Source organism: Argiope bruennichi, chromosome X1 (assembly GCF_947563725.1).
Source record: "Argiope bruennichi chromosome X1, qqArgBrue1.1, whole genome shotgun sequence".
Taxonomy (NCBI): Eukaryota; Metazoa; Arthropoda; class Arachnida; order Araneae; family Araneidae; genus Argiope; species Argiope bruennichi.
Window position 1 is genome coordinate 118,473,768 of NC_079162.1, and position 62,996 is coordinate 118,536,763.

Consider the following 62,996-nt stretch of genomic DNA (forward strand, 5'->3'; position numbering starts at 1 on the left):
AAAGATATATAAAAAATGAAAATCCGGGAATTTACACTTTTAATTTTGATGATGAACCATGACATTTTTTGCAGAGCCAAAGAAGGGAAGGTTTCTAAATAACGTTATTAATCATGATACCCCGGTCTTTAAAAAGGATTAAACCCCAGGTATGTAAAATAAATCGCATGACTAATATGGCAAAAGAGATTTTAAGAATTACTGAGAAAAATTCTATATGGAGAAATTAAATCTCCTAGAAATATAGAATTAGAAAATAATTTATATAAAAAATATACATAAAAAAAGATATATAAAAAGAATAAAAAAAGTTATATAAAAAGCAAAAATCTGGGGTTTAAGCATTGACTTTTGACTATGAACTTTAATATCCCTACAAAATTGGCTAGGCTGCTGCTTCAACTCACACTACAACTTTCCATCCACTTATCTGCATTTTTGTAGAGCCAAAGAAAAGAAGGCTTGGAAATAACGTCCATAATCGTGATCCTCGGGTCTTTAAAAGGGATCAGCGGGCTTCATCTCCTGAAACCCAGTCGGTTCCTCCCACGAATCAACGTCCTCAATTATTAACGAAGACAGGGGATTGTTACGCTCTCGGATTAGATTCCCCCCACACCCTCAATGAATGGAAGGCGAGTCATTTTTGTGAAGAGATAAAAGCAATAACACGGAGACTATAGAGTCCTCTTGCATGATGGCAAGAGGATCGATCCCATCGATCCGATCCCGACATGGAAGTCACGCGTAGCTGGTTAGTCGTCTTCTCGCAACTAGATGACAAGAAAGCACGCCCTATTTGCGACTTTTTTCCTCCCTTCTCCCTGGGGGGCTGGTTGAAGGGGTTGCTCTTCTGAAGAGATGACTGCGAAGTATGACTTTAAAAACAGTAGCGTATCGAATTCTATACCGCGAAGGATTTTGTTGGTTTCATTTTTCAGCTATATAAGCTCTGACAAAAGTTATTTGCGAGTACTCATTTGTTTGCCCGATTCAGAACATTTGTCTTAAAGGTTCTGCGTTTTATGTTTAACCATCATGAGGCATGAATAGTAGAATGTTCATTTGCTCTTCAAAAGTTTTGATATTCTAGAAATTCGATATACGAGATGATTAAAAATGAGTATCCCAACTTTGGTATTCATTCGTATTTCTAGAGGGACTAACATTGAGCACTTGTAACTGTGTTAAATTTAAATTTTCAACTGTTAGTTTTGATTTCGATTGCCATTTGTAATTGCAAAGACATTGGTGACAATTAGAAGCGAAAAGAATCATTATATGCACAGGATACTACTTTAGCATCGCATTGCCATGAGGCCTATTATTCCAGCTTGTTTTCAATTAGAAATATTATTATTTGAATTCATATGTAAAGGTTTATATGAAAAGAAATTGTTTCTATATATATATATATATATATATATATATATATATATATATATATATATATATATATATATATATATATATATATATATATATATATATATATATATAAATATATAGGCTCTTAAAATTCTTTTTTAATAAATTTTGATTTTATTTTGAGATAGCCGTGAAAATCTTCAGACCAATCTTTGATTCGAGTTTACGAGTAGGGGAGATCGGGGCTAGTTGTAATAATATTTTGGAAAAATGCTATAGTCCTAAATATATTAGAAATTTCCTAACTACCTTTTATACCTTAATTATTTATTCATAATATGCATCAAAGTAATATTCTTTTTTTTAATTTTAACGCCAGAAAAAAAAATTTCAAACTTGTCGGTGGTTACAACTTGCCTGAACATGAGACAAATAAAAACAAATAAAATAATCAAAATTATTTTTCGTTTATCATTTTTTTATTAATTGAAACGCATAAGGCATTATGTAATTACTATTGTGCATAGTTGATAATAAATGATATTAAGTGATTTATTGTAAAATGATGATAAAATTCTTTAACCAATCAACGTAAAAGTGAAGTTTCATCAGAATTGCAATCAAGTTGCATCCGAATCAGAACGCAAACAAGTGATAAATTGCTTCGTATCACACATTGCAAATATTTGGTTCCTATACTTTGCAAATGTGTACATATTGACCTCATCCACTTTTGACTTCATAAGAATAACGGACCACGATAATCTAAGCTGGTCTGGTTTACGTTAAATTTGTCGAGGTGAAACATATTCCCCCTGGTGTGACGAGAAAGCTTAAAAACGTGATACCAGCTCAGGCGTTATCCTCGTCAACTAAACGCTGTTCAAAATTACATGCTCTGTTCCCCAAATAGTTTTAACGTTGCTTCGAATTGGGATGTTTTTGTAATATATTGAATTATAATATATCATCAGAGTTGCTACATGCGTCTCCGCAAGCTAGGGCAATACCCTTTTTCTTTTTCAGAATCTATATTTTGATTCAAAATCCTCTTCTTCGTGCTTGAAAATTCTTCCTTTGTTTTCTCTTTTTTTTTTCCCTCAAATTTTTAATTTTCCGTTATCCTTTTTTCTTTTTTTCATTTCTTATTAATTATGTTGCCATTTTTTCCCCCATTGCTTCTTCTTCTGGTGGATCAATTAAGAAGTAATTACACACACACACACACACACGCACACGTATATATATATATATACAACAACGATAATAAATAAATATATATAAGAATATATATAATACGAAATATATATTTATATGTATAAATATACAACAACGAAATACAAACATAAATCCTATATAATTCTTTTAATATGTTACAAATGGCTTCATCGCATGGTTTGGAAGATTTTGGTTGATTAATAATATATATATTCAAGAAAATTAAATAATTAAAAAAATAATTAATTAATTTTGCGGTAATATAGTTATCGAAAAAAATTAAAGAAAATTCTTTAAAACTCAGTAAATAAGTAAAATTAATAAATAAAAATATTTTTTAAAAAAATCTCCTTCCTGACTTATCTAAAATCAAATTTGATGAAATATTTTCCCCCATTAAATAGCTAAAACGGTAGTGGACTAACTATGTTAATGTAATAGGGCCTATAATACAAATCATATTTAGCAAAAATTCCGATTTAATATTTTAAACCCCCCTCCCCGTGTAATGTGTGTGTTGCAATTACCCCCAGGCTCCTCTAATATTAAAAATTGTTGCGACCTATTCGAATTAAACTGTCCCAATCTTTATTTTTGTTTGTTTGTTTCATTTATTTCTACATTTTTTTAAAGAAATACTACAAGGATTTGTCATTTTATGATCTGTTTTTCCTCACCTCTATAGTATTCTTAAGCTGGGATACTTTAATTCTGATCTCCATGCATAGCAAAGAGTATACGATTCTTTTTGAATTTACCACTCACCTTAATATGCCATTTTCTGTAGGCATATCAGAAACGATTTTATAAGTGAGGCTTATAAGTCCATTTGATTTAAATGGACATTGTATCATACGTAATATTTCGAGATGATCACTTCTGTTTGAGATAAAAGGGATTAAAAAACAAGACATAAAAATTTATTAAAAGAATCTTCCAGAGCATTTATATCTTTATGCGCAATCAGCAAAATTTTGACCCTGTTCTACATTTCTTAAAGAAAGACGCTTAAGAATTAAGGGTTTACACTTTAACGGATAAAACCGATTGCGCATCAGAAGTATCTTTCTGTGTAATGAGATAGAGGAAAGCTGTCCATCAACGTGTTAATGCAATACATGTAAACATTCTGCTCAAACATCGGGCGTTAGCTGATAAATATCGCCTCACACGTGAAGTCTGCATCCCAACAGACTTGCCTTTCAGCGTTTGTAGCCACTTATCAGATGAATACTTTCCCAAAGTTTGATTAGAGTAAACAAACTAATAACTTCAATGAGACATTCAGTTGATACAAGATAAAACATTGTACAGTTTCGTTTCTATTTGGGGAAATATTTAAAGTAAAAATATTAATAGATTGTTAAATTTATTTAAGGAGTTAGCATGATAATTAAACCGAGAAAATGAAATTCACACAGTTAGATAAGTACAAACCGAAGTTCAGACGGTACATTTAGCCTGCAATAGCATTATTTATAAATAAATATAAATGGTTTTTTGAGTGTTATTAATTGATATACTGCCAAATCAATATTCAAAAACTTTTTTCGCTGATAATCTCTTACAAAAAGGTTCAGTGTCTCTATTTATGTTACAAATGTTTTTGACTTCAAGTTTACCTTTCCCTTGTGGATAAATAGTACATATTTTGTACAAGTAAAATTCTTATCTTTATCTACGGAATGGTACACACTGCTGTCCAAGCAAATGATTCATTGTCCATTTCCCAAGACCCCGTTAGGCCAATATATCTCTGCTGTAATCATTTAGCTAGTCGATTTACTCCATTTTCCTATTCAGTCACCCCAAGTGTGTTAACATGGGAGATCAAGAATATTAATTCCACAGATGTGTCTAAATTGTTATACTTTGACTGATCTATTAGTCATATTTAATAAATTTTTCTTGACACATTAGCATTTTAAATTAAAAAAAAAACTCTATTCCTCTGCATTCAAAATTGAGCGAGTTATGAAGCCTTTAATTTCAATATTTTAAACCAATTAATTGATTTCTCAAGAAAATAGAATCCTCTAATGAGATTAGATATTGAAATGATCTAAATACTTCTAAAATGATGATGTTCAAAACGTCATAACTCGATCAGTGTTTTTTGCAGAAGAATACACTTTTTTTTTATTTAAAATGTAACCGAGACGAGAATATTAGAGCCGGGCAGAGGGTTGTATAAAATCTTGGGTTCCATAATTTTTTGGAAGTAGATTTATTGACTGAAATAACATAAAATATAATTATGTGCGTTATTTGGGGATTTTTCCAATTAGAAGTATATGCCTGCCTCTTGGAGATTAGACATTGAATATGCCTGGAAATTAGACATTAGACAAAGATTAGAATGGACAGATACCCCAATATAATCCCTAAATAATGTCATCATTTTTATCGAAACTTTCATATGCATAAGACAAAATATAAAGTTTTCTGAATAAAACATTTTGGAAATCTGCTTTTTTAGCTTATTAACACAGTTGAAAGATAATTGTGAAAAATGCTGAAATTAAGAGCAAAAATCACCAATATCTTATCTTAATCTCTCCAAATTAAAATTTATAGATTCTGTTCGATTTCTTAAATGTCTAATGTTAACAACACGGGAAAATATCTTAACACCATCATAAAAAATCTAATATTTTTCCTAGTGAATTCTAGCAATTTTATCTTGTTTCTTATTAAAATTGAGAGAAAAGAAGATAAATACATTTTTACACCCCAAGTTGTTTAATTATTTTATTTATATACATATATATAATACGATAATTAGAAATAAATATGGCACACATCTAAATGTTCAAAAAAATTTCTGATTTTCAGAGTATACACTTAATTGAATCATTCGAGAAAGCATTATTTGATTGCCGAAATTGAGAAATTACACAATGCAATCTCTAATTTCTCTAGCAATCCCTGATTGCTAATTATTGTTTACACAGAAATATCAATCTTCATGAATATCAAAATTTTGCTAGAATTGAATCTGCACGGATTCATCTATTTTTCTGTTTCTTTTTCCCTTTCACGAATACGAATCGTGCAAAGGGAAACTATTGTAATCATCAAAATATTCGACAGTATTATTTTGATAATTCTCCGCGTTTTAGACTTGCCTGTGTACGAGGAAAGGATTTTTAAATTATATATCTCATTCTTTCTCTAGTAATCTGATATCTAAAAAAAATGAAGTGATCAAGTTAAATATTTCTTTGAGTTGCCAATTTGAATTAAAGGAAACAAAAATAATGAAAAAGAGTTCAGATTATATTTATATTTAGTATTTATGATTGATTTTTACTTTACCGTTCGGCCTTTAGATTTTGATGAATCGCCATATTTTAAATGTCTTTGAGTAAAAAAAAACATTTTTTGAATTATATCTGCTTGTGAACTCGATAAGGTAAAAACACTATAAGCTGAACAGTTGGAATACGGCATTTGCAAGAAAAATTTGTAGATTTCTATTTAATTTAGGTTGAAATCTGCCTAATGGAACGGTTTTTTCCCATATGTCTCTATATGAACACAATAACTAAAAAAGCAATAGTAAAAACAATTGTTGGGCAAAATTTAACAAATGGTTTCATCACCATACTGGAAGTTCTCGTCAAGTTTTAGATAAAATGTAAAATTTTGATTAGGATTGACTGTCTATAGGTTTGAAATATGAGTAGATATGAGCGCTATGACTCAAAAAAGCAAAGAAGTACTTGACTTGAATTCGGTGCGTAGCCATGACATCAAAATTGCGGATATGAATCTCACTGTGTACGCAATCGATCAAGGAAAAGAGATACAACATTCATATTCAATTTTCCTCACTGATTATGAAATGTAACATTAAAATCTTTATATTGTTATGTATACGAAAAATTGTAGGAGAGGACATTCCTGTTAACGAACATTTCTCTGCGAATAATCTAATCAACGTATTCTAGAAACTAATCTTAGCAAATAAACTCGTGTCTTAGCAACTGGAAATCAGCTTAATACATGACTGCTCAAATTTTATCAGCAAAATGAGAGAATTATTTTGGAATAAGTTTCATTCTATTGCTAACCAGAACAATAGCAGGTCAAGCGTGACGAGCAAAAATGAAGATTAGCTTCATTTCCTGCATATAAATATTCCGAAGAAAAAAAAAAGCAACACTGTGAGAAGATTCTTTAAATGAGATTGAGTTTAACTAGTTAAAAATCGCGCAACGAAGTCTTTTAAACCGCGGTTGTATCTGTTTAGTATTTTGAAAAACAAAAAGTGGTTAGCAAGAAATGTGATTGACTAAAAAGTGCAGCATATATTTCTTAGTTAAGTTAATTTTGGTAATTGAAAGAAATTGATTTTCTGAAAGATTCTTTTGATATTTATTATCATACCGACTTTGAGACAAAACTCGCTCGATTCCAACGATTTTTCTTCGAAACTATTTTTTTAAAAGCGCATCTTTTTTATAAAATATTAATTATTTAGTTGTCCTGCACTTGCTTCAAATTATCGTTTATTTTTAATTTAAAGCTTAAATTAAGATAATCTGAAATAAAATGTATGCCATTTATGTGAAATTCGTACGCGTCTCAAATGTTCCATGGACTTTCAGTAGGATCAATAAGAAAATACCTTACCAACTGAGCAGACGTCATCTTACTTTATACAAGAGAAAACAAAAGAGTAAAAAGGTTACAAACGATAAATATTTTTTAGAGGATCTCTGCTCCTTGAAAGTGAGGTCAAACATACCGTGAAAATTAGAAATCAAAACATTAACCGCAATGATTATTCGAAATACTAGCATTATTTCAGGCGATACCGGTGTGACAATACTTAATATGTTTTCAAGACCAAAGAATTCAAATATTAGGGAGAAATTTTCTGCTATGTCCATCTCCAAATTCGAAACTTAGATTAATATATTTTTTCTTCTTAAAAAATGAACGTAATTAAATTTCTTTCCACTCATTTCTAATAAAAGCTAGGTTTCTATTCATGGAATCCAACTTCATGACAAACACGTATCCGTTCTTTCAGAACTTCTGTAGCGCGTCGCCTGTAGATGCACCTTGCTGTCACTGTGCATCAGTGCGTCCAACGGCGCATCCTGCGAAAATATTCTTCCACCGGCGAACTAAATAGAAAGAAGAATTGTGCTGTAATCTCCTCCACCCTTTCCGTCATGCGTGACTGGTCGGCATCCAAGTGAAGCAACTGAAGAACAATTCCCATGGAACTGTGAATCTTTTATGCCATCCAGAGTGCATCAAACTCGGTATGAACTCTCCGCTCAATGCAAATGGACACAGCGGAAACCCGTCCCGAACTGCAGGAAAAGCTAGAATTACAAACGATTCGGTGGAAGCACTTGGCGCCGCATTCATTGCAAATGAGAGATACACGAGATAAAGTAAATCGTATACATCTTAAATTGCCAAGTTGCAGGTTTAATATTTTGTTAGGTATCTTCAAATTTAGCAGAATTTGTACCTGAGTCTTCGAGCATTTAAAATATGAACGCATCATCAAAACAAGCGCGAAGTTATGGATCTCGGAATTTCAACTAAGTTTCAACCAAAGTGTTATGGAACTTGGTAAATTTTAAGCTGACAGAATCGATGAAAATTCGTTTTATTTAATAATTTGAATTAATAAATATTAGGTTTAAAAATGAGAACATCAAATGGAATAGTAGTTCTTAAGAGAAAAAGGGCAGTATGGATTTACTTTTAATGTTTAACAGTTGTAACAAATATCTCGTAATAAGCAAACAAAAAATAACTAACATAAACAAATGATGATAGTAACAATTAAAAAATTAATAATTTTCAAATAAATAATATACAGCACTTTGAATATAATAGTTGTATTTTAAAATTTCTAAATATGCGATACAATATTTATCAATCGTGTTCAATGATTTTTTTTAAAAACTAAGAAACTTTTCAATATTTTTTAATTGAATATGTTCCTACGTAGAATAAAATAGACATGGGACAGGATTTAACAATATGTGAATGTAACTAAAAGAAGTGAAAACAGTTGTTAGTTTTGACTACGGATTAACCAATATTAATTCGAATTCTAACTATATTTTAATATTATGTTAACAGCGGGAAAAAGTTCGGAGAAAAACAATATTCGAATTACCAACGAATTCGAATTAAAAACATTCAGATTAGTCAAGCTTCACTATACTTCTACTGAAATTGAATTTTAACGAAGTATGTTACGCTTGTAAGTTATCATCTTAATTTCAGTAGTTTTTCTCTGCGAGAAATTTTAGGCCAAACGGAAGGCACTTAAACAAAATGTGCACATTTAAATATAGTTTTGTCCTATGTTTTCAACTTTCCAAACTTGCGTGTTGGAGCTTTCCATTCATTAACCTGTATACAGCACACTGAGCATCATATCACCGGTATGCAGGGAATACATCAAAAATAAAGTACATCTCTTCCCATCAGTGCTTCATCATTTTGGAAAAAGCGCAGTAAAATTGTCACAAGGAATATAGTTGTTCCTTTCTCGCGGCGCTTCATTCATATTAGACAAACTGAAACAAGTGGATGAATGCTTAATGTATATACAGGATGATCGGTAAAAATCCTTGTGGGCCCTTTAAATTAAAAATTCTAGTCTCTCGTATAACCTAGGGCGTACGTGTACCTGTATTAAAGTGACGATGTTGAATTTATTGATACAGGTTACAGAGCATTTAGTACCCTTAGCCTAGCGTACATTCTTCTAATTGGTCAAAAAGGACAATTTGAAGAATGTACGCTGTATCTAGGGATTGCAATACCGGTATACCGGGATACCGAATACCGGTATTTTGAGCCATTTGTACAATTTTGTAATACCGGTATTCACAAGTTTAAATACCGGTTTTTCGGTATTTACTAGAATTTTTTAAAATTGTCTCCGCTATATGTTCAGGGATCGCCAACATGACAAAATAGCATACGTTTTTGTTTTTATGTCTCCCTAACGGGCGAAATTAATTAGCTAATGAATGGCTTAATTAATTGCTTAAATCTAAATTAGCGAAACATGGATTATCCCTGAAAGAAAATATTGTATCCATAACGACTGATGGAGCAACAATTACGAAAAAAGTTGGAAAGTTGATTGGTGCAAATCAGCAGTTGTGCTATGCACATGGAATTCAATTAGGAGTAATAGATGTATTATACCATAAAAATAAAGAACAGAAAAATTCAAATACTGTGGATATAGAAACTTCGGATTCAGACTTTGAAGAGAGTGCTAGTGATATTGACAATGAAGATAATGACAATGTAATTGTTGAAGAAGATATTGTTAATGAGGATGAAATATTAACCTATCGAAAATTGCTTCCTATAATTTATAAAGTTTGAAAAATTGTTAAGATATTTAAACGTTCCCCTATAAAAAAGGATATATCACTAAAATATATACTAACTGAAAATAAAACAGAATATATGTTAATATTAGATTCTAAAACACGTTGGAACAGTTTACTCCTAATGATGGAACGATTTTTGAAACTGAGAAATCCAATCCAAAAAGCAATAATCGACTTAAACCTGTAAATTAATTTTTCAGATAGTGAATTCGACTTAACATTTTGAACTATATCAGCTCTACTTCCAATAAAACTGACTATTGAGGCATTATGTCGGAGAGATTCTAATTTATTAACAGCTAATGCAACAATAAATTTCATGTTGCAGTCACTGAAAAAACAGCACGCATCACTATCTAAAGAATTATATATTACATTGAAAAATCGCACAGAAGAAAGGCATACCGAAATAGAAAATGTCTTTTGGTATTTAAATAATTATAATGATTTTAAAAATGAAAATGAAAAAGAAGAAAAGAAAATAACCAATTCAAATCTGATTAAGTTTAGAGTAAATTTTCTTAAAACATTTTACCCACAAACCTATCCACATTCAGAATTCGGTTCAATTATCGAAGATTATGATGTCACTACTGTCGATAGTGAAAAGGAATTGTGTTTTGAACAAAAATTAGAATTAACGATAAATAAAAAAAATTCCAACGAACCAAAATACAATACAGAAATCAGCTATATCCGAAACCATCCGACGAGAAATCGATTTATTTGAAGAAGAGGGATTTAGAGGTAAATACTTGAAAAAATATATCGCGCATTGCTAACAGTACCACCAGCTAGCGTAGATGTCGAAAGAGTGTTTTCGACAGCTGGTAATTTTTACACAAAATTACTTTTCAGACTTAATGACAATACAATTGATGCATTATGTTTTTTAAGATCACATTTCAAAAATTTGTAATAGTACCACAGACTGAATAGTGATATTTACACTTTTTTTGTGATTTAAATAAATAAGATGTTCCTTTACTTTTTTGTGATTATATACTGTTATAATTTATAAGTTACAAATTATTTTTTGTGATATTTACACTCTCTAACAAAACTTGCAAATAAAACAAAGAAACATCTGTGTTTTCTTTCTTTTTCTAAAATTTCTAATACCGGTATTAAAACCGGTATCCCGGTATTAAGATTTAAAAAATACCGAATACCGGTATTGAAATTTTGGTCCGGTATTGCAATCCCTAGCTGTATCATAATAAAAACACGCTAAAAATTTCATGAAACTATCTCTAGAAATAGTGTAGATATTTATGATTAAAATTATTAAATCTCCGCGCCTTGAAAGGGGGTTCGCCCTAAAACTGAAAAATTGTATTCTCCGGTTCATTATTTTAATTCCAAATATCTCCTCCAATTTTACATGTAATTCCATGAAATTTTTTTGCATGCTTTTATTATGGTACAGCGTAACTTCTTCTAATTCGGTTGGTCTCCTGATCACCTTTATTTATTTATTTATTTTTGTAATTTCCTTATTTAAGTGCGATGGGCGCCTTAACCTGTCTTAATTGATTCAACGTAATCACTTTACTATAGGCATACATTACTTTACTGCTAGTTGCCAGAATTTTGAATTTAAAGGACTTAACCGATTACCATATATAATAAAATAGATGTAATTGTTCTGTGCCACAATAGCTATTACTGCATAGTTCTTGCTTTTGTCAACACAAATGCCAGCGCCCTTTGCGGGTATTTACAGTTTTTGACCAGAATAAAATGTTTGTTTTAAAATTATAAAATGATTTATTTACATTGCAACTTTGTAGATCTATAATATCCTTCCAAATGCTGATTCTTATCACTAACTCATACTGGCTAATAGTTGTCCCAAGTAATTGAAGCAGCAGCTTAATTTTTCTCGCGGTAAAAAAAAATTAACAAAAGACGACAAATAAAATATATTCATCATTGGTAACTATTGAACTTAATTTTAAGCCTCTTATATCTTTTTTCATCAAACAAATATTGCAGTATATTAGAACTTCAGATAGTAAATAAATCCCTTTATCTGTTCATCATGATTTGATAAGTAAAAGAGCTTCCGGCTTTATTCATAAGCTAAATCAGATAAATTAAATGAGCTTGTCTTGTATCAAAGGGCATCCAGTGCAGAAATTATTGAATTTCTAAGCCGATATCAATTACAAATAGCCCTGCGAATTCGTCTAATTCTAATAATCTAAAGAAGAACATGCGTTAAAAAACCCCTGATCAAGTATACAGATTTTTTAAATATTGTTTTTACATTTAATTTAATAAAGACATTTTTTAAAAACATACCTTTATTATTATATAAAAAAGTAATTTTTTAAATTTAATTACTTTCTACTTTTTAAGTTTTAATTTGTATTCATTAGAATCTTGAAATAATTTTTCTCGAATTTCCAGCAAGTGGCCCCACAGATATCGTACAAAAATTTAATTTAATTAATTAATTGGCTGACAATTAAGTTCTGAAAATATTACAAAAGTAATTTGCCATCAAGAACACATAAATGTGCAAAATTTCAAAACTCTGGTGCATTAGAAAGTAAGAGTAAATGTGGGAACAAAATTTCATCTTTACAAACTTGAAACAAGGCAAGTTAAATAAAAGTGTATAAAAATAGATTTGGAGATTCTTGCTATTGCAGAATTTTTTAATGTATTCAGAGTGGATGCATGTTAATAAGCAGTGCAAGATATATATAGACTGAAATTCGTTGTACTCTCTTTTTAGGTTGATTTCGTGATTTAAAAAAAGAGTAAAATTAACCCTACAGAATTTTAAGGAATAGGTACTTTATTTTGTTACAGCTTTCAATTTGTTTCTTATCTTGTCAAGGATCCATTTTTTTCAATTATAAGTAATGAAGAACATCTTTCAAGTGACATAAGAAACGTAACTACATCTGTCGTCTAACACTTATTTATTATTTCACGGAGAAATGTTTACAATTGATTGTAAACAGTTCTCCGTGAAATAATAAACATGAAAAATACATATAATTCTTCAATATCTCAATACTTTAAAGACCATAAAACTTTTCAACGATTTGAACGTCTAATATTTAATTCAAAATTACGGAACAGCTGATTTCTAGAGCATGACAAAAGCCAGCGAAAATATACGAGTAACTCATATATATATAAAAAAAGTCATATGTTAAACTTTACACATGTTCTAAAAAATTATTTCTTGAATTAATGATTCTCACTCAATAGAAATGGGCTTATATAAGATGAATAATTCGCATAAAGACAAAAGAAAAAACTCAAATAAATTACTGAATCCAAAATAAGCACAAAAAAAGTGTTAAAAAATCGGTGTCTGATGATTAAATTAATGACAATAGCTCAAAACATTCAAATATTTATTTTTTAAAACACTAAAAATCCTCTGGGTATCAAAATTAAAGACCATACCGTAAAATGGCCTAGACTGAACAAGACTGAAAAAAAGATTGCTCAAGCGTCTGTCTGAAATATATGTAAATTTCAAACAATTTATGAGGTTTTTAAGCCAGCGATGAATCAACTTAAATGGGGAAATTATGATCTGTTGAGTTGGCTACGTGATCATCAATTGTTTTATTTTCTAGATTAAAACTTTTAATTTTGTTCTGGTTTTTGTTTGGTTCAAACTTTGTTTGTAAGGTATATGTAGCATTTTTATGAAACTGCGTATAAAGTAGATCCATAATGCAGCTTTATTGAATCACAATGTAGCTTTTAAATTTATTTTTCATCTAATTTTGTTTATTAGAAATGGAAATTGTTTCGCTGTGTTTTGGTAATTTTTTCGGTTTATAAAAATAGATATATTTATTTATATAGGTTTTTAGATTTTATAGATTTATTTATAAAAATAGATATAGATAGTATTTCCATTCATAAAAAGATCTAGATGTCGAGGGTCAAGCATTTTCCAACTAGTGTACCTCAATGTTCGAAAAGGGGGGGATATCGGCTTATGTGTCATCCTCTTTATATGATTATAATTCAAAAACGATATTAATATAGCTAAACTGATGAATTTAGTTTTAACGAACTATTCATTTTTAATTTATAGTATCGCAATATATTAATGTTAATAAGCAGTACAAGATATGTATAGACTGAAATTCGTTGTACTCTCTTTTCAGGTTGATTTCGTGATTTAAAAAAAGAATAAAATTAACCATACAGAATTTTAAGGAATAGGTACTTCATTTTGTTACAGCTTTCAATTTGTTTCTTATCTTGTCAAGGATCCATTTTTTTCAATCATAAGTAATGAAGAACATCTTTCAAGTGACATAAGAAACGTAACTACATCTGTCGTCTAACACTTATTTATTATTTCACGGAGAAATGTTTACAATTAAATGTAAACATTTCTCCGTGAAATAATAAACATGAAAAATACATATAATTCTTCAATATCTCAATACTTTAAAGACCATAAAACTTTTCAACGATTTGAACGTCTAATATTTAATTCAAAATTACGGAACAGCTGATTTCTAGAGCATGACAAAAGCCAGCGAAAATATACGAGTAACTCATATATATAAAAAAAAGTCATATGTTAAACTTTACACATGTTCTAAAAAATTATTTCTTGAATTAATGATTCTCACTCAATAGAAATGGGCTTATATAAGATGAATAATTCGCATAAAGACAAAAGAAAAACTCAAATAAATTACTGAATCCAAAATAAGCACAAAAAAAGTGTTAAAAAATCGGTGTCTGATGATTAAATTAATGACAATAGCTCAAAACATTCAAATATTTATTTTTTAAAACACTAAAATTCCTCTGGGTATCAAAATTAATGACCTTACCGTAAAATGGCCTAGACTGAACAAGACTGAAAAAAAGATTGCTCAAGCGTCTGTCTGAAATATATGTAAATTTCAAACAATTTATGAGGTTTTTAAGCCAGCGGTGAATCAACTTAAATGGGGAAATTATGATCTGTTGAGTTGGCTACGTGATCATCAATTGTTTTATTTTCTAGATTAAAACTTTTAATTTTGTTCTGGTTTTTGTTTGGTTCAAACTTTGTTTGTAAGGTATATGTAGCATTTTTATGAAACTGCGTATAAAGTAGATCCATAATGCAGCTTTATTGAATCACAATGTAGCTTTTAAATTTATTTTTCATCTAATTTTGTTTATTAGAAATGGAAATTGTTTCGCTGTGTTTTGGTAATTTTTTCGGTTTATAAAAATAGATATATTTATTTATATAGATTTTTAGATTTTATAGATTTATTTATAAAAATAGATATAGATAGTATTTCCATTCATAAAATGATCTAGATGTCGAGGGTCGAGCATTTTCCAACTAGTGTACCCCAATGTTCGAAAAGGGGGGGATATCGGCTTATGTGTGATCCTCTTTATATGATTATAATTCAAAAACGATATTAATATAGCTAAACTGATGAATTTAGTTTTAACGAACTATTCATTTTTAATTTATAGTATCGCAATATATTAATTTCTTTCTGTGTCTGTTAAGTGTTAAATACAATGCATGTGATATTACTTGCGTTCTTTTTAATTAATAAATTTCTTTTCAAGAAAAATTATATGCTTTTTATATTTCTTTAAATCTAATAGTGAGTTTCACAAATTTCTATGGAACCTATTGAGCAAGAACTAATAATAGGAATCATGCCTCATACCAAGGCTGTCGAATTCGCAGCATAGCACACATAATAGTATGCAATAAAAATTTCGAATCTTAATTTTAAAATTTTTTATAATTATAAATAACAAAAGGTCACATTCGCGAATGGCCGCTGAATAGTCGTGTGGCAATGCAATTTGCCAGTGAAGTTTAAAAATGTTCGAAAATTGGCATGCGAAATTATTCCGTGCTTGTAGGAATTTATCGGTGCTTGCAAATATTGTCACTGATAAAAGGAAATGAGTCTCCTATCAGAGGCAAGATAACTAACATTCACATTTGGTCACATTTTGGATGCAATTTGTGGAAAAAAGATATCCCTAAGATGTAGGAAAGATGGATGCCAAATGTCATGATGAACTGTACCGTTGTTCTTGTTATTTTTTATATTGTACTTTGGAAATAACTGTACCGTTGTTCTTATTATTTTTTATATTGTATTTTGGAAATAAATTGCCTTTCTATAAAAATTAAAATTTTAGAGAAATCACTATTTTAGACGATTTTAAAAGCTACTACTGGCAAAATTTCCAATAAACGGACTCCATTTCCTGAAGGTAACCAGTAATTGGTCTAAAAAATGAAATTTAAAGCCTCATAACTCGATCAGCTTTGATCGAAAAAGATAGGAATTTTTTTATTTAAAATGTGAGTCTGCCAAAATTTTTTTTACTAAATATGAATAATAGGGCCGGGAGACGGTATAAAAACTTTGATTTTGCAACTTTTTTAGCAGCAGAGTCATTGGTTGAAACCATATAAAATAACTTTCCCTGTTTAGAAGCATATGCAGATAAAATTAAAGAACAGAAAGAAATATAATTTCATATCCAGTGGAAAACACGGGAAAATGAATTCTGCAAAAAAAATAATAAAAGAAATCGACAGATCGAGATTTTGGTGCTATCAGAATGGAAATTATTCGTATTACAATGAATGCACTTAAAATTTCTTATGCAAAATTTCATTAATGTTCGAATGATAAAAAAATGTACATAGAAAAATGAATAGCATGTAGTATGAAATTTGCAAGAAACAATTTTTTATCAAACAACATTAGAACCCACTGACCAAAGTGCAATATTTCCAAAGTTCAGACCTTTCATTTGTAAAAGTTATTGTATCGGCGACTTTTTGGTACACTTTTTTTTCCGAAATTCATCTTACCATGCCTTTATAGTTTGCATATAAAAAAAAGGTTAATGCAAAATTTCCTTAATGTTCGAAATATAAAAAAAAATGTAAAACAAAAATGAATGGCATGTAATTTGTAACTTACAGAAAACTATCTTTTTTCAAGCAATGTTATATTCTTCTTACTGAAGTAAAACATTTCAAAAGTGGTGACCTTCTCTTTGAAAACATATTGCATCGGCTACGTTTTGGTAGACATTTTTTTTTTCGGAATTCATCTTCCCATGCCTTCCACAGTTAACACATGAAATTTGGGTTTTTTTCTGTACATTAATCATAGTGGCAGATATTTCTAAATATAGATAATCATTTTATGGTAACCCTGTATAATTCTTTACTTCATTTAAAACATTTTACTATTCATTTAAAACTCTATACTTATTTTTAATGGTTTCAAAATTAGCTGTTGGACCACAATTAGAGTGAACAACTTGTATGGGGCTTTTTCATTCATTACAATGAAAAAAATAGGCTGGCTTTAATTTTCTTCTATTCATTTATTGCAGCAATAAAAAAATTTTGGTGAAGCTTGTGCTTAGATATATAACACTTCTCAAGACAAACAATAATAAAAATTTTATAAACTTGCTGGAAAAGGAGAAAATGCGATGGAAATTTTTAAAATACAAAATTTTCATGATCTACAAAAAAAAAAAAAAAAAGTATTGAACGCAATTTTAGGATTTTCTTTCAGATATTCATTGCAATGGGGAAAAAAATCAACTAATGATTTACGAAAAAATGTCGACGTTTACAACAAGGAAATAAATGATATCCTTTTTTCGTATGTAATATTTTCAAGTGGGTACAACTAACATTTTTTCGTTCCTTCGAAGACGCGGAATCCAGGACAATTAAATAAAGGTCCTTACATCAGCAGAAAGTGATTAATACTCGATTTAGAAGAGGAATATACAAAAATATCGCAAGGTAACTATTCGCTATCAAAATGACACTTTCATCATAAACTTGAAGATAAATTTGTGCCAAAAACGGTACAGCTGCTGACAGTTTTTAAATGCACTTTTATTTTTGCTACTTATAAGTTTAAAAAAAAACTGTACTTAAATATAAATAATTTTTTCCTAATATTATAGTCATTAATTTTCTATGCAGAGTGAAGGACTGCAGTAAATTAAGGATAGATTCTCAACTCTATGATCGAGGATCGAGAATTCGAAACTCCTTTTTCAAAAATTCGCTACGTAAATATATCAGTTGCCTGTTCAACTATTTTTAAATTTTTTTTGGAATTAGTTTAATTTATTTATATTAATGTGTCATTTTAAAGCAACACTAGGGCTGTTTTGGACAGGACCTCGTAATTTTGAACCACTTTCAGATGATGACACCTGAACTGACACCCACCTCTCCACACTTCCGAACCACACTAGCTGGTTTTTTGTGATAAGAGTTTGGAAACTTTGATGTCATTTTCATCATATGATGAATTACAAATATGAAATCCAATCCACGTAGAGTGTGCAGTGTTGAAATGCGATGTTGATTTAAAAACAAAAAAAAACAAAAAAAACTCGAAATTATAAGATTTTTAACTGTTTAAGAAAATTAAATTACTGATTCCGTTTCAATGCATCTTAATAAGAATATAACATATTATTGAAATAGATGGCTATTGTGATTCATTTTTATGAACCATTATCCCACGACCAGTGCACTATGTCTGAAAATTAAAATCTCAGATAAATTCATTTCTTAATGAGGGAAATTAATTTTTGTTGTTGTTGCGAATTTAAATTCAGTAAAGAATTTATGATTGGATTAGCGTATACAATCAATGTTCTGCCTCTTGTTCCTTTTTTTTTTTTTTTTTTTTTTTTTTTGCTACATTACCAAGATCCAATCTTTTTCGACTTTTTAATAAATTTTCTCCGGAAAGTTAAAGGTAGCTTACGATACAATAAGAAATGAAATAAAATAATCTTTAAAACGCGTACAGACAAATGCGCATTCCAAGAACCGAACAGTTCAGCAAACAATAGATTGCGTGACTACATATCACATTATCTCCAACACAATAACAATACGTGACGAGACAGTTCAGCGTCTCATGAAGGAGAAAGGGAAAAAAAATATTTTATTCAGTGTCAAGTTAGAAGATTAAAACAATTCAAGATTAAAAAAAAAATCAAGCTAATTAAAAATAAAACTGTCCTTTAAAAATTAAAAAGAAAAAAATGCTACTTCTTACACATTTGCTTTGTTAACCTCGTCACTGATTGCTTTTAATTTAGCAAGCTGTCTAGCTTATTTCAGCCTTGTATTGAGCAAGGTATTCTAGAAGTTCCTTTATTAAGAAAATAAACTATCGATACAATTTATTTAAAAAAAATAAATGATTGCACAAATCTGTGGAAAATTTCATAAAATGAATAGATTTTGAAGGGTTTTTTATTTTCTTTAATACGGTTCTGTATGGTCACCATTAGGTTAAAAAAAACATAAAGACAGTGTATAACCTGTAATAAACATAAAGACCTGTATAACATAGTGTCATTTCAGTTAGCAATAGTATCAGTGATCTTTTGCTTTAGGTAGTTAACACTCTATTCTTTGTTGAATATGCTATAGCTTTAAAACAATTTTACAGAAAGAATCGAAGAGTGATATCTGGTGAAGATGTTACAATTTATAGCTGTACATTCGTAAGATATAATAGAAGGTGCCAGATATAATAGTAATTTTGATAGTATGGCCTTACAAAATATGGATTTTATAGTAAAAATATCAACATTTTACACAATTTTTAGTTTTTATATTATAGCTTTATCATAACGCTACAGATAAATCTACAACTACATTTTGTAGGCATTTTTAATAGTTGTCATTTTTAGAAGGTTATTGGTGAATCTTTTTCTTTCATCACTCACAGAGAACCTGGAATTCACAAATCCACATGATCATAAACTTTGATGACGATTGAATACATGAGACAATTATAATAAACGTATCACATCAATTGCTAATTTTAGCAATTTTTTGAAATTGTAAAGAAACTTGGAAAATGCTCTTTACAGTTACTGAAAAATAATATTTTCGCCGAGATGTAATATAATTTTTAAATATAAAAATTCTTGATATGATGTTGCATGTAATATAAAATTTCTCCTGAAATTTCAAGAGCGAATTTGAAATTAAGAATTCTTATGTTACATTTTATAACTTTAAGTTGGCAATTTATTCCAAACTTTGAATTAAAAAACACGTCTGTCTTTTATCCAAACAGACTTCTATTAAGAAATTGGTCTTTTTTCTCAAAGAAACTTTCGAATAATTGAAGGGAAAATAGATTTCGAAAAAAAAAAATATTCTAAATAGTTTTCCTGTTTATAAAAATGAACTTTAAGATCCAAAAACATAATAATCGGAAAATCAATCTAAATCAAATATTTTAAGCATTAAATGCAAACAATAAAAATAAATATTAGATCGAGTAATAATAATAGTGTCTCCTCAAATCTCATTTTACTTGAAACTGAAAATTATTTCACTGAAAAGGTCCCAAATTAAGTTTTGTTTGTTTTGTTTCGAATGAATTAATTCGAGGAAAAAAGGAAAAAAAAAAAAAAAAAAAAGAGAAAGAGTGAGAGAGAAATGAGAAGGGAAGTTAATTGCAAAGACATTACGAGATCAATGATTTCAGCCGCCAATTATAATTTTTTGGCGAGTAAAAGCAGGTGTCTTTATTGCTTCCTTACAAAAATTCTTATCAGCAAACTATTTTCTCATTGAAATATTGAATAAATATCAGCTTGGGAATCATCAGTTTGAACCGTAACTCTTCTTAAAAATACATTTTTTTATGAAATGAAACAAACCAGGCCGTAGTGAATTTAAGTCAAAGTTTCAGATTTATAATTGGTGGATCACGTGATGTGAGATTTGATTTATCGCAAATCCATCATGCATACTGTCTTGTGTCCTTGAAATATGTAATAGGTCAAACCATCTTCCATTGGCGAGGAAATTTGGCAACTGGTCACCTTTCACATCCCTTTATTTTACAATCACGGTTCAAAATTATGAATTATTAGATTTCTTGCAGTTTCAGAATCAGTCTTAATTTAATTGATCAACCACAGAAAATCTTTAAAAAATACAAGGACTGTTCTCTTCTCGACTTTCTCGTGTACAAATACAATATGGTGCGTTGTGTGTTAAGCTTCGTAGAATGGAGATAAGACTCCAATATGCATGTTATATTCTTTTTTATTGGATCGATTGCACAGAAAATTCAGTACAATTTTGGCTCACAGACCGCAGTACAATTCAGTACAATTTTGGCTCAAACCCAATTTCATTTGAGTTATCACATTCGTATATATATCAAACAGACAGATAGACAATCATCCCTTTGATGGGTGTGATTCAAAATTGGACAGAGATGAAAAAGGGAAAAATCAAACCATATACCAAATTCCATCCATCAAGCTTATTTTATTTTTACATTATTGAACTCTCACACTCAGTAGGCAAATAGATTCCCATTATTTTGCCGCCTAATCTGCAATTTTAATTTAAAGCCACATATCAAATTTTACCTTTCTAGCTAATTGCATTTGTTCAGTATTCGTGTTCATAGAAAGATATGATGCCAAAAATGCTTGACCTTTGACTTAACATAATTTGAAACACGGAGAGACCTCCAATTCTAGATGGCAAACGATTTGGCGCTTAAAATATGTTCTTTGTTTTCTTCGTACGTGAGAAAATAAGAATAAATCATAAATTCTACATCCCAGACGTAATCAAAACTTTTTTTCTTGCCTTTTGTTTCCTCGTATTTTAAGCAACGAATGAAAGAGATATTTATCGAGGTTTTATCTTGGTAATTTGATCGTCGTAGTATTCGGAGTAACAAAAATTACCCATTAAACTCCCGTTACCCTGAATGTTACAATGTCAAACAGTAAGTGATTCCCCAACGAGCGCAGTGCAACAGGAAATTACGCGTTAAACATTTGCAGGTGATGTTGGAATCCAACCGTAACATTAATTGCTACAACTGCTAAAAAGTTAAACAATTAAAATTTCTTGTACCGAATCGGACAGATTAACTCGCTTAATAGGTCCAATGACGACAGAAAGCGGAAGCACTGCAGCTTGCGTATGTCAATTATTAAATCAAAAAGCGTCTTCAGAGTTAGTATTCAAAACTTGTCCACCACTCCACATCTGTTCCTTCCGAGAAAGTGAAACAAACCTGAACGATAGACAGAACGTGATTCGTAAGTTCCGTTGATATTCATCCCCCCCCTTGCTTGATTCCCTCCCACGTCTATATGCGATATTTTCATTGAGAAATCTTTTAGGGGTTCATCAAGCCTGTAAGGTCTGCTGGTAGTAAACACAGCCGATTTCAATGAAAAAATACAAGCGTATCCATATAATACAGTAGAAAACAATAAAAAAAACTACTTCCGCTTCTTGGCCAGTCTTGCACGAACGCAAGCCGTTGCTCAAGAATGGAAAAAGCAAAGCTATTTTTTTCTTTTTTTTTTTTTTTCCCCCTCATTGCAAATCTGCACCTGTGAGAATCACTCAGGCTTCAAATCTTGGCCGATTGCGTAGTGGGCTGATGTGTGTAATAAGCCAAGTCTGGTAGTTCTCGTCGAAGTACAGATGCTTGATATAAGCCGACATGCGTATTCACTTCGACATTGACTCATGCGATAAGTACACAATGAGCTCAACCTCCAACTCCTCGGTCTACAGTGATTAGCTATAATGGGCAGTGCCTACCTGAGGAGAATGAAATAACGAATTTCATTCATAAAGGCTTGCTTCATTAAAAAGAAGTGAGGAAAGATTTCATTCATAACAAGGACAGGATAACAGGGTTTCGGTTACGAAATACAAAGGAAAGTTTGAACAAAATTGTAAAGAAATGAGTGAACGTTTGTATCCTTTGTTATAAAGATGCAATCTATTTTTGCGAGTATCTGTCTTTAAACTTCGCAAATTCACCTTCGCTAATTAGTGCCTGAGTATTAATAGTACGTTGCACTATAGCCACATCACAAAAATTGGGTTTATGCTTTTCCTTTTAAATTGATTCTTTTTTCATTACTTGAATTTAAAACATTAGACATTCGTTTTTTTAATCTCTTCAGATAAATAGTAAAATCTCGTTAATGCATTGTTCAATGGACCGCTTCAAAACGATGTAACGTCGGATCTGGGTCAAAAATGCAAGAACTTGTTTATTTTATTGGCAGATATTACTGGCTTAGGGTTCTTTTTAATTATTTATTATTTTAGTATATTATTATGCCTAAAATTCCAGGCATTGTCAATAAATTTAAAGACATTTTAGCATTTAAAAAATTTTAATTTTTAAATTGTTGAACAAGGTTTAATTATTACTGTAATATTTTTATTGAATAACTCTAAATCTTTATTTATTTCTTCCTTTTGAATTTTTATCGCAGAATAAATAAAAATGAAATGTAATTCTTTTTAATGGTTGCGCTGCAAAACGTTAGATAATTTTTTTCTTATTTGATAACAAATCGAATAAGTACCTTTATTCCTTCTTGGTTTTTGAGCATGAAAATGTTCAGAATTTTATATTGTTACGAAGTAATTCTTTTAATTTTGATCATCGTGACGTGTAATTTATAAATCTAATTAAGTCACTGTAATGAGTTTGTACTTTTGATTTTCTTTTCTTTTTCTATGGTTTTAGAGAAGCCCTATGCTCCCAGGCACCTGCTACATTATTATGATTTTCTAAAACTAAACAATGAGATTAAAACTGAAGAATAAAAATGAAGAATAGAATGCGACCAATATGCTAACGAGAATTATGCACTAAACGGATATCACTATATATGTGCATGCTTATTTCATTTCTGTTCTTTTTACTTAAAATAATTTTAAGTGAAAAAGTAATAAATCTGAACTCCTTAAATGTATCCAGAATTTTTAATATAGAAGCAAAAAATTTCACATCACGTTAATTATTCTGAATATATTGGGTGTTCAATCTATTCGTAGTTCGTTGGGTAATTTTTAAACCGTTAAAGACAGGCATATATTTCCTAGTGGAAAAATGCTTTAAATGACGTAAAAAATTATATATTTTGAGTAAATAAATGTAATCCCGAAAAAATTACAAGTTAAATTTTACGAAAGCTAATTTTTTATACAATTAATTACCGATCAGTCAGTTATCTATTAATCAAACTTAATAAAATATTCTTGGTATACGAACATTTTGCTTAAAAAATGCTCCACTATTTTGCAGCCAAAATTGCCCAAGTAGGAATCTTCAAATATCAGCTGAATTCCGTAATCTCAAGAACGTTCTTCAGTTGTTAATGTAAATTGAAATTATAAATTAACTTGTCATTAAGTTTAAATTTCTTTCAATTACATGGCACGAGGGAGTATTATTACTGCTTCGAAGATAATTTTAATATTATTTAATATTTTTTAGTCATTTTGTTTAATTTTTTTCGAAGTATAACTCCGGGACATCTCCTCCCAAAAAATGTTTCGATTTTTTTAACGATAAACTGATTTTGCGAAATAGGAAATATCGAAGTTTGCAAATTAGCTAGTTAATTTGTTAAATTTAAGGTAATGATTTTACTAAATAGTGATCATTCAGGCCAAATTACTTATCACAAAGCTTTAAGAATTAAATCAACTTAGAATATTTACTGGGAAGCATACTTAGCATTTAATTTTATCCAAATTAAAACAGTTTGATGGGATTTTTTAGCGCAAAATGATGAAAAAATAGAAAAATAAAACTAAGCTTTTAATTAAATGTTACATTACAAAAAATTACATAATTATTAACAGTATCCATTACATTATTACAATTCGAATGAAAGCCTTTGTTGAATTTAGATAAATTATATTACATTCAAAATACTAAAAATTAAATGTAAAACTATATAAGAAAGGAAATAAAATTAACAAAATTAATTAATATTGTTAATTAATTTGGCTTTCAAAATCGCCAAATTTAAGTACCTTAGATTACTTCCTTTGGGAGTGACATAAAAAATGAAATTTACGAATAGAGCAAATTTGATAAACATAATATTATGTTGCATAATTCATTAGAGTGAACCAATAGCTTTCTGTAGAATTCATTAGAAATAGGCTATAAATAGACTTAGAATAAATCAGTTTCTGTCAAGTCATGCTTTTAGAATTAATATCTCTGATATGAAAGTGAAGAGCTGACAAATTGCTGACAAAATGTCTTTTAATCTTTTTATGTGACAACAATATTTTCAACATCTGCGCCTATTTAAATTCCTTCGTTTTCAATGATGAGTCAGACATTCAATAATTTTCGATGCTGAAAGATGTTAGGTTAATTTTAGCAATCATTTGGAAAGACAGTAATCCTGATGATAAAGCGTAAACACCTTACCTTTAATATTTTTTTATAAATTGTAATAAAAATAAATTCCCAAAGTAGAAACTATTAGATAATTAGAAGGTAAATATCTACTAAGGGATTAAAGCTTCTGATTTACATGGATACAGGGCGTCAGCTGATCTAGAATAATAATAGAAAAAAGCTGCATTGGTTTTCAAATTTGATGTGGTTAGGATTGTATTAAATATTGTTCTTCTTCTTCTTCTGTATTAATGAAGGCAGCATACGGTAACGGCAACGTCAACGTCGTGATGTTTCGGAGTTCCGCGTTGTAACAAAGTAGTTACGAGTACCTCCACATCATAATTTGGAATAGTTATTATAATTTGAAAGTTTAGGGAAATATTAAAATTAATTGAAACTAATTTAGACGAGCGCATAAAGCTCTAACACTATGAAATTTGGTAGAATTGTTATATTAATATTTTTATGATATAATTATTAATATAAAATAATATTTTGATTATTTATGAGGAAAGTGAATTTTAGTGGAATTACATTGCACGTGCCTTTTACTATGCAGATTGATTTAACTATTTTAATTAGTTAATTTTGAAAAAATCCAAAACTTTCAAGCGTGTAGCTAGCTCATCGTAGCTATCTAAGGCCAAAACAGGAATAATTCTGAGAGATTTTAATTCACCAGATAGATATCAGAGTTAGTAAATTCTCAGTCTTTTTACAGACAGAAAATTAATGTAAGAGTTGTCGTTTGCAGCTGTATATCTTTTTCTAGAGCTGGGTACAGATGTATCATATTCTGGCATTGGAAGTAACTCGTTACGAATCTGGGATAATTTTCTAAGAACTTAATTGATGTTCTTTCAATAAATTCCGAAACAGGTTCAAATTGGAGGTCATCATGAAATATATTCTTTCTGACTTACCAGGGCGCATTAACAATCTTCATCAGATGTTTATTTTGGAAAACTTGCAACTTCTTAATATTTTGGGAGGAAGTGGCCCCTCAAATTTGGGAGCCATGCATCAACACTGGTTTTAAAATAGCTTTGTAGAGCAGAAGCTTGAGCCTAATCGAGGGCTTACTCCATGGAGCAATTAAGCTGTTGAGTATAACTCTCATAATCGTAGTGAAAGCAGCTGTGCGATAAATATACGGGAAAAAGATGGAAATGGGGCTCCAGGAGGAATTTTTTCTTCGCCTTTTTCGTTCACTTCCATAATATGGAGTATTTGGCATTTAACTTCATCAGAGAGTGAAGAGAATCGAGTACACATTTCGGACCTCTTACAGAGTGGTTTGATTTGATCGGAAATATCTTGATTTTGATATCAAGATTAACATTTATCAAACTCTTTGCATTAAAAGTTTTTAAGCTCAGACTATGCGGATAGACATGTAGACAGCTTATCCTTTAAAGGATTTCGACCAAAATTTTACTCAAATGTGCAGTTCTGAAGAAAACATAGGTTACTGATATTCATCTATCTAGTTTCTTGCGTTTACGAAGTATTGCTTTTTCATGTACTCGAATAGACGGTCAACTTCAGGACGAATTTCGTACAAAATTTGGCACAAGTTTACGATTCTAGTGCTAAAACAGGATATTAAAATTTTCATCCATCATCTATCTCATTTGATTTTTGATGTCCCAAACAGACATAATACTAAGAATTTTTTTTTTGGACTGTGGCAGATCTAAAACTTGTAGATCTATCAAAATCTCGAAGTCTATGAAGTTGCATAATTTTTCAACAAAGGTCATATTCCAAATTAAATTTATCTATCTCGTTGTCTTTTCGAGTAGTTCACATACAAAGAGAAGTGGCTGGTAGACATAATTCCAGTCATTTTGAATCAAGTTTTATCACAGAGGAAAAATGATGTTTTTTGGAACAGTTCTTAAACCTGCTGACAGATTTGATCTACAATCTAATACAAATCTTAGTTTAAAACTCCTAAGTTAAAATGCATTGACCTAGTTATTAATATTGTTCAGTTATCACTTTCATTTGCACATCTTTTGACGTACCGACAGACAGACAAACTTGTCAGCGGGTTTGAAAAAGATTTCAAGCAGATTTATAATTCCACTTAAAAACCATGCGCTTAATTTCCCTTGGATATATAGTTTGTTGGATAGTTTGTTTAAATAGTCGTGTTAACAGATACACGATCATGCGAGCAGACAGATTTCCCTCGGAGGAGTTTCGTCCAAATGTTGTAGCAGGCCTTTGGGTCTGCTTCAACCTGACCATGTATCAACTTATAAAAGACCATGTATCAAATTTAATCCTCTAGCTTGTAGTGTTCTCAGAAAAACTGACATAATTCCAAAAATTGTATTTTTGAAATGAAGTGCATTCGTCAAATTCTCGAGGACATATTATTAGACGGCTGCAATAGTTTTTGTATAATTCGAATAAGAAAAAGTCTTTAAAAAATTTTCTCGTTTCGAAATATATATTGTTGCAAACTTTTATATTTTCACTTCGGTTGGGACTTTAATTGGGGAAGAACAGCATGGCTGTTGATTACATGTTGGCATGGTTAAACTTACATATTAAATTCGCACTTATCTATTAGACAATAACATTTGAAACAAAACGTTGGATTCCTTCATAAAATTTCACTTACATATTTGCTGGCTTATTAATTCTGCTCCTAAGTTTTGCTTTTATTTGAAGTTTAGCTGAACTTGAGAAGCTCAAATGGTTTTCATTTGAATTATTTTGTCTGATTCCTTGAACTTTCTAGTAACATTACGTTGAAGTATCCTCTAAAATTCGAATTTATTTTTGTTAATTGGAATTCAAAGCTAGAAAATTTAAGTAATTGTTTTTATTTCTAAGCTGTTTTCATAAGCTAAATATTACCGTATCTTATAGTTAAAGTGTTTTTTTTTTATTTTAAGTGACAATGTATTTAATAAAAAGGCAATAAAAACTTTCTTAATTTTAAAAGAAATCTTTGAATAAGTTAGATGTTAAAAGAACTTATTTTGATGTTTTATTGTACAGCTTTTGGATTCAAAATGTTGTATAGTGTTTATTAAAATTATTAATTTAAAAAATAATATCTATTAAAATTAATTACTGTTTATTTATTTATAACGCAATATTTATCAGAACTGTTAAATATTAAAAATAAATCTTTATTACAACTTTTAATTTTAAAAATTGTCATTTTCTCTTACCGTATTCAATTTTAGATACGGTAAGAGAAAATTATTTGGATTTATTTAAACATTCAAATATCCTTAATTTGAATGTTTAGATAAATTGAATTCTCAATCAGCTTTGAATTGATCGTATTCTATTTTACTACAGAAAAAACACTAAAACTTTCACTCTGCTGATTATTTACAATCTGTAATCCTCTCTCCTTTTCCGTTATCGCTCCATTTCTATGGCTTGCCCATACAGCAAATTTTATGGACAAGCCATATTTAATTCAAGCTACATCTATCTTGAACTAAATCTTTTGATCTCCTTTTAACTTTTATTCTTTGTCTGTGAAATATTGAACTTCCATCCAGACATGTCTGCTTGAAAATTATTTCTTTGTCATTGTTGCTCGAATGCAGTTTTAATTCCAGCTTTGCTGAAGCAATTTTAAAGCAGCTGACGATTCACTTGCTAAAAATAAAATATGCTTTAAATGTAAAATTCAAGATTTATTGACTTCAATTTTATTGTTGCAGTAAATTAATATTCAGAATCAAAAGTTTTGATTTTGAATTCAAATGCATAGTTTGTGTATATTTATAGGTGATTTTTTTTTTTTTTTTTTTTTTGCATCCGGCAGTTTTTTTGCATTTTTTTCTTACAGTCTAAACATATGAAACTTACTTGCATGTTTTTTAAATCCTATTTCTGTCTTAAAATAAATATCTTTGATCTTTACAAATTTAAAACTTCTTTCCCTCTATATTTTAACTGATCTTTTTTTTTTTTTTTTTTTTTTTTTCCTTCTTCTTTTGTTCTCTTGTTTCATCCTCATATTCCTTTATACTTTCCACTATTTGAAAAATCTGTGCTACATAATAAAATTAATTTTTCATGAAAAACCAAAAGATCGATTCTTCCGATCTTTCAAACATCCATCTATAAAATTTTCCTAGTACCTTCTGTTTAGAAACATATTCCGATGACTCACATTTTTATAATAATTCCTTGATTTAATGAATTTTACGCTACTTTCTATAATATTGTCTCATTATTTTTTATTCTTCTAATTTTTATTTATTTTACTCTTCTAATATGCAACTTTTATTATTTTTCTTTTCACCAGCACTGTGGGATGGCAATTAAGTATTTTACAACAGCATTTTACTGCACAATTTTGCTTTTCTTTGCGCTTTAATTGATATTATATTATAAGTAGTGTTCATAAAACAAAGCTTAATTAAACGGATTTTCGATTCTACAATAGTTACACGGTTACTGTATTATTTGAAGATCCTGCATCAATATCTTAAATTCTTATACAGATTCATTGAAGTGCATTCTTTAAATAGTTTATAATCAGTTTTAAATTACTAAATTTTATATAAAGATAGAATTTTATGTAATAAAAAAATAGGAGTTTCCTATTTAAATAAAGCCTATACGTATTTTTCACTTTTAAAAAATCCTTGTTATTTTTTATTTCGGTATATAATTTGAGCTACCACTCAAATGCCCTTTTCTTTTTTCCTTTTTAAACAGAGTGCGAATTGTATTATTTATTTGATAGAGAGAAAAACACTGTACTTTTAAACGCTTCTTTTTTCTGTTTTACTCTACATTGAATACGCAATTTTCTCCCATACTAAGTTGAGTCAGTATTCATATAATTAAGACAAGAATTTCCACAACTGTGCCACTTAAAAATTACTATAATATGATTCATTTCCATGCTTAGACAAATGAAAAAATGGATTTCATAGTGAAAAATTAAAATAATGGTAAATGTGTGTATATATATATATTGAAGATTTGCATAAATTTGAAATGCAACAAAGTCCTTAGCGTTTACATGCTTAAAAACGTAACTTAATATGGATTAAAAGAATTTTAGATGGGTGACTTTTTGTTTTTAGAAATTACCTAATGATATCAATTTCCTATGGAAATATACTTAGAGATTTTCCTTTCCAAGTAAAAAAAAAGGAGGAAATTGTTCGATAAATTGCAAAGAAATTACCTGTTTATTACACAAGGTGTTTTCTTTTATCATCAACGAGGAAATGTGAAAATATAAACGTCTTCACTATATTGAGTTTTAATATGGTGATATAATTATCATTTTCATCAGCTTTTGTTGTTGCTTTATCCAGTTCAAAATTCTTACTTGTAAGAAGATATTCCTACTGATGGATGATTTTTTAATCTAATAAAGCTGTCCAAATTTAAGTCATTTTAACACTTTCAAATACAGTACATTTAATTTTAAAAAAAGAGCTGAGGATACACTATTGAAAGTGTTATTAATATATCTAAGCTTTACAACTAATTAATTTTTCTGTGAAAAGGAAACTTCGAAAGATCTTACGCTAATTTTATAACTAGTACTCAAGAACGCTTTTCCTTCCACATTTATTTTCGTCTTGGAATAATTACTAGTTTTCTCTGAATGGTTTATTAACTAGAATATTTTACAAAACACCATACATCCTAATATTTTATAACCCCATACACAGAAAAAAAAGCGAACCCAGGGATTTCTTTAAAATAATTTTTGGAAAAATGCAGCCGTTTTCGAAAGAAATTCTAAAAATCAGGTACATTTCAGAAGTTTTAAAAATTACTTTTTGTCCTTGTTATTTCTTTTGCAGCTTCTGCTACCAATTTTAAACTCAATATACAGCATAAATATATTAAAATTGATTATTTTGAAAGTATCATCTTTGGAAATTTTATTGTAAATAAATAAATTCTCTTAAACATCTGATTTCTTGTTTCTTAAACATCTGATTTCTTGTTTCTTAAACATCTGATTTCTTCATAGATACATCGTACTCGGTTATTACTTTCCAATTATTATTTCTATATCATTATTTAAAGATATGCATTCCAAAATTCTAAGTTACTGGCAATTTAACGATATTAAAATATACTTAAATTTACAGAGCATTGACATTTCTTCTCATTATTTAAAATAATTAGCATAAAGAAAAAACTTAAAATGAATTTGAAAAATCCTATATATGATTGGCCAACAATTTAATTTTTAAATACCCATAGAAATTTTTTTTAATGATTGCATTATTTTTATGTGAATTCTCCGATAACGGTTCCAAACATATATTAATACAGAAGTTATAACTGGGACATCAGAAATAAATTTCTAGAATAAATATTTATATATCGATACTTCATGTTTCTCATATACTAATAAATCTAGCATATTTTATATAATTTTCCTATTTTTGCTTATAAAACCACAGAATTTTAATATTTTTATTTAACATTATATTATGTTGATACTGAACTGTGGCAATATTTAATCAAAAGAAGTAGTTTTCTAGATATTAACAAAAACATTTATGCTAATAAAAAAACTATAATAAAATCTTCGCTTTTTGCTTATGTTTTCATTAAATATAATTAAATATGCAGACTTCTCTTACATTTGATTAATATATTTATTGAATAATTTTTCAATACATTTGTACAATACACCCAACGAGTTCTTTGGACATCTATCACAAAATACTTTATACAACAACCAACATCAGTTGTACTTACATAGCCATAAGTGAAAAATCTTTGCCATAAAGATAAGACAGGAAATTTTTAAGTACAAAATTTACAAATTATGGATAAATGTATAATAAATTTCTATACACTTGTTTTTAAAAAATTGCAATCACAGCCTAGCAGTTTTGAGGCCAATTCATATAACCACGTAGAAGATACGAAAGTGAAGAATTGAACAACCAGCAAAGGCATTTGCAAAAGACCAAGAACCTGGAAACAAGAGATAGTCTCTCTGATAAATCAAGTCTTCCTTTTCGTATCTTCAACATGGTAACATGAACGAGCCTTGACTATAAAACATAGATGCTATGGAATGCAAAACAAAAACAGTGTATGTGATGTTTTGGTGAAGATACCAGAAGAAAACAGTAATGCAGTGATATAAACGGCAAATACTTTATATACAAAGAACACCACGCACATGCTGAGATTAAAAACTCAGCTGCAGAAAGCCTGCATTTACCTTTCACATTGCATACTTGCCCATGCCCATTTAGATGGCCATTACTTGACCATGACAAAATTCCAAATGCAGTTTTCTCGCATTCGGTGGAATGATATATAAAATAGTTTTGGTTAAACTAGGAATTGCACGATAAGAAAAAGAATCCTGTCAGCTTCTGCTCCATCCGTTGAAGAAGACTGATGCGCTGGTATTAGTCACCAAAAAGGTAAACTCAGTCGCAGTGGTCCGCAAGTCTAGCACGATAGCGACCTGATGACTGTATCTGGACGTCGCGAAGGCGGCTTTTCAATGTGACTAAGCTGAAAAGAAAGAAAAGAGCGATAAATTTCTCAAAATCAAATAAAAATCTAAGCAATATTTTAAATTAAGAGATTTTTGAAGTGCTATAGCTGATTTCTTTTAAAAGAATTAGAAATCGTAACGCATAAATTTATAAGAACCAGAAAATAGTCAAATCCATATTTATCAAGTGGCTTAACACAACACTTATTTTGTGTAAATTAATTATTTTTCATTTTTTCCCACTTCCGCTTAAGAAAAGATCCCATGAAATCTTCTATTAACATAAAGTTCTTTTGTCTATGCCCATCTAAATCTGTGAGGTAAACATCAACTTGGCATCACGAAAAAATGAAAAATAGCTTGACATATTCTGTATTTTGATAAACGACTCTTACAATATTATTGATTTAAATGTGATTTGCAAAAAAAAACCAGATAATTTATTCTATCTAAACTAGAATTTCCGCACCTTTTAAGTATATATATATAAAAAAACTTTTATGAAATTTAATTGTCTTTAAACAAACATTAGTATCGAGAAGCAAACAAGTCAGTGCAAAAGAAGCATCAGTATTTTGAGTATCATGTTTGCTTGAATGAAACGTTTCTAATGACACATATAAAACATTCTATAGTGATTCTTCATAACAATAATATTTCGTCATTAGATATTTGCTTGAATTTCTGCATTTAAATATTTATAATTTCCGAAAACCAATTTAACATTATTTTTTCATGTCTTGCTTAATTTCTTTCATTAAAATTTTGCATTATATTTCAACTGTAAAATTTTAGCGATTACATTGTTTTTGATATGAGAAAAAATGGGAAGTATCTTTATTACTTATTTAAATTTATATCAAGAAAAAAAGAATGTATTGAAATAACTTCACTTCCAGCATAATCAATCAAAAGAGAAATAACAATAATAACATCTGACAAGAATCCGATTCAGATGAAAAATTCATTTCCTCTGAAATATTATAGTAAACAACCAATACTGATCAGGAAATGAATCCAAATTTTTCCAATAATCTGATACACCTTTGACACTTAGTGAGTTCAACTACGCAAGAATGCGAAATGCAAGTACGATATTCCTACCAGGCGGGCATGGGAATGATTTCTGGCGCGGCGGTATACAGTTCAAAGAACTCGGAGTGTCGAGGAAAAAATTTCGATATTGTTCACACTACAAAACATTTTATTGATTTAATTGATTGATTTTTATCTGAAACCATTTAATACAGCATAATTACCGAAGTATCTAAAAAATCCTATCTTTGGATTTTCATTTCGATTTGGAATTATTTTCTTCTTTGTAATTTTGATAGAAGGTACCTTTTGGTTACTTAAATTACTGAAATTTTATTCAAGTATATGAATAGCAACTTTAATAATTAAATTCAACCACAAGGAACAGATATTGAAATTAATTTCCATTATACTTTATGTGAATAAAGGCAGGACCTATTTAGTTGTATATAATTTTTTTTTTTTTTTTTTTTTTTTTACGTAAATTGAATTGATTAGACACATATTGTGATATTTCAAAGATCTCATAACATGTATATTCTATATGTAAACAATTAAATCAATGGAACAAAAAATACTCATATTTTAAGCCTAATATAGGCTCAGTTTTTTTTTCTTTTTTTCTTCTTCGCTCTCTCTCTCTCTCTCTCTAACTTACGTTATTAGTTTTTAACCACGATTTAAGTACGTACATAAGAAGCGATAATTATTCCAAATTGATGATGGGAAAATAAAAAAGAAAATCTTTAAATTTCTCTTTCACATTTCTTAATAAATTTTAAAAAGAAAAGGGTGAGAAATGTTCATTCATCCATTATTTGGTCAAATGAAAGAGATGGCTATCGATTTCTCATTTGAATCTGACAAATGGACATTCCATGAACATAAAATCGCTTTTCATATTGGTATATTTTATATAAAACTAAAAATTAACTGTACAACTTCGAGCTACCATAGCAATCCACTATTTCCCTTCGGCTGCCAGCGAATTTTGATGGAAAAATACCAAAAAATTCCTAAAATACGTCTTTTTGTTGGTAATGAGAGGAAGCGCATTTAAATCTACGACGCAGATAACATATTTCAACATCTCGTCTCTACTATCTACTTGCACATACAAACTTTAATAATAGACCGCCGAGGGCAATTTTACGCTTGGCTGAGCACAAGCGAATGAATTTGTGGGTCAATCGCCTCTCCTGTAGTTCATATGTATTAGTTTACACTGGATACAAAAATATAGCAAAGCCCATTAATAATATCGACACTACTAACACTTTTTTTTTTCTTTATTTTCAAACAGTTAGGTCAAACATCTGAACTGAAATTTATTGTTGCCGAAGTATCAAAAAAGCTCAGAAATTAAATAATTTAGATTGTTCAATAGTTTTGTTTTTAATTTAAAGAAAGAAATAATTTATTTTAACTCATTTTAATGCATCATAATAAACATGTGTAAGAGTTTAAAATTCAATAAATGAGAATATACAACCTTCGAACATTCTCATATATGAACACAATAAGGTATTTTTTGTGTTTTATAGTACTTTGATGGAAATCTGGGTATGGATGTTCGGTGCCTTTGGTATATGATGTTGATACCAAATTCAATGTCAAATTTCATTTGTCTAAATCGCTGCGTTTCCCAGATATCATGTTCAGATAATCGCAATTAAACAAATTGGTGGACTGAGTTCAAAATCTGATACAAATCTTTAAGTCTAATGATATTTAACTTTGAGTTTGAGTTTTTGAACGATCGTGCTGATCGTTTTGTTTGTTGATCGCTGAACAGACATACTTCTCATTGATGGATTTCATCTAAATTTGACAGAATTCTGCACATTTGATGAATACCAAATTCCATGTATTGATTTGGTTGCGTTTTTGAGTAACTGGAGACACAGAGCTACAGTCATACAGATATAATTTCAAAAATAAGTTATTTAAACTCGAAGAGATCTGAAACGTGGTGATGATCAAAATCTCGAGGTCGAATTTTTTGATGGTTACAATACTTTTTGAATATTTCGTATACGAATAAGTAAAAAATAAAAAAATCAATATTTCAAATTGTTACTTATAGTTGAGAGCTATAAGCAACAATTCGACGTAACAATATATTAATCTATATCTCAGTTAGGATGGAAATTATTTGATTAGAGACACCGATAAATGGTCTTAACAATTGCAAATATATAATAACTTATATTAATGAGAGAAATTCATATTAATGGCACTTAAAATATAAAATTGCTTAAATTTGATTATTACTCATCTAAAAAATATTTGTATTAAGGAAAACTGAAGGTATGCACAAAATACCACAGTGAAGGAATGTCTTAGAAATTCGATCTTTCTTGAGCAGGATATTTAAGAGATTTAGAACATTAAATGGCTTTGGTGCCGTTATTAAAACACTCTGATCAATTTTCCAAATATTTCCAAGCAAGAGATTTAGAACTTTAAATGGCTTTGGTGCCGTTATTAAAACACTCTGATCAATTTTCCAAATATTTCCAAGCAAGAGATTTAGAACTTTAAATGGCTTTGGTGCCATTATTAAAACACTCTGATCAATTTTCCAAACATATATATCTTGATTTCTCAATCAGGAAATTTTATTTTCATCAATGAAAAGGTAAAGTTTTTAATACCAGAAAATGTGTTATGACAAGAAAACAAATAATTCTGACTGACAAAACTTTGAGATATTTATAGTTAAATCCAATCACACACGCGTGTGTTAGTACATTATTTTAAAGAAATCGCCACTAATTATTATATGTCTGATTTTTTGGGTGCTACCTTCTGATTTAGTGGTGGCTATTCTAGTTATTGGTAAGTATTATTAGAAATCTACATAATTTTGTTTTAAAAAATTGTATATTAAATATAGTATCACATTTATTTAATTGCAGCAACATAATTTTCTTATTAAAAATAACACCATTGATGCCGAATAAATGTATACTTTTGTTCAAATTTTTAAATCTTCTCAGACTATTTTTAGAATTCCAAATTATTTAGACTCGAATTGATCTTCTGTTCATATGAATCAATTCTATTAAGCATTAAAATTGCTTTGAATGTGCAAATACATTAGTACACTGTTTTCTTACTAACAGCATTCATTACTTCCTATGATAGAATAAAATAAATTGCAAAAATTAATAATTAATAAAGATAATGATAACAAAAATAATAGCAATTGACTATGATAAGTTTAAGCGAATTCATATAGCTCATTTGTGTCGTATTTGCCGTCCTATCCTTTTCGTTGTATCTGCCACGGAAAAGACGTATATGGCAGTCGCAAGATGTATAAGTATGGAATTTATTCATTTTATTCTCGTCCTATTTCTCTAAAAAACGATTTCCTGTCCATTCATACAATTCATTAATAAAAAAATTAATTTATTAATTTGTACCTTTAAAATAAAAGCTTTCATATGAAAATTCTCGCAACAAGGAAAGATGCTTTTTAACTCGAAATCATAACTAAAAAGAGTATTTTTCATTTTTCTATGAGTTTCTCTAAATAATTTCTCTTTGGACAACACTATTCTTCTGAATATATGATATTGTTTATCTATTCAAGAATTTTTGTTTCGTCGTAACCTTTTCTTAGAAATATGTCATTCCAGTCGTATTTATCAGTTGAACATACGACTGGCTGGCAGATTATATTTAATTAAATAATAACTGGATGCTTTAATAGTAATTATTAGATCTTAAAAAATTAATAGTTTAAGAAACATGATACAAATAAGTAAAATTTCAACATTCTTAAAGCTATAAAATAGAATTTTATAAGACTTTTTATTGCGAGATACGTTATTCTTGGCGTTCTGTAAGAATTTTACCCTGTTTGAAAAAAATTAATCCAAGACAAAGAATTTTACATCATCTATATAACACCACATTAACTAAATATTAAGTTTGAGTTAACCAGTTTCGATGGCGTTAAATTATTAAAAAATTAAAGGATCATGAGTGGCACTGAAAATGCTTAAACATGCGAATAGTTCTAGTAAATTGCTTTTAATTTTCATTAAAAATTATTATTTGACTAACTTAAAAATATTTTGGCAAGAAGCGGGAAAACGTTAAAAATATTCCTCTGTAATTAAAATATTTCAAATAATGTTTATCTAGCGGATATTTTACAAAGAGTCTTTATGAAATATTTTTAATAAACATAAATAAGAAGAGAAATTTGAATATTAAGAAATTCAATTATATTTTGAAAGATTCTATAGATGAACTTTGCCTGAAAAATCTTGGTGTATTTTTCAACCAGCCATTATGGAAACAGCCACAGCATATGCCGGATTCCTTTCTCATCTGATTTATTTGTTTTGCATTCATTAAATCAAATGTTGGAAGATAACAAATTGTTAAGACATTTTATAGCAAATTATTAGCAATAATAATTATGATGCAAATGTTTTCAAAAAAAAATTTCAAAACATAGTTACATCTTTTCAATAAGCGAACATTGGCCATTAAGAAATAAATATGGCAACAAGACGTTCCATATTTATTTCGTAATAGCCGATGGTTAAGAAATTTGGCTTTTCCAAATTAAAGAAACAAACAATATACAAATATTTTTTGTTTATCAAACATTCAGAATATCACAATTTTTATATTATACATATCAATATAGAAATTCAATTTATTACTTGTTTATTTTTTAAAAAAAACTCATGATATGAAAAAATTCGAAAGATAAATATTGACTACAGAAAATAAATAGGTATATATTCACGATAGGTATATATTTACTTGAAATTTAAGGTTCCCTTCTTTAAATAATTTTACCTTTTTCTTTATACACCGATTATTGTTGTATTAACCGTATCAGCTTAAAATTAGAAATATTTACAAAATTTAACAAATTATAATCATTCATACTGAGTGTCACTTTTCTCCTAATATATTTATAACAAAACAAAGATATAAAATCCTTATTCGCCATTTACTTATAATTGGAACATTCTCTGAACATAATTTCAGAGAGATTTACTCCATGTATTTGAAGTGTATATTAATGTATAATAAAAGTAAATTTTCATATCAAACCCATATTCTGGTAAAAATGTTTTTTTATATGAAAAAGAATTTAGCTATTATGAATGAAAAATAAGTTTATTTTATATGACAAAAATTAGCAATTAACTAATTAGCTGAATGATAATTAAAGCCAAATTACCATTCAGTCAACTTGTAATCCCGCATAATTTGGATAACACAGGATCAAATATTTCAGACCATGAATCTAAAAATTGCGCATAGTATATAGAAACATTTATTCCCAAACTAATTAAACAAATAAATGAAATTGCTTGATTAATTGATAATTTGAGGAAAAAAAACTCGAGATTATAAGCAGATTTAAAGAACTGTTTGTTGGGCGAGAAAAAAAATATTTTTAATAGTCTTAGTGACATCAAGATAAAAGTTCATTTATAATCAGTGAAGACTATCTATAATCATCAGATAAAAGTTCATCGGGAGTTTGGCGTAAATACTATTGTGATGAATTTAAATGTTTAATTGCCTCTTTTATGGCATTTAGCAGTTTAGCATTTAAAACATTTATCTTTCCGTACATTTATAAGTTTTGCATCTCCTTGTTAGTTCTTTATTCCTTCGCTTTTTTAGCGGAGAAGAATTGTGAAATCTTTTTGAATTTCTTAAATGGCGGAAGCTTACCTAAATAAATACATTAGGAACACGATTTAAAATAAGTATCTTGGTCAACAAGGAGCAGCAATCCTTTAAAATGCAATAATGAAAAGGATTGTAATTTGAAAATTTGTTTGATATCGTAATTAATGTAGACAACCAACAATTTTAGTTCTATAAACCACGGAAATTTTGAAGTAAAAGATTTTATATCATTCTTTGAACCGCTTTGCGAAACCTTCATGCTTAGTTACAAAACAAAGCAAAGTTACACCGGATATCTTCGTTACAAAACAATGCAAAGTTACACCGGATAACTTCATGACTCAGTTTTTCAGTTTTATTGCACTTATTTCAAATTTTTCTAATGTCAGAAGAATAAGAATTTTTTCTCTTCTTTTAAACTCATTGTTTTTCAAATTTTACCTCTTATAATTATGGATGAAATCCTTTCATTGTGAGGTTCTTGGTATAGAATCAAGAAATTGCTTTCTGCTTTTTCGCTCTCTTTCTATCGACCATGGATTTACTTATGCTTGCCTTACCTTATTAACAATAAATATATAAATATCACATAGAATTATGCATTTGAGTAGGTTTAAAAACCTTTAACAGTACTCAATTAGAACAGAGCTAGAGGTTGAATTTGAATTTGAATGGGTCAAGACCCAAACTTGGCCATGCTGCTCCAAACATATGGTAAATGCATGGGCGCATGGTAACACTGTTAAGACAGAGAAATTAATACAACTGCAGAAGTAAAATTCTTATGGTTTAGTACTACTACGAGAGCATATGCGAAGAAAGCGATTCTACTAATTCTAAGCAAATGTACAATTCCTTTGGAAAATATGAATACAAAAAGAAAATTTTATTTAATCCTTTCAGATTAGAAATGACGCATTCTCAAGAAAGTAATGCTTCACTGTATATTATTGAAAGGTTTATTTCTCTCTGTTTCGAATAATTTGAAATCTTTATATATTCGTATAATTTGAAATAATTTGTATTTTTTTTTTAAATTTAATACAATATATTTTAATTAAAAGTAAAAAAGACATTGAACTTAATATTATCGGTGATGATGATGGAAATCTTGCGTATTTGTATGAACCTTATAGTTTTCCGTTACTAAAGAACACAATTCTCCATGTGTTTATGTCTATTATTTCAAATTAGTTTACTATCTTTATTTTTATAATTAACTCTAGTAGTTTGATAAATGTAAAAAATTAAACAACCAGCCTATTTTAATAGGAGAAATATAAAATGGACCGGGGAAATTTAAAAGGATTTTTTTATTTAAAATATATAAATAAAACATATTTACATGTTAATGAATATAGTATGATCAAACTGCAGGAAAACAAAATAAATACAGATTTCTTTCATGAAAAAAATCTTGTTTTAAGAAAAAACATTTTATTCATATGATTCAGAAAATATTTTCATAAACGGATGGTTGGATGGAAATTAGATTTTAATGACACGAGAAGCAAACCTGGCCACGCAGCACCAAACATATGGTAAATACACGAGCACATAGTAACATAAAATTGGTGAAAAATTCTAAATTACAATCAACTCATTTTGATAAAAATAATTAAACTTTTTAAAAGCAAGAAATGGAAAAGGAACGTAGCCAACAAAGGTAATTTAATTATATAAGACTTTAATGCTGAATCGATTCGTTTTTTCTAAGGTTTTCTTCTTTCTTTCATAGATGCATACTACATTTTCAATTTTAAATTAAGGTGAGAGTAAGCAGCTTAACTTTAAAGAGTTGATCTATATTCTTTTAATTTGACCAATGGATTATTTAGATAAAACTTAGAGATATTATACTGTCATATATAAAAGAGAATAACAATGAATATGAGTATTAATCATAAAGTTTAATATCTAAAGATAAGTAAACTGAAGATTACTTCTTCTTAGATATTAAACTGCATTCCGCCTAATATATAACACAGACAATACTGATAAAGATTCAGGAATATAAAAACTAAACAATAAGAACCAAATCACTGCATTATGTTTTCTAACATATATAGTATCTTATAGTTTTCAGTTCTTTTTTTTATGCCTTTAAGTATTTTGAAGCATGCGTATTAAATAGAAAAAGTAGCATATTAAATATTTCTATACATAGAAAAAAAATATTATGTTTATACAAAATGAAATTCAGTGATAATAATTGGATACTAATAATTTAAATGAAGGTCCTTAGTATCACCACAGCACTCACAATGATGTTACAAAATGCTTTAAATGTTGAATAAGTTGTGAAACACGAGAACCAGTTTTTAAATATATAAGAATTTTACTTAAAAAAAAGAAAGATGAGATTTTTCAAAAAAGGATGAACAGGCCTTCATTTTTTTAGGTATACTGACAAAGTTGAGGAAGATTTTTAAATGTTTCGTTTTGTTCTTTTTCTTCTCCATCTCTCTCCCATGTGACTGTCTGAATTGTCAGGTGTCAAATTGTCAAAACAAAACAAACAAACAAAAATCACTGTTTCAAAGAAGATAACTGAAAGAGCATCCCCATTTTTTGAATTTCGTGCATAAACTATATTTTTGAGCAATTTCGTCCTATGAAATCGGCAATATACGTCTAAAATATACGAATGACCTAATATATTCAACAGGTAATAAAAAATCATTTGTTTAATTATAGCTATATATAGAGAAAAAATATGGAATTCATTAATTCAAAAAATATTTGAAAAAATAATTGATGTCTTACTCTGATAAAAAGAAATTAAGAAAAAAAGAAATTTATAACCTCATCTTGATAATTTTTTTTAATAAAATTAAAGATATTTCTAAAAATAAAAGAAGGATCATTTATAGTAGAAAAATAGTACATTTACAGTAGCAAGCAACATATTTTAACTATTGCAGCTACACTCTGAAAAAGTGCATGGAATTCTATAAATCAAGGAAAATATTTCAAAAATGAATTTGTGTCTTACCTCCTGAACAACGCATTTGTTAGCAGCTGAATTGGATGGAGAAGATATCACACCAAGGGGTTGGCGATTCGATGAGCCACCAGTTCGAGGATTCATTCCACGATGAGATACCGGATGAGACTCCAAAGCTATTTGCAAATCCACAATGTAATCAATCACGTACTGGATTATTTCCAGTTTCGATAATTTTCGGTTTCTGGGCATATTTGGTACAATTTCTTTCAGCTTGGTTAAAAGAGCTTGAATTTGATCATGGGTGATTTCCTTTTGGGACCGAGGTCTTTTGGTCTTTGACATTTTTAGAAATCGGAGCAAGATTTAGCTTTCGCCAAAATAATATGTAGTCGTGTAACTGCGACGGATATCAGAGCTCTACTGGGGGCTTTCTCCCACAAATCCTACTACATATGAGTTCCGAATAGGGGCGGGATATACGCATGCGTAGTAGAGGAGGCGGTGCTTATAAGCATACAGCTGATTTCTAGTTGCCCAATAGGGATCCGCCGGGTTGCTGAGAAATGTTTGTCAAATATCTGATCTTCGTTCTTGAGTACAAGAGAATCTGTACATTGTTCGGATGCAGATGCCTCCCACCTTTAGTTGCATCTGTAGAAATCAGTGAAATAACCCCTGCTGCCATCTATTGATAGAAACCAGAATGCTGAACTACAAAACCGGCTATTACTCGCATACTGAAGAAATCACATTAAAAACTGTATTTTTTCTTAACATTACGTACTAAATCATGAAATTTCAAGAGCATCCAAGGGTTGTTAATGAGTGTATGCATGCATTCCTAAACTCATTGCATGTGGGTCATAGTGAATAACTTAGCACCCCTCTTCTCCAGTTGATATAAAATTATACAAAAAAAAAAAAAAAAAAAATGAACTGTACAATTTAACTTAATTAAGTCGCGGTTGAAGGGGATTTAAATGCAAATCTGATTCATCTATTAATTAGCATCTATGGTTTACCGCAGGTTATATATGCCCCGGAAAAGAGTCTTCGATTGCTGCGCGAAAACAATATTTTGTGTTTTAAAAATTTAGAAAGCCAAATTAACCAGAAGTGAGAGCGAGGAGGGCATTAAATAGATATTAAATCCAGGAAGCCATTTATCCTTTCTCTGCCACTGATATAAATGTTAAAAATTAGTTTGAAAATGATTATAACTTGAGTTAACGACAATTTTTAATTTAAAAATAGCAACAAAGATTTATAATTAACGCGTAACAATTTTAATAAATAAATTGCTTAATAATAAATATAGTTAACATTTTTAAATTATTGAAATTATTAAGTAATTAATTTTACTAATAAATAATATGCAGTATTTTGAATATAGCAAATGTATAACAAAACTACTAAATAAATAGAGCAATTCAAAAATGCTCTATCCGAAATTTTTTAAAGCCAGAAATCTTTGATTTTCTTTTTAATAAAATATATTGCACTGCAGTAAAGTGAATGCAGGACATTAAAAACTATTCATTTACCATCATAAACATAAACGATGGACATTTAACTAACAAAATCACTTCAGAAATAGAAACACTTTTTAATAATTTTTAGTTTTCACTTCGAATTATAGATGAATTGTATGAGGAATTCAATGGAGAAGAGAGGAGGAGGGACAATACATTCAATGTATTCGAATTTAGTTAATGCAAAAGGTCATATGAACCAAGCTCCATTGTATTAAACATTTCATTGCTGAGGCTTAGTTTTTAAAATTATGCAAAATTATTCAAAGCAAACCACAAATTTTGCAATTCACAAGGTTGTTTTAAATAAAAAATAAGCTGAAACTGATAGTTTAATTATATACAGGCACATTTGTTGAATTTGGATTTTTCCAATTTGAGTTTATCAAACAAGAAAACATTAGAAAATTCTCATAAGATCCATAATTATTGATAACAATCAACGGTCAATATCAAAAGTTGTCCACTTGCTTCATACAGTTAAATATCCTTTACTTGCTAAGCACTCACTTTTAAATTTGATGTGCTTAGTTAAAATAAATTTGAATTTCTTTCTTCCAGGAGTTTTAGCTTAATTTACTCTTCTAATATTTGCTTGATTTATAACCAAATTATAAAAATTAAAAATATAACTATGCGTGAATAATTTTTTTTCTTTAGGCATAAGCCAATTATTTAGAATTTATTTATGTTATATTCGACATTCGTTATTATTATGTTATATATTATATAATGTTATATTTTATATTATGTTATATTTATTTATGTTATATTCGATATATATGCTATATTATATGTATGTCATTTATGCCATTTGTTGCGAAAGGCTTGCTAAATGCATTTTTCCTTCTCCTACAATCAGAAGAGCAGTAGTAAATGACGTAACTGCTGACTGTTTTTTTATATGTCTCTTCTGTTCATTCTTGCTTATGTGATCGTACAATGTTGTATTGCTTTTGTGCTCGTGGTTATTAAATGCGCTTTTATGTGTCACATGCCTCCTTTTTTTGGTATATAATTAATCAACAACCACACAACATCGGGTAGATGTCAACCCACTGATATTTTGAAGCGAATTTCTGTTAGGTTTCGTCTCATATTTTTGGCGCCCAACGTGGGCTGTGGTCGCTGATTGATAATTTGAATCCAAAATGGATGAGAAACCATTAAAAGCACAAAGAAAGGCACTACGGACATCGTTTACGTGTTCGGCGAAACAAATCGACGATGAGTTCGAGAAAGAAAATCCGGACACTAAACAACTTTTGGTTTTGAAGGCGCAGTTAAATTATAAATTCCAGAGTCTGGAAGAGTGCCAATCTGAAATCAATGTTCATATATTCAAAGAAAAAGGCTGATTTTTTGAGTGCAGAAAAATATCGAGATCGATATACCGAACTGTACACAAAATTTGATCAACTGTCGCTAAAAGAGACGACAGAAATAGCATCGTCACAACGCAAATTTAAACTTCCAAAAATCGAATTCAAGACGTTTAATGGAAATTCCAAGGAATATCTTACGTTCCGGTCTCAGTTTCGTAAGATTGATGAGGACAGTTCTATGCCACCTGAGGATAAATTCCAATATCTTCTGCAAGCAATAGTTCCAAAATCGAAAATTGCCCGAGTGTTTGAGAGTTTTCCAGTTACAGCGGATAACTACTCGAAAGCGATTGACCAGCTCAAAGACAGGTTCGGACGAGAGGATCTATTGGTTCAAATTTACGTGCGGGACTTATTATCCATGGTTATGAAAAATGGTATATCTGGCCGTGCGACGCCAGATCTTCCTACCCTTTATGACGAACTCAAGTCCAAAATTAGAGCCTTTGAGAGTTTAGGTCGAACTCAGGAGAAATATGCTGATTTTCTAAGCCCACTAGTGGAGTCCTGCCTGTCCGAAGAAATTCTCATCGCAAGGGAAAGACACAGGAATTTTAACGAGGCTTCTGACGGAATACGATCCCTGGAACAATTGCTTAATTTCCTAAACAAAGAAGTGAGGGGAGAACAACTCATCGAACTTGCCCGATCTGGTTTTGCTTCTGGTTCGCAGAGAAAACTGGATACGTGCCCAAAATCTGTTCAGGATTATGGAACTGCTTCCATGTTAGTAAACACGTTTGATAAAAGTGCCCCTGGTAAGCGAAATTTACTTTGTATTTTTTGTGGTAAAAAACACTCCTCCAAGGACTGTTTTACAGCTAGAACTATGCCTTTAGAAAAAAAAAAGAACATTTTGTTAAGCAAAAAAGCTTGTTTTGCCTGTTTCACTATTGGTCATTTTTCTAAATTTTGTAAAGTTAAGAATCAATGCGTAAATTGTAAAAAAAAAAAAAAAAAAAAAAAAACATTATTATTTATTGTGTGCTAATCCTAAAGAAAATAGTGTTAAGAGTAAATTCTACTGTAATAGAAACTAATTCATTGTCTAATAACTGTAATGTAGATATTGTGTATTTAATGTCTTTATTTGTGAAAATACAAGCGGAAGGTAAATCAATTACGCTTAGAGCTTTGATTGATAGCGGATCTCAGTATTCTTACTTATATATCTAAACAAGCTAAAGAAAACTTAGGTATTAAATCAAATAAGAAAATAAAAATGCAACATATGTTGTTCGGAGGAAAGAAAACAAAAACTCACTTTCATGATATATTCGATTTAAAAGTTTCATCACTCGATGATTCATTTTCTTTTTTTCTCATACTTTCTATGTGGAAAGTAAGATTTGTGGCAGTGTGCCAAAATAAACTGATCATAACCTCATAAACCAACTAAAGCAGAAAAGGATTATTTTAGCTGATTTGAGAAATAAAATCAACTTATTACTATGTGCAGATGCTATCGGAAGATAGTTTATGAATGAATCTATCCAAATAGACGCCGGTTTGTCTATAATTAATAATGAATCTGTCCAAATAGACGCCGGTTTGCCTATAATTAATACGCGGTTAGGAAATGTTATAACAGGAAGCGAGAAATTATGTAAAGGGTGTAATGTTAACTACGATATGACCTTAAGTGTTCTTTCTTTGTATGTTAAAAATGCTTCTATAAGCGAATTGTGGGATCTTGAAACTATTGGAATTAATGACCCAATTGAGAAAATAAATAAAAGTAAAGAGCACTTGAAAGCCTTAGATTATTTTCAAAACAATATGAAAATTTTATCGGATGGCAGATATGAAGTTAGTTTACCTTTTAGAGAAAACGCGAGTGAATTGCTTTCGAATCAAGAGCTGACCTTGATGAGGTATAAACGAATGTGTGAACGCACTTAACAAATGGGTCTTCTCGATGATTACCAAGCGGTATTTAATGAGTGGGAATATTTAAAAATAATAGAAAAAGCTGGAATGAAAACAAAAACTTATCTTTTGCCGCATCGACCAGTGATTAAAAATGATAGTATTACTACAAAAATTAGACCAGTTTTTGACGCGTCCGCTCGAGAAAGTGGGAAAAGTTTGAATCAATTATTGTATACAGGTCCAAATTTAATTGAACAAATACCAGATATTATAGATAGGTTTAGAAGTTACCCTATTGGAATTTCGGCCGACATTGAAATGGCTTTCCTTCAATTAGGGATTGCTCCCGAGCATCGAGATTTTTTGAGATTCTTTTATCCTAAAGAAGACGAAGAAATTATTTACCGACATTGCCGTGTAGTTTTTGGGGTATCATCAAGTCCTTTTCTATTAGCCGGCGGTCTTGTCACACTTGCTAGAAAATGCACTATAGAATATTCTGAAATTGTTGATAAATTGAAACTTTCATTTTATGTAGACAATTGTGTTACAGGGGTTAATAATGTAAAACAACAGGAAGAATTTATTGAAAGGTCTAAAGAAGTTTTATCACGTGGTTGCGTAAGAATAATTATGTTTCTAAAAGTAATAGGGTTACTAAACTTTTAGGAGTTTTGTGGGATCTGGATAAAGACACCTTAAAATGTAATTTAAATCTAGACCATTTTATGAAAGAGTAACAAGCATTTACGAAAAGGCATCTATTGAGTAATATTCAGAAAAATTTTGATCCGATTGGTCTATTAAGTTCTGTAACTTTGTTTCTTAAAATTTTATTGCAACAAACTTGGAGTCTCAATTTAAACTGGAATTCTATTTTGCCAGATGATATTATTAACTCTTATAAAAAGTAGCTAAAAGAAATTAATGTTTTAAATGATATAGAAATTCCTCGTTATTATGAAATCGATGATACAACTCAGATGCATGTATTTGTCGATGCTTGCAAAGAATCATATACTACATGTATATTTTTAAGGACAGAAACTTCGGAAGGTGTAAAGATTTTTCTTGTGAGAGCTAAATCGAGGGTAGCTCCCCTTAAAACAGTAACTATCCCTAGATTAGAATTAATGGCATGCTGTATTGATGCCAGGTTAGCATATTAAGTACAACTTGCCCTTAATATTGCTAACATAGAAACAATATTTTGGAGTGATTCTATGGTAGCTTTGTTTTGGTTGAGGGATAAAGGGGAATGGTCAATTTTCGTTGCAAATAAAATTAAAGAAATAAAAATCCTTTTTCCTAGAAGTGATTGGCGTCATGTACCCGGAAATATGAATCTTGCCTATCTTATTTCTCGAGGGTGTTCCCCCAGTCATTTGATTGAATCAAGTTGGTCGAAAGGTCCTTCTTGGTTACTAGGGCCCTCCCATACTTGGCCTGCAAATGAATTAATTAAATGTGAGACTTTCGAAATTTTGTTAGAAAGAAGAAAGATTAGACTATGCAATTTAAACTTGTCAGAAAAAGAGATACCTTGGTATGCTAGGAAATTTTCAAAATTTTATTCTATTATTCGATTAGTAGCATGGGTCTTAAGATTTATCAATAATGCAAAAAATAGTTATGAGAAGAGAAACTTAGACAAAAATTTATCCTTAAATGAGATAAAGAAGGCTGAGATCCGACTTATTCAATCTATACAAAATCTAAATATTCCTGATTTGAAATCGATATCGAATTTATGTGTTCTTAAAGATGAGGAAGGTATAATTCGAGTTAAAACCCGAATTACGGAGCGCATAGATACTCCTAACTTTTTATCACCTATTCTCTTGCCTGGAGACTGTATTTTCACAAAACGATTTATTGAACATTTTCATAGTGAAAATTACCATGCTAGAACTCAATTGCTTTTATGCTTAGTTAGAGAGGAATATTGGATATTAGGTGGAAGACGAACAGTTGAAAAAGTATGAAATAATTGTGTCAAGTGTCGTCGATTTAAAAGTAAATAATTTGTTGCTGAACCATCTTCATTACCTTCTGACCGTGTTAAAGAGGAAGCGATATTTGAAGTGGTTGGTGTGGACTTAGCTGGTCCTCTGCACTTAAACGAGGTGATAAGTCTTGGATTGTAATCTATACATGTGCCCTTTTTCGAGCTATGCATTTTGAATTAGTTTCTTCTCTTTCTACTGATTCATTTTTGTTATCATTTCGACGTTTTGTAGCCAGAAGAGGTAGACCTTGAATAATATATTCCCTATCGGAATATATTATTCAAGGTACAACGTATAACCTGGAAGTTTATTCCCCCTACTGCAGCTTGGTGGGGTGGCTTTTGGGAAAGAATTGTTAGAACGCTAAAAGAGCTCCTGAGAAGAACTCTTGGAAAAGCTATATTCACATTTGAAGAATTGACAACAATCTTATGTGAATGCGAAAAAGTAGTTAATTCTCGTCCATTGACTTATCAATCAGATGATTTGCAGGATCTTACACCAATCACTCCAGCTATGTTTTTATGTGATAACCCAACATCTGAAACAAGAGACTTAGATGTGCTGGATTGTAATCATCTTCGTAAAAGATTGAGATTCAGAGCAAAAATGATCCAAGTGCTGAGAGAGCGCTTTAGAAAAGAATATCTTGGCCAGTTGGTTCAACGCCATCGGCAACATCCACAGTCTTCTAACATACAGATAGGAGATATCGTATTAATTGGTGATGATGTGAAAAAGCGTCTTCAATGGCTTTTAGCTAGGGTCATAGAATTGATACCTGGAAAAGAAGGACACGTGGAGACAGTAAGAGTAAAGACTCAACATTCTATATTAGTTCGTCCCATACAACGAATATTCCCTCTTGAAGTGAGTGGTAGTAATTTTCAAAAACAGCTAGGTCCATCTGCTAACTCATCTATGAAGACTTTCGTCAACGATGTGAACTTGCCTGAAGTGTCGAGATTCGGCCGTGAAATAAAGAGACCTAATAGACTTAATTTTAGTGACTCTTAAACTTAGTTTTTGAGCAGCTATCCAGCTTCTCAAAAAGGGGGGAGGTTGTTACGAAAGCCTTGCTAAATGCATTTTTCCTTCTCCTACAATCAGAAGAGCAATAGTAAATGACGCAACTGCGGACTGGGTTTTTTTTATATGTCTCTTCTGTTCATTCTTGTCTATGTGATCGTACAATGTTGTATTGCTTTTGTGCTCGTGGTTATTAAATGTGCTTTTATGTGTCACATGCCTCCTTTTTTTGGTATAAAATTAATCAGCAATCGCACGACATCGGGTAGATGTCAATCCAATGATATTTTGAAGCGAATTTCTGTTAGGTTTCGTTTCACCATTTATTTTACTTTTTAGTACAAGGGTTATACAAAGATAAAGTACTATGATCATCAAAATTTCGATCACAAGATTTTAATGAATATTCGCTTTTAGACCTCTCTGAGTCGAAGAAACAGCTTTTGTCTTATGTCTTTCTGTCAGCCTATTAGCGAAAACTGTAATTGAAACATACAAATAGCTATATGGGGGAAATTTGGTTTATAATCTTCTCGTGAATGCTACTAAATTTGGAGAAAATATGTCTGCCCATCTGTCTGCAAGTGATCTCATAACTTTAAAACGCAACACTTAAGGGAAATCTGCGCATCCGTCTTCACGTAAACACAAAAATTCCAAAAATGCAAAGAGCTAGATATATAAAAATTTAGCATACGTTTCCCCTACCCTCTCACTTTTTTTAAATCAAAATTGTAGATATGTATCAAATTATGAGCCTAATACTACAAAGGACTTAACGTTTTCAGTTTGTATATTCGTGTATACGTGAAAGCGTTAACTCAAAATCGCAATGCCATAGATGAAACATCTGTTCGGAGAGCCTGGGTGTTAAATCGCCAGTTCGTAACATTATTTTAAAGCTGCATACATATGTAATAATTAAGGTGCGAACTGAATTATTGAGCTTCGAAAGATTGCGAGGGCATTCAGATAAAAGAAAAGAGAGGGAAAAAGGGATAAAATAAAATAACAGAGCTTAAAGGTTAAATAAATATGTTATTATTTATTAAATATAATTGCACTGCAGTAAGTCTTCTAGTGAATGCAAGAGATTAAAAACAATTCATTTACGATTATTGTAAACATAAATTACATGGATATTTCACTAAAAAATCTTTCATAAATAGAAACAATTTTTAATAATTTTTAATTTTCACTTCGAATTAGAGACGAATGGAGAAATCAACAATAACTCGAAAGCATAATCCCATTAATGAAATTTATTTCAGTTCGGAGAGCGTGGACATTAAACCTGTAAACTCCAGTTTATAATATTATTTTAGAGCTGCATAACACACATAATAACTATGGTGCCAACTGAATTATTGAGTATCAGAAGATTACGAGGACAATCATCAATTCATTCATTCATTCATTTTCGAGGATAAACAAAAAGGAGAGGGAAGAAAAGGATAAAATAAAATAACAGGAATATAATAGGATATATTACGAATACTATGTGCATACCGTGCAAATAACAATAGAGGATATTAAGGTAGAAATTTCTTAGTGGGAAAAAATCACCAATTTTTAAATACACCAGAAGCAGAACAAACTTTTTAACGTCACAATGTGGGAGACTAGCCTGATTTAATTCTGGTAACAAACTCGGTTTCAGCGAACTTATGCGAATTTGTAATCAAATCAAAATTTTCCAAAATTTAGATTCAAACCAAAGTTTGGAGGCCATAAAAAGTTTTGCAACTATTATAGAGAAAACATTTTTTTAATTGATAGAAATCATTCAAGGCTTTTCGACGAGGCTACAGAAAATTTCAATCGAACATTTTAGATTCTTGCTGGCATTAGTGAAATATTAGAGATATTCCAACAACCTTTAATATTTCTTGGTGGAATCAAAACCTGGAAATAAAGAAAAATGAGCTAAATGCACTGAGGAGGCGTGTGAACAAGAGTGCGAGAGAAGTACGCGAACTTTACCAAAAAAATATATATAAAAAAACGAGAGCAATCTACAAAAAAATAAATATTACACACACAGGGAGGGGCTGCGAAAAAATTTGCTGAAAACAATTTTTTTAAATATCCATTTAAAAACAGAGCAACCGACTTCCAAAATTTTCAATTTATTGGAAACCCGTTACCAGAAATTCAAAAAATTTCCCATGTAAAATCCTGCAGCAACTTTATACTGAGTCTGCAGAAAAGGCGTGCATTCCACCCCTTATTATTTTAAAGAAATATTTAAAACAAAACAAAAATCGACAATATTATTAAGACTTCCCAAAACCAAAGCCCCTGGATATGATGGTATAGATTCCATGGTTATCTTGAATATCCACTTAAATTTTTTAGAGCTACTCACCGCATTCATGAACAAACGAATTAAACTGAAAAAACTCCAAAACTCCTTTTAAAACTGGATTAATAATTCTTTTTCACAAAAAAAGGAAAGAAAAATTGGATTGAAATGTTATAGACTTATCTCCCTCCCCCTGAAATCAGGGGGAGGGAGATAAGTCTTTTTCTAATAGAAAAACTACTACTCCAAAGAGTTAATTTTACTCTTAACAAAGACTGGTGTTATATTCACTGCAGTTTGATTTCATAAAAGGCAAACCAGTAAATCATGCTCCCGGAAAATTGTTAGAGTTATGAAAGAGATCAGAGAAAGGAAACATTGCGTTATAGTAACCTCACTAAACATGAAAGGCGCATTTGATAAACTATGATATAGTAAAGACAGAATAAGTAAAAATTATACGAAAGCAAACATCTCACAAACTTTAGTAGATATTCTTTTTTATCGCAAAACAGCAATTCAAACGCAAGGATGCCCTCAAAGATCTTGCACATTTCCATTTTTTTAGAACATTGCTGCAGATGAATTTTTGAAAACAAATTGCCAAGAGAAATTTCATTTGCAAACATACGCATAGATCTCAATAGAAAAATCACAATCGCTGCTAATATGTAAAATGTCAAGGGGACCAACCGTTAGATGGAATACCCAACCATTAAAAAAACATCATTTCTCAAATATCTGAGAGATACATTAGATGAAAAACTGAAATGAATTGCTCACATTCAAGACCAAGGCACTAAGATTGGCAGTCAACATCAGCATTTTTGCCGTATAGTCCTAATTGAGAACTTCGAAGAAAAATTCTGAAGAACCCTAAATCAAACATTCACAGAGATAATGCTCCCGTGTGGTACAAGCACAAAGTCGTTCTCAGTCACTCCAAGGTTCGAATAAAAATGGTCTTTATAGCAGAAGATATTCCTCTATGTATCATTAGGTCTTACCGAAACAAAAGCAGTTTTCAAGCTTCACAAGCATTATGCCATTACACCAAAAAAACACAAAAAGAAGCTATCTATATCAATGTCGCAATCTTAAACATAGAAATGGAAGGTTTTACCCACCATCCAAGAGAATTTGAAGAAAATGCCAAAAGTATCATTATCAAAAGTATTAAAATAGAAAACCATATCTCAACAATAGAGCCTATCAAAGAGGGCAACACTCTGCAATTCTATACAGATGGTTCTAAAACAGAAATGGAAGCAGAATGCTCCTATTGTAAATTTAAAGACGGCGGAATTTAAAAACGGCGGCATTAAAGTTCTGAAATAGAGAAGAAAAATTCCGTACAGTAATTCAGGCCGAATTGTTAGAACTGAAAGAAGTAATTATTAGAGCCAATGAAGAAAATAAAGTAATTAAAAACTGGACAGACAGTCTTTCTAGTTTATTGACAGTACAAGATCCTTTAACCTCCTATCTACTTGTCCGAGTCATCCAAAACCAAAATATCCTCCTAAATGGATCAAAGCACATGTTGGTTACCAAGGTAACGAAGGAGCTTAAGTCTCGCCAAAGAAGTTACGAAGGCATTTCAGTAAGCTCTAAAGCCTTGACGCGAACTTAAACAGACTTTACAGGAAATCTTTTTTAATGAAATGGCCAAAGCTTTCGGATAACGAAAACATTGTCGAATCTGTTTATTAAGGTTCTAAAAACAATCATACTAAAATTACTTTCCTGGGCTCATGAAGAAATCATATTTGTCACAGGACATGATGCATTTCCTTCTTTTCTTCACTATTTACACCTATCAAATGATAACTTTTGCGCTTGTGGAGATTTCAGCGACTCCATCCATTTAGTCCTTTTACTCTTTCGTGGTACCTAAGAAAACCTACATCTTCACTAGGAAGACTTTCGTATAAAAGAGTCTTAAACAATCCATCTTCAAAAAAAGAAATCATAAATATGATTAAAATCTTAGTAGATAATGAACAATTACACCGAATAAAAAAATCATATCAACAGTTTCATGGAATTTTTAAATATTACCTTCATATTATTTGTAATACATACTTAATCTTTCTTTAGCATCTCATTTTTATATAATTACTTTTTCCACAACACATCTAACACATAACGAATATTTCTTTAATTTTACTTTGTGAAATACATTATGCAATGCTTCACGTTTTCATTTATATTGTACATTACAATGTTCATTTATTAAACTTTTTTGTATTCAAGATATTGCCCTTTTTCCTTTTTATTATTATTGTCAGTTTTATACAAAATCATATTTTTTGTCATTTGCAATCGATTGCATCGTATTTTTTTTTCTTTTCAATTAAGTCCAATTACATCTGTACCAAATCGGTAAGAGCCACATGAGCTCTAGAAAAGGAGGTGTGGTATTATGTAAGATTAATTTTTAGTTGCCTATTTGCTCTTTGCAAAATTTTATCATTTTTTTCTGTTTTTTAATATTAATAACTTTAAATTGATCCTGGAGATTAATTGTAATTTCTTTTACCTTTTCTTCGCCATTGTAATGCAGTATTATTAGTACCTCCTAAGTGGGTATTGTTACATTTTTTTTCCAGTAAAGAGTTGGTTTAATTACCAAATAGATTTATCTTCTGTAGAAACTTTTACAGCTTCTGTTTTTCCAGAAGTTAGTTTTGTATTCATCTTATATTTTCGATTATTTTCACTTTGGTCTACTGAATTTCCTTTTATACTGGGGACATATTTTTGTCAGTTTTTCCTGAAAAGAAGGGTGGGGGTTATGGTCCCTAATTTTGACCACTTAATCTGTTTGCTCTAAATATATTCTTTTTGTGTGTATGTGTGTGTAATAAGAGTTTTCTTCTTCAATTGATTGGGCGGTTTTAATTCCTACATGGTTGTTAATTTTAACAATTAGATTATCTAAATTATAATTACATATTCCCAGTTGGAAATACGTATACATTTTTCATGTTCATTTTTTTAAGTCAAATCTTAGGATGGAGAAGGAAGGGCAACTAGGGAGGAGTTCTTATTTCAATGTGATAAGTCCCTAACAACTACAAAAATCAATGATAGAATCGATTGTTTAAGTAATTGTGGTCTGAGGTAATAATTTTTAGTAAGTCTTTATTTTTTAGTAAAAAAGTTGTAGATCATTCTGTACGGGTTTGCATTTTTACAGTTCTACGATTTGTGCTTGTCATTACAATCTCCCATTAGGATTGCTGAGAAATTAATTTGTATCAGGATTTCGATATCAAGAGTGAATAAACCGTCGCTGCCAGACGGAATATTTTCTGAGATGATATCAGAAGTCTTTGGGGTGGTTTAGATTTTGTCATTATCGTGGCTTTTATTTGTGAACGTCGCGGATTAGGGTAAAGAGTGTGATCAGTTAAATTTTTGTCCAAAATTCCCAAACCTCTGATGGATCTTCCCGTTCTACTAAGTACTGAGTAAAAGGTGTAGTTCGGAATTAACAGTCGGCCAGTCGAGAGTAAAGGATTTCCAGTACATCAGTTATATCAGGGTTAATCCTACATGCAAAATCGCCGAGTTCTCAATTTTTAAAGACCATTGGCATTCCAGAAGCAAGTTCGAAAACAATTTGTGCACAGTCATATTGGGCTCTTTTTAGTGGGTTTAGTTTAGTTTAGTTATATTAACGTTCCGTTTTAAAGCAACACTATGGCTATTTTCGGACTGACCTCGTAATTTTGAGCAGCGGTCAGATGACAAGGACGATACCTGAGCTGGCAGCCCCCTCTCCTAAGTTCCACACCACACCAGCGAATGCAACTGAAACCCTTTGGTTCCGAAACCGTGACCAGGCCACCGCGGCCCCACTCCTTTTAGTGGGAAGAGGTAAAGGCTTCCGCCAATAGAAATAGTTTATTTTGCGGAGTTGATTCTTTATCCATTTTTTGGAGTAAATTAACTTGAATATGTCAGAAGAATCTGGTTTTATTTTATTGGTTAGCTGGTTATTATTGACAACTTCTTATTCTATTGGTGTGATGTAGCTTATTGGGAACACAACAAGAAAACTAGATAAATGAAATTTGATAAATGTTCTTTGTTGTGACTATCAAGCACAGACAGACATTGGAGACATGTTTCAAATTTTGGATGCAATCATTCATTTCTATAAGAGATCCAAAGTTCATACTCGCTTTTCTTCAAAATATTACTTAACATTAAAGTTGCATTAGTATAGGTAAACGCTTTCTTTAGTTTAAAGATTGAATAGAAATGCTGCCTAGATTAATTTTTATTGCACTAAATCTTGAAAATGTCCTGATTCTCAATTCAAACTCCACTTATCTTTTTAGTATAAATATGCTTTTAATATCTCGGGAACAAAAACTTTCATTTTTGATCGCATTTCTGTAATAAATTAGAGCCATTATGACTTTGTGGTGTATCGGTTTCAATGAGAAGAATAATTATACGAGGCCTGATTTTACCAAATATCGCAGAAAGATTTGGTTGAAATAGAAAAATTGATTTAGTCCTAATTCAAGCATGAACAAGCTTGAGCTCAATGAAAGATTTTCGTTGTAATATAATTTGAAAATAGATAAATAAAATGAAAATTTTTAAGAGAATTCTTTTAATATATTCCTGACATTTCAGTTTTATTAAATACGAAATTTTCATTTGCGCGAGAGCAGATTTGCAAACAAATTTCGGTCTGAACTGAGCTTTTTTAATAAATTATTAAAGAATACTCTAATAAATCAATTGATTCCAAGATTCAAATGCTAATGAATCATTCCAGTACTCAAAATAAATAAGAATAATAATCGAAGTGCGTGAAAGATGTAAACGGTATAAAATTCATGTGAGAAAAAAGTTATAATTAGGGATTGCAATATCGGACCAAAAGTTCAATACCGGTACTCGGTATTTTTTAGATCTTAATACCGGGATACCGGTTTTAATACCGGTAGTAGAAATTTTAGAAAAAGAAAGAAAATACAGGTGTTTCTTTGTTTTTATTTGCCAGGTTTTTTTTAGAGAGTGTAAATATCACAAAAAATAATTTGTAACTTATAAATTATAACAGTATATAAAGAATCACAAAAAAGTAAAGAAACGTTTTATTTATTTAAATCACAAAAAAGTGTAAATATCACTATTCAGTCTGTAGTACTATTACACATTTTTGAAATGTGATCTTAAAAAACATAATGCATCCATTGTACTGTCATTAAGCCTGGAACGTAATTTTGTGCAAAAATTACCAGCTGTCGAAAACGCTCTTTCGGCATCAACGCTAGTTGGTGGTACTGTTAGCAATGCGCGATATACTTTTACCAAGTATTTACCTCTAAATCCCTCATCTTCAAATAAATCGATTTCTCGTCGAATGGTTTTGGATATAGCTGATTTCTGCATTGTATTTTGGTTTGTTGAAATTTTTTATTTATCGCTAATTCTAATTTTTGTTTAAAAGACAATTCCTTTTCACTATCGACATTAGTGTCATTATAATCTTCGATAACTGTACCGAATTCTTCTGAATGTAGATAGTTTGTAGATAAAAAATTTTAAGAAAATTTACTATAAACTTGATCAAATTTGAATTGGTTAGTCTCTTTTCTTCTTTTACATTTTCATTTTTAAAATCATTATAATTATGTAAATACCATAAGACATTTTCTATTTCGGTATGCATTTCTTCTGTGCGATTTTTCAGTGTAATATATAATTTTTCAGATATTGATGTGTGCTGTTCTTTCAGTGACTGCAACATGAAATTTATTGTTGCATTAGCTGTTAATAAATTAGAATCTCTCCGACATAATGCCTCAACAGCCAGTTTTATTGGAAGTAGAGCTGATGCAGTTCTGGACATTAAGTCGAATTCACTATCTGAAAAATAAATTTGCAAGTTTAAGTCGATTATTGCTTTTTGGATTGTATTTCTCAGTTTCAAAAATCGTTCCATCATTAGGAGTAAACTGTTTCAAAGTGTTTTAGAATCTAATATTAACATATATTCTGTTTTATTTTCAGTTAGTATATATTTTTGTAATATGGCATTTTTTTATGTTTGGAACGTTATGGGAACGTTTATATATCTTAACAGTTTTTCGAACTTTATAAATTATAGGAAACAATTCTTGATGGATTAATATGTCATCCTTATTAGCAGTATCTTCTTCAACAATTACATTGTCATTATCTTTATTGTCAATATCACTCTCTTCAAAGTTCGAATCCGAAGTTTCTGTATCCACAGTATTTGGATTCTTCTGTTCTTTATTTTTTTGGTATAATACATCTATTACTTCTAATTGAATTCCATAAGCATAGCAATCCCTGAATATATAGTGAATACAATTTAAAAAATTCCTAGTAAATACAGAAAAAACGGTATTTAAACTTGTGAATACCGGTTTTACAAAATTGTACAAATGGCTCAAAATATCGGTATTCGGTATCCCGGTATCGGTATTGCAATCCCTAGTTATAATCCTTTAACTTTAATGGTTTATTGGCAAATGATACTTGATCAAGAAACCCTTTTTCAAAAAGTATCTCCGGTATCAAATGCGAAATCCATTGAATAAAAGTAATCCCTCCTATTCCCCCCCCCTCGCCAAAAAAAAGAGACTAGGAAAATATTGATCTTAATAGAACAGTGTTCTCAAGCCTTCTGTCTTTCAGTATTTACTAGATAAATATTATCTATTGTGAAAGTATTCTTTACTTTTCAATGAGTAAAACATTCCTAACAGTTGAAAATCAATAATTTCCTAACAAAGAAACTCTTTATCTGAAGCAGATAAAAAGTTAAGCTTGCAACAATTGTTTTCTATTTAAAAAAAAAAAAAAAATCTTTTTTTCCCTCTCCCCTTCTTCTTCGTTTTTTTAAGGATGTCTGTAAATCTTATGTTTAACAAGTCATTCTGATCGATGAGTGATGATTTTTGAACAAATTTTGGCGTTAAACCGAGAAATAAGAATTGGAAAAAGTTTTTGAGTCTTTGGCTGTCACTCTGCAATGTTTACTTTAATAAATGTCTGGACTGGACAAAATCGTATTTTTGAACTCAAACGAACATATAACGAATCATATAACGTATAACATATAACGTATAACATCTAAAATTTGTGTCTAATAAGGATATTAATTGTAAGAGGGTAAAACTTCTTATTCAAAACTGTCTATAATTATCCTCGGATGTTATTAATAAGTCTGATTATCAAATGTAGTGTTTAGAATTTTCAAATCATTAAATGTTAAAAAAACCACTAATGCCCAAGCTTGAGTTGATGGCTTATATTAGCATGCATATGCAAAAATAATTGATTATAACTGATCAGGTCAGTTTGAGAGGACAGGAATGCATTGTGTGGCTAGATAATACACATTTTTTACAGAGAAGTGGCAAGAATGGCTATCGCGGAAAATGTGATTAAGACCTTCCCCAGAAATAAATTGGAAGCCCCAAAGTCACAGAAAATCATTCCTGCGCTTCATTCCTGGTGTTAAGATTAATTTTGCCCCACTAATTCTGAGACTGTCTAGTGTCAGATATTGGCGTTACTTTAGGTAAGTCACACATGTCAGAATTGCGTCGGACAAGTTATTGGCGACAAAATGTTGGAAAAAAATTATCAGTGGCTTCAAGTACATGGATAACTGTTGGGCTTTACGCATGTATTCGCGCGGTATGGAAGTGTCAGTCAAATCATTATGCATACTAGCACTATTAACACTTAGCATTAAGCACTGTTAACACTTTTGTACAGTATTTTTCCCAGGAGTTAGAGGAAAAATGGAATGGAACCAGATATATGTATACACTAAATACTATCAATATAAGCAATTACTAATAAGTTAAGTGAGAAAAATATGCATTTATTATCAGTTTTCAAAATTGCTGGCATTCAGAGAGGAGAAAAAGCACATTTTTTCCCCTTTCATTCACGGTAAATTTTCAACCACAAAGTTTACAGTGAATTGAATATATATATATATTGAGAATATGATTTCTCGGATAATGCTGCGCGAAGAAAACAATCTTAGTATTTTGTATTTTAAAAGGATGGAGAAGGAAGAAAAGAGAGGATAAAAGGAAAAAAATTCTTTCGAAGGTATTTTATAATTTGGGGGAACGATTTCATTAGAATAATGCACTAAAATGATTTCTATCAAAATGACAATGAACATAGTGACGTTTTACTTAAAATATTTCTAGCATTCATAAACGGTCATCTGGCCAGTTACAATTAGAATTGTGTCAAAAGTTAATTCATCACGTAAATAATGCTCTAATCGGTAACAGATTTCGTGCAGATGTTGAGATGTTCCAAAAGGAAGAGTAGCAATAATTTAAGTCCTAACGGAAACGTCATCTGGATATCACACACGGAAATACCTCAAATTTCACTACGTCTAGTAGAAACAATGGAAAAATATCTGTCGCTATGACCCACAGCTGCAAAAGAAAGCAATAAACATACGCATGATATCCTATATCGAACTTCAACATCTCTGCCTCAATATTTCGCATTGAATACAGGATGCTCCACTTTAGGTAAGGGATCAGACCAATATCGTGTTTCAGTCTAGTTTCAGCTGTTGATTGGGGACGCCGAAAAAAAAAACCATTTCTTTTAGATACAGCTGACAAAATTCCTCTGGTCAATATTGACTATCCAGGAATCAACATATAATAAAAGTAAACAAGGCTGTATTTCGCAAGATTAAAAGGAAAGTGAGTACTTAGTGTGTTTAAAACTGTTACAAAACTGAATGCATAAAATATTTAATTAAGAAGTTAATAAAATAAAAGTGCTATTAATAACATAATATTAAAAATTTAGTTTAAATTAATTATATTATATTATCAATTAATGTTGAACATTTAACTCAAACTATTCTGTTTTTCAAAAGTCAAGCAACAAGGCTAAAACTAATGATAACTTAGAAAGTAACAAGCAAATTGGACAAAACTTGGTAATAATATTTACAATAACACGTCTAACTTAAAAATATGAGAAAATGTTATATTTATAATTTACATCTTATGATGTAAACGCAATATAATATGTCATGCAAATTAAAGGCAAAGAAATTTCTTAATATTGAATATGATCACCTCGAACATCAATATCATAAAACATAATAAAAGTACGAGACAGGCTAGACAGCTATGTCTCATGCTTTTATGATATTGAATTGCATGGATAACAATGTCCATCGATCATATAAAGCACTTCTAAGCCCATGCAGAGTTTGGAAAGAGTAAGAGAAATCCCGAGATTATCCCACATGGGTTATTTTTAGAATGGAACTGGTGATGAAATGTTAGTTAGTTTAGTTTAGTTACATTAACATCCCATTTTAAAGCAACACTAGGGCTATTTCGGGACGAACCTCGTAATTTTGAACCGTGGTCAGATGACGAGGGCGATACTCGAACTGGCACCCCTGTCCAAACTTCCACACCAAACCAGCGGAAGGTCGTTTGGCCCCGGCGGATTTAACGTGCAACAAACCCGTTTTCACGACTGTTCTTCAGTGGAATCGTGTCTCGAACCTGAAGCCCTCCGGAGGAAATGTTAGAGATATCTTTAAATGTTAAATAAGGCCGACATATTCTATTCTGATTTTCACAAGTGGTTCCCGAGTAAGAGAAAAATGTAACCTATCCAAGCCTTAAAAACGTTTTATTGTGTTGCTTTATGTTTAAAAATAAATTCACTCTTAGTTTATGTGCCGCGCGAACTTTTACTTTTGCCCCATGCTTCATAAAAATGAATGACTGTAACTTTAAGAATCTGAAGATAAAACTACCTTATTTGTCAGCTTCATTAACCCCATAAAATTGCTGATCTAAGCAGACATGAGGAGAATTTCCTTTCGATGTTGATAAAAATTGAGAATGTATTGCCAAAATTATCTTTCTACTATTTCCGTTAACAAGTGTGCTGTGTTTCAAATGATTATGAATTGAAAAACTTAAAAAGAAACTAAGAAAGATTAATCTTTCATCTCTTAATAGTAAGTTTAAATTATTTTAGATTTCATGACTGTACCTTCTTTAAAAGATGTTTCTACTCCACAATTGAATCTTGTTTTTCATAAATGTTCCAAACAATGAGTGCAATGGAGACCAGTTGAAATACCTCATAAATGCCACATAAATATATTAAACGTGTTTAATACCGAATATAGCTATCAAAAGCAATTGAGAAACATGGCAGATACTAGGCGGGATGGATACCCTTTGCATAATATATATATATATATATATATATATATATAAACCATTAAGTCAAATCCTTCTGTTCATATTAGGCAACCCCGAAACGAAACATCTTTTAAAGAAGGTACAGTCATGAAATCTAAAATAATTTCATGACTATACCTTCTTTAAAGGAAGTTTCTACTTACAACAGAATCTTGTTTTTCATAAAT

At 30.1% G+C, this 62,996-nt stretch overlaps 1 protein-coding gene across 1 annotated transcript; it reads right to left on the reverse strand.

Moving 5' to 3' along the window:
- Positions 1-31,864: 31,864 nt before the first annotated feature.
- Positions 31,865-42,844, reverse strand: LOC129958616 (DNA-binding protein inhibitor ID-2-like). Its single transcript, XM_056071215.1, has 2 exons — positions 42,451-42,844; positions 31,865-32,758 (listed from the first exon to the last, which is right to left on the reverse strand). Exons 1-2 carry the CDS (start codon positions 42,745-42,747, stop codon positions 32,693-32,695), a joined length of 363 nt encoding a protein of 120 aa, XP_055927190.1. The 5' UTR covers positions 42,748-42,844; the 3' UTR covers positions 31,865-32,692.
- Between the last annotated feature and the right edge of the window lie 20,152 nt (positions 42,845-62,996).

What these genes read in the sequence shown, in the direction of transcription:
- LOC129958616 (XM_056071215.1), bottom strand. Translation starts at nt 42,747, where the DNA reads ATGTCAAAGACCAAAAGACCTCGGTCCCAAAAGGAAATCACCCATGAT. An exon ending in ACAAATGCGTTGTTCAGGAG is followed by an intron (nt 32,759 to 42,450) that starts GTAAGACACAAA and finishes CTTTCTTTTCAG; the next exon opens with CTTAGTCACATTGAAAAGCC.